Source organism: Trachypithecus francoisi, unplaced genomic scaffold, assembly GCF_009764315.1.
Source record: "Trachypithecus francoisi isolate TF-2019V2 unplaced genomic scaffold, Tfra_2.0 Lachesis_group21, whole genome shotgun sequence".
NCBI lineage: Eukaryota > Metazoa > Chordata > Mammalia > Primates > Cercopithecidae > Trachypithecus > Trachypithecus francoisi.
This window is the reverse complement of record NW_022681467.1, coordinates 23,625,348-23,695,638: the sequence shown is the minus strand read 5'-3', so window position 1 is coordinate 23,695,638 and position 70,291 is coordinate 23,625,348. Positions and strand designations below refer to the sequence as shown.

At 47.6% G+C, this 70,291-nt stretch overlaps 3 protein-coding genes across 10 annotated transcripts; 1 reads left to right on the top strand and 2 right to left on the bottom strand.

The window, feature by feature from the left end:
* Positions 1-13,902: 13,902 nt before the first annotated feature.
* UBOX5 (U-box domain containing 5) lies at positions 13,903-69,764 on the bottom strand. 7 transcript variants are annotated; one of them, XM_033185847.1, is made up of 6 exons: positions 69,627-69,738; positions 46,728-46,864; positions 30,282-30,376; positions 28,345-29,545; positions 19,782-19,943; positions 13,922-14,611 (listed from the first exon to the last, which is right to left on the bottom strand). In XM_033185847.1, exons 3-6 carry the CDS (start codon positions 30,333-30,335, stop codon positions 14,403-14,405), a joined length of 1,626 nt encoding a protein of 541 aa, XP_033041738.1. In that variant the 5' UTR covers positions 30,336-30,376; positions 46,728-46,864; positions 69,627-69,738; the 3' UTR covers positions 13,922-14,402. The 7 variants fall into 7 exon arrangements, with proteins under 7 accessions (XP_033041736.1, XP_033041741.1, XP_033041742.1 ...); XM_033185845.1 differs by lacking the exon at positions 46,728-46,864 and having other exon boundaries at positions 13,903-14,611; positions 69,627-69,763; XM_033185850.1 differs by lacking the exon at positions 46,728-46,864 and having other exon boundaries at positions 13,903-14,606; positions 69,627-69,763.
* Positions 23,815-24,373, top strand: LOC117068540 (small nuclear ribonucleoprotein G). Its single transcript, XM_033185853.1, has one exon. It carries the CDS (start codon positions 23,874-23,876, stop codon positions 24,102-24,104), a length of 231 nt encoding a protein of 76 aa, XP_033041744.1. The 5' UTR covers positions 23,815-23,873; the 3' UTR covers positions 24,105-24,373.
* FASTKD5 (FAST kinase domains 5) lies at positions 55,547-69,768 on the bottom strand. 2 transcript variants are annotated; one of them, XM_033185832.1, is made up of 2 exons: positions 69,627-69,768; positions 55,547-58,286 (listed from the first exon to the last, which is right to left on the bottom strand). In XM_033185832.1, the coding sequence occupies exon 2, from the start codon at positions 58,094-58,096 to the stop codon at positions 55,802-55,804; it is 2,295 nt and encodes a 764-aa protein (XP_033041723.1). In that variant the 5' UTR covers positions 58,097-58,286; positions 69,627-69,768; the 3' UTR covers positions 55,547-55,801. The 2 variants fall into 2 exon arrangements, with proteins under 2 accessions (XP_033041723.1, XP_033041724.1); XM_033185833.1 differs by lacking the exon at positions 69,627-69,768 and adding an exon at positions 58,919-58,965.
* Positions 69,769-70,291: the final 523 nt, after the last annotated feature.

The window sequence follows — 70,291 nt, the reverse complement described above, 5'->3', positions numbered from 1 at the left end:
GGGGGCCACGTGTGAGCCTCGCCCTAGGCAGCCAATTGAGGGTTCCACCTACGTCCAGAGAGATCGCACCTCACCTCTCCAACCTGGGGCGCGCGGGCCGGCGGAGGGTTTCTGGGGCGAGTGGGAAGGATAGGCCGCCGCGCAGAGAAGGCTTCCCCGGGGTGTACTCGTTGCTTGTGGACTGGGGACTGAAATTCCCCGGAAAAGGAGACGGGAAGGACATACCTGGCGGGATCAACAGTTTATGCAGGGATGTGAAAGAGAGAACCCAACTGTGTGTGTGCATGTGCGCGCTTGTGTGTGTGGTAAGGACGTCATACAGGACGCGCGGGCTATAAACATGCTAAACCACAGGCAATAAAAACACGGAGCGTGGGGCCGGGCGCGGTGGTTCACGCCTGTAATCCCAGCACTTTGGGAGGCCGAGGTGGGTGGATCACCTGAGCTCAGGAGTTCAGGACCAGCCTGGCCAACATGGTGAAACCTCCTCTCTACTAAAAATACAAAAATTAGCCGGCAGTGGTGGCGGGCGCCTGCAATCCCAGCTACTCGGGAGGCTGAGGCAGGAGAATCGCTTGAGCCGGGGAGGCGGTGGTTGCAGTGAGCCAAGTTTGCGCCACTGCACTCCAGCCTGGGCAACAAGAATGAAACTCCGTCTCGAGAAAAAAAAAAATCGAAGTGTGTGCCAGCACTGTTTTAAGCCTTTTACATTTATTTTCCTCCTTGAATCACATAAACCCTGTGAAGGAGGAAGTATTTTTATCTCTTTTTGCAGACAGGAACTGAGGGACAGAGAGGTTGAATAACTTGCCCAAGGACGCACAGGTAATAAACAGCAGATCTGGGATTCAAACTCAGGCTCCAGGGTCTGTGCCCTTCACCACGCTACTGCCTCAAAACCTTAGCAGAGCCAGGTGCTGGAATCCCAGCTACTCCCGAGGCTGAGGCAGGAGGATGCTTGAGCCCAGGAGGCAGAGGCTGCAGTGAGCCATGATCATGCTACTGCACTCCTGCCTGTGCTGTAGTGGGCTATGCCTAGCTGGCGTCCACACTAAGTTCAGCATCAGCATGGTGACCTCTCGGGTGCAAGGGGACCACCAGGTTGCCTAAGGAGGGGTGAACCCACTCAGATCGGAAATGGAGCAGGTGAAAACTCCTGTGCTAATCAGTAGTGGGATCCTGCCTGTGAATAACCACTGCACTCCAGGCTGGGTGACACATCCAGAACCCATCTTTGAAGAGGGAAAAAAAATGATTGGGCATGGGGGTGCATGCTTGTGGTCCCAACTACTCGCAAGGCAGAGGCAGGATGATCGCTTGAGCCCAGGAACCAGAAGCTGAAATGAGTTATGATCATGCCACTACACTTCAGCCTGGGTGACACAGTCAGACCCTGTCTTATAAAATAAAATAAAATAAAATAAAATAAAATATAAAATAAACAAAATAGCAGTGACTAAACCCCAAGGACCTTTGTAATTTGCTATGATTCAAGTTGGGAGGTGGGTGGTCCCAGGTCTGGCTGGAAGTTCAGGGATGGTATCTGGGGCTTCCTCACTCCTGTCTGGTACCCTCCACATGTCTGAGTGTCCTTCCTCGTGGCAAGGGGACAGCCACAAAATGGGTTCCTTCTTCTGAGCCTCTCTGTTCTTAGGGAGGAGAAACCTGCCCAGAGCCCCCACCCCTAAATCCCTCCAGGCAGGGCAAGCACCACCAGCCCGCTGCCTTCTTTGGGTTGGGCCAGCCAAGGCTCACCCCTAAGACTAGGTGTGCTCATAGGCCCCTGACAAAATGGGGTCCTGTTGGTGAGGAAGAGGAGGGACGGGACTGACTGCTGAGTCAGTCAGTGGGTATTTGTCCCCGGCCCCAGGCTGGAAAGCATTTGTAGACTTGTGCAGGTCACTTCACGTGTGAGGACCCTGTAGCACAGAGAGACCCCGTGGCCCAGGACCACATAGCTAAGCCAGGCAGAGCTACTAAGCAAGAAGCCTATTACCCCGGGTTCCCAAGCTCCCTGCCCCAGCCTGCTCCTGGCCTCCCAGCGCCTTGGCCTGCTTCACAAGCCTGGGCTCCGCCACAGGTTATCTTCAGAGCCATCCCATTCTGCCTCCCTCACTGACCATGCCAATTCCTGCTCAAAGCCTGTCCATGGCTTTCCACTGCCCTCTGGACAATGCCCAGACATGTCCAAGAGGCCTGCAGCTCTGGCCCTGCTAACTCTCACTTTTGTCTACACCCCCTGAGTGCCACACCATTGTCCTCAGCCCCCAAAGCTACGCCAATTCTAGGCAGTGCTGCCGGGTCTTCTCTGTTGGTACTTTTTATGTGACTTTTTTTTTTTCTTTTGAGACAGGGTCTCACTTTGTTGCCCAGACTGGAGTGCAGTGGTGCTATCTCAGCTCACGCAACCTCCACCTCCTGGGTTCAAGCAATTCTTCTGCTTCACCCTCCTGAATAACTGGGACTGCAAGCACGTGCCACTACTGCCCGGCTAATTTTTTTATTTTTAGTAGAGATGGGGTTTCACCATGTTGGCTAGGCTGGTCTTGAACTCCTGACCTCATATGATCCACCTGTCTCAGCCTCCCAAAGTTCTGGGATTACAGGCGTGAGCCACTGTGCCTGGTTCCTTTTATGTGATTTTTTAAAGAACCAACCTCTGGTTGTGTTGAATCTCTATAGGGTTTGTATCATTGATTTACACCTTTATTACATTTTATCTTCTTTCTTTTCTTTTTTTTTTTTATTTTTTAGTAGAGATGGCCATGTTCACCATGTTGGCCGGGCTGGTCTTGAACTCCTGACCTCAAGTGATCCACCCACCATGGCTCCTAAAGTGCTGGGATTACAGGCGTGTGTGTTTTTTAGAGACAGGGTCTTGCTCTGTTGCCCAGGCTGGAGTGCAGTGGTCCAATTATAGCTCACTGCAGCCTCAAACTCCTGGGTTCAACTGATCCTCTTGCCTCAGCCTCCCTAGTAGCTGGGACTATAGGTACCAACCATCACGACCAGCTAATTTTTATTTTTTATGTTTTTGTAGAGATGGGATCTTATTATGTTGCTCAGGCTAGTCTCGAATTCCTAGCCTCAAGGAATTATCTGGTGTTGGCCTCTCGAAGTGCTGGAATTACACGTGTAAGCCACCGTGCCCGGCAAATATTTTATTTTCTATTCAACCTGAGAGCTCCTTTTTTAACAAGGCAAATTTAATCTGTTAACATTGATGGTGGTTGCCCATGTACTTGGATTCATTTGCAAACATTTAGCTTCTGTTTTCTTTTTGTTATTGTTGAGACAGGGTCTAGCTCTGTCACTCAGGCTAGAGTGCAGTGGCGCGGTCATCAAACTATCCTCCTACCTCAGATTCCCAAGTAGCTGGGACTACAAGCCCAACCCACCCTGCCAGCTTGTTGTTGTTGTTGTTGTTATTATTATTATTATTATTATTACTATTATTGAGACGGACTTTTCTCTTGTTGCCCAGGCTGGAGTGTAATGGCACGATCTCGGCTCACCGCAACCTCTGCCTCCCGGGTTCAAACGATTCTCCTGCCTCAGCCTCCCGAGTAGCTAGGATTACAGGCATGCGCCACCATGCCTGGCTAATTTTGTATCTCTATATTGGTCAGACTGAATTTCTGATGTCAGGTGATCTACCCACCTCAGCCTCCCAAAGTGCTGGGATTACAGGCATGAGCCACCACACCTGGCCTATGCCAGCTACTTTTTTTTTTTGAGACAGAGTCTCGCTCTGTTGCCCAGGCTGGAGCACAGTGGCACAATCTCGGCTCACTGCAACCTCCACCTCCCAGGTTCAAGCAATTCTCCTGCCTCAGCCTCCCAAGTAGCTGGGACTACAGGCGCCCGCCACCACGCCTGCCTAATTTTTTGTATTTTTAGTAAAGACATGGTTTCACCATGTTAGCCAGGATGGTCTCGATCTCCTGACCTCGTGATCTGCCCGCCACAGCCTCCCAAAGTGCTGGGATTACAGGCATGAGCCACCGCGCCTGGCCCTGGCTAATTTTTGTAGTTTTAGTAGAGATGGGGTTTCTCCATATTGGCCAAGCTGGTCTCGAACTCCTGACCTTGTGATTTGCCCACCTCAGCTTCCCAAAGTGCATTAGCCACCGCCCCCGGTTACCAGCTAATTTTTTTGTTTGTTTTTTGAGACGGAGTCTCGCTCTGTCGCCCAGGCTGGAGTGCACTGGCACGATCTCGGCTCACTGCAAGCTCCGCCTCCCGGGTTCATGCCATTCTCCTGCCCCAGCCTCTTGAGTAGCTGGGACTACAGGCGCCCACCACCATGCCCAGCTAATTTTTTGAATTTTTAGTAGAAACGGGGTTTCATCATGTTAGCCAGGGTGGTCTCAATCTTCTGACGTCGCGATCTGCCCGCCTTGGCGTCCCAAAGTGCTGGGATTACAGGCGTGAACTACTGCACCCAGCCTGCCACCAGCTAATTTTTGAAAAAATTTTTTGTAGCGACACGGTCTCATATGTTGCCCAGGCTGGTCTCGAACTTCCGGTTTCATTGCTTCTGTTTTCCATTTACTATGACACCCTTTCACTTCTTTTTCCTTCTTTCTTGTCTTAAAATGGATTATTTTAAAATCTTATTTCTATTATTTCAGTAGTTTAAGCAATATTTAAGATTAATCCATATCTTTATTCTCCTCCAAACAAGCTGGGTTCCTTAGAATGTTTTAAAAAGGATTTCCTGCCCAGCGCGTTGGCTCACGCCTGTATTCCCAATACTTTGGGAGGCCGAGGCAGGTGCCTTCCTCCTGATCCCTCTGCTCAGATGCCTACTCCAGGGAGGGACTGGCTTTTTGGATTAGGTTGGATGATGCCCATCCTCAAGTGTCTGAATAAAGCTCCTTCAGAGTGAATGCAATGGAGAAAGGGTAGTGCCTTGAAAGGAACCCAGGATGACAGTAGGAAGGGAAATGAATGCCGTAAAGCTAAGCACCCCTCACCCCTACACATCCACTGAGATCTTTTCTTTTCTTTTAGACAGGGTCTCACTCTGTTGCCCAGGCTAGAGGGCAGTGGCACAAACACAGCTCACTGCAGCCTTCACCTCCTGGGCTCAAGCAATCCTCCCACCTCAGCCTCCTGAATAGCTGGGACTACAGACATGTGCCACCATGCCCAGCTAATTATGTTACCCATGCTGATCTTGAACTCCTGGGCTCAAACGATCCTCTCACTTTGGCCTCCCAAAGTGGGATTACAGTCATGAGCCACCACACCTGGCCCACTGAAATATCTTCTGATATCAGAACCTGAGTCTCATCTTTCCTGCCCCCACCCCTAACCTTAGCAAAACTAACCTCCTCCTCCTCCTCCTCCTCCTCTTCCTCCTCCTTCAGGTCAATGTGGAGCCCTAGACATGCTTTATTCACGTGTTTCCCTCTCTTTCTGTCCTATTAGAGAGTGGTCCTTTTGGTCACTATGTCCCTAGGACCCACCATGGACCCAACCCTGAGTCTTGGGTAAATGACCCGTCAAGTTGGTGTGTCCTCTGCCTGCCTGCCCGGGCCCAGTAGCAGGGAAGGGTACGAATTATCAGCACAGGGGCATTTGCAGTCCCTCTTGGCTAAGGAGGATCCTGGCTTTGCCTCCTGGTTTCTCCGTCCTTCCCCAGCCCTGTTGTAGCAATTATCTAGGATTTTGTGGTTGTTTCCGTTACTGTTGCTGTGTAACAAACCACTCAAAATGCAGTGGCATCAACCCACCGCCATTTTATTATGCTCACAGGTTCTGAAGGTCACAATGAACACCTTTTATCTGTTCCACAATGTCTGGGGCCTCCACAGGAAGGAAGGGAGGGCTACAAGCTGAAATCACCTGGGCCTTCTTCACTCACATGCCTGGGCACTTAGGCGGGAGTTGCCCGAAGGCTCAGCTCAGTTGGGGCGCTGTTGCCTGGACTGCCTGCTTTCCTGTGAGGTGGATTCAATCTTTTTTTTTTTTTTTTTTTTTGAGACAGGGTCTTGCTGGAGTGCAGTGGCGAGATCTCAGCTCACTGTAACCTCCGCCTCCTGGGTTCAAGCAATTCTCCTGCCTGGGTCTCCTGAGTAGCTGGGATTAGGCACCCACCACCTCACCCAGCTAATTTTTGTATTTTTAGTAGCCATGGGGTTTCACCATGTTGGACAGGCTGGTCTCGAACTCCTGACCTCAGGTGATCCACTTGTCTTGACCTCACAAAGTGTTGGGATTATAGGCATGAGCCACTGCGCCCAGCCTGGATTCACTCTTGAAGCCATTGAATGGCTGCTCGGGGCTTCGATGAAGAGTCAATCTCTAGAAAACAAGGGCAGATAGCCTCAGAAATCACAGAAGGTCAGTGTTGCCATGCTTTATAGGTTGAAGCAGCCACAAGCCTGTCTAAGGTCAGAGAAGGAACAGAGCCCACTTTTGGCTGGGAAAGTGGGCCAAATAATTGGCAGCCAATAATTTCAAATAATCACAGTGGTATGAAGCCAGGAGGAAAGAAGACTAAGCTTTGGAACAGATTTTTCCAAGGTGGAAAAATCCAAGGTTGAAGAGAAAGGTGCTAAAGATGCTGCAGGGAATCCGTGAGGGAGGCAGCTAAAAGCAGCCGTCTAAGCAGTACTGCCGAGTCACACCGCAGTGCCAACCACATTCTGGCCACAGAAGCGGTTTCCCTCTCAGACTTAGTTGCAGGGGCTCACAGCTTTGAGGGTGTTGTAGACCCACCTGGGCCACGCCCAAGCCTGCCCTGGGGTTTCTTCAGTAGAGGAAACATTTAGTGTTTAGACCACTTAGCATCATTTCCATCATCTCAGGACTAAAGGTCAATTCGCCGAGGCTGTCGCATGCATGCACGCGTGCCTGGTATTTCATTCCCCCTATTGCTCACACTCTGCTTTCCCCTCCTCAGTCCCAGGAGCCGGACCTCCCCAGCTTGATGTCATCTTTTGGGCGGGAGGGAGGAAGGCAGGTGAGAGGGGCTCTCTCTGGAGGCTCCTGGTTTCTGAGACAGGCTAATTACAGGCTTCCTAATTAATGAGCCATGGGGTTGCATTTCATCCGCTGAGTCAGAGCTGGTGTCTGGGCCCTGGGCCCAAGGGAAGGGCATCAAGCATCATGGGAGGGGGAGGCCAGCCTGTGCCTCTGTCTCCCCATGCTGATTCCCTGTCCCCTCCCTTTTCAAGCCCAGTTCTCTCCAGCAGTTTAGAGGACATTGTAGGCCTCTGCCCAGCTTTGCTCCCGACTCCCGCCTCTGCTTCCTGACCTCTTCCTGGGCCTGTTCCACTGTCTGCCCCTCACACCTTCCCACTCCGCCAGGACCACGCAGGCCTCCTTTGGTTACCAACTCTCACAAGGTTTCCCAACACCCGGTTTATTTTCTTTTTCAAATTGGATCTTCTTTGGCCACATGTATCCCACACTGGGGTCTCTGGAAAGAGGCAGCGCACCTCAACAGGATCCTAGTACCCAGTGCCCTGAGTCGCAGATAGGGCCATTCCTGAGCCCGTCTGTGCCTCCTCTCCCAGGAACTGCACACGACGAGTACTTTTCCATTCACATTTCAACCAGGAGATTCGTATATTTACATGTGACTAACTCTGCTGAGCCTTTATGGGGGGAGCATCTTTTATTTTTGTGCCTAGAGGTGTTATACTGAATTTCAAAGGCTGTGCTGGAGCCTGGTCATGAGGTTGTTATTCCATAATTAGACTCCATTGTGCCTCTGGTTCTGGACTGCACAGTGGATCTGGAACCAAGCGAAGACACTTCTGTAAGTTGTGTAGGCAATCAGAGGAGCGCCTTGTGGTCTGAGCCTCTGTTTCATCCTAACTCCAAGTGGGGATTAAATAAGATAATACACGGGCATTTAGTGCAATGCCTAGGACATTGTTTATTCAATATATAAAGTTTTATTAACACTTTTGAATGCAAAAGTTTTTAACATGCATGGATGGCCTCCAAGGTCTCCATAATCTCCTTGATAAAATCATGCATGTGTAAAGCACTTGCTTCTGGGCCCATAGGCTGGACACAGCTGGCGCCTCCACGGAGGGTGGCATGGCTCCTCAGCCCTGTAAAGATCAGTTCTGGGTGCCCAGCCTGCCTGCTGGTGGGGCTAGAATTCTTTTCATATTTTTCCAGGGGATCTTTGGACTAGAATCCTAGATGTAGGATGGCTGGGTAGAAGGGTACATGCATACGTGACTTGCCAAGATATTGCCACATTCCCCGCCAAAGACTGTATCCTTTGTATTTTCAGCAGTAGTATATGACAGCCCCCGTTAACCCAAAGTCTCACCTACAGATTGTGACCAGACATGGAGATTTTCGCCAATCTGCTAAGCAAGAAGTGGCATTTCTTTTTTTTTTTTTTTTTTGAGGCGGAGTCTCGCTCTGTCGCCCAGGCTGGAGTGCAGTGGCCGGATCTCAGCTCACTGCAAGCTCCGCCTCCCGGGTTCACGCCATTCTCCTGCCTCAGCCTCCCGAGTAGCTGGGACTACAGGCGCCCGCCACCGCGCCCGGCTAGTTTTTTGTATTTTTTAGTAGAGACGGGGTTTCACCGTGTTCGCCAGGATGGTCTCGATCTCCTGACCTCGTGATCCGCCCGTCTCGGCCTCCCACAGTGCTGGGATTACAGGCGTGAGCCACCGCGCCCGGCCGGGAAGTGGCATTTCATGGTCCTCTTTATTTCATCATATTATGAGTGAGGCTGGACATTGTTTACATGTTTAAAAGTCATTTGTATTTCTTTGTGAATCTGTTATTTTTAGAAGCTATATGTTATGGATATTAACCATTTAATATAGGTTGCAAATATATTTTCCCAGCTTGTAATTTTTATTTTTACTTGCTAATGAATTTTGCCATGTAAGAGGTTTCTGGTTTGTTTTGAGACAGGGTCTCCCTCTGTCGCACAGACTGGAGTGCAGTGGCATGATCTCGGTTCACTGCAACCTCTGCTTCCCAAGCTCAAGCGATTCTCCTGCCTTGGCCTCCTGAGTGGCTGGGACTACAGGCACGCACCACCATGCCCAGCTAATTTTTGTATTTTTTGTGGAGACAGGGTCTCCCTGTGTTGCCCAGGCTAGTCTCAAACTCCTAGGCTCAAGTGATCCTCCCTCCTTGGCCTCCCAAAGAGCTGGAAGTACAGGTGTGAGCCACTATGCACAGCGGATATTTTTTTTTAAGGCAGTCACATCCATCAGTCTTTTTCCTTACTGAATCTGAATTTGTTTGTTTGTTTGTTTTAGACAAGAGTTTTGCTCTGTCACCCAGGCTGGAGTACAGTGGTGCCATCTTGGCTCACTGCAACCTCTGCCTCCTGGGTTCAAGTGATTCTCCCACTTCAGCCTCCTGAGTAGCTGGGATTACAGGCACCCACCACCACGCCGGCTAATTTTTGTATTTTTAGTAGAGACGGGGTTTCATCATGTTGGCCAGGCTGGTCTCGAACTCCTGACCTCAGGTGATCCGCCTGCCTTGGCCACCCAAAGTGCTGGGATTACAGGCACAAGCCACCGCGCCCGGCCTACAAATGAGCTTTATAGAAGAGTGTCTAGCAACAAAGGCAAATGTCCATGAGATAGTGTTAGAAATAGCAGGCAACAGCCTCACACACTATATACCTATAAATATTTTTTTCTTTACAGAAAAGCATTGGAAGGGAAAACGTCAAGATGTTTGTGTGGTGGTCACTTGATAGCTGGGTTAAGGGTAGCATTATCCTATTATTGGTGAAAACCCTGATGGAATAAACTTGACCATTCCAAGTCTTCCTCCTATGTCCTCCCCTTAGTCCTGTGCCACGCTGGAGATCTTGTCACACCTCTTGGCACAGACAGAGCCATTTCAGGCACCTCTCTGCAAGGGAGGGCATGCATTACAGCCAGGTGGAGCTTTCACCCACCAGCTGTAATGCACGCCCTCCCTTGCAGAGAGGTGCCTGAAATGGGGTACATTTCAATGTACTGAAAACAGAAACTGTCTGATTTTGTACCCCATTGTTCTGTTCTCCTGCCCCCATGGAGGGGGGGCTTTCCTCCTCTCTCAGGTGACAGTTCATAAGAGGGAAGGGGAACAAGCTCTTATTCTGACCCAGCACTGTCCAGGAGAACTTTCGGTGATGGTGGAAATGGTCTATATCTGTGCTGTCCAATATAGGACCCACCTGTGCTGATCCTAACCCCCAAAACAGGATCCCAATCACCATAATCCTGAATGTTGAAATCCCAAAAGATCAAAATCCCTAAAGTCTGAAATCCTAAAAATCACAATCTCAAAAGTTCAAATGTAAGAAGACTTGATTATACCTAATTACAAATCTGTCATTTATGGTTTGGGATTCAATTAGACATCAGGGATTTTATACTTTAGGGATTTTGATCTTTAGGGATTTCAACATTCAGGGTTATGGCCTTTGGGACTGTGCCTTTTGGGATTATGGCTAAAACCCAGTAGCCACTAACCTCATGTGACTATCAAGCACTTTAAATGTGGGTGGTATGAGTAATGAACTGAGTTTAAAATTTCATTTACTTTTAATTGAATAGCCACTGTGGCTAGGGGCTACTCTAGTGGACAGTGCAGTTTTCACTAATTTCCAACCCAGCCACGCCGCTTCCAATTCAGAACTGGAAGGAAAGAGCCTGCACTGGCAAGCACGCTGAGCAGCCAGGTGAGGTGACAGCAGGCCTACCCCGGGGGGGCCAGCTCTGAAGCCAGGACCTGCTCAACAAAGGCCCACAGGAGCCCTGGGGGAGAAACCAGCCTGAAGAGGCTTCCCACCCCAGTGGCCATCACAATGGCAGCCAGCCCAGCCTCACAATGTCACAATACCACAGGCAGGAGGCCAGGCAGGCAAAGCGGTTTCCTCCAGGGCAGGACTCTTTGTCTGCAGACCTACTTACAGCAACCCAGCGTCAGAAGGCCCATCTCCTGGGGAATGGAAAAGTGCCCAGCCACTGGGAGGCCTCAAGCTGGAGAGCTAGTGGGTAAGCCGGGCAGGTGTGGAGCTGGGAAAAGCTACAAAGCCCCATGCCCCAGATGCTTCGGGGCCTCGCAGCCCAGCTGCAGGAAGATGGAACGTTGTGAGCAGCTGTTCTTCTTTCTGGCCATTTGGTTCATCTACTTCTTTTCTGACGCCAACCTCTCTTCCACCTACGCAGGGGCTGGAAGGGCAACTGGAGAGCCAGCCACTGCAAGTGAGGACAGAGAATGGCCACAGGCAGTCACAGGGTAGACCTTTGCACCTTGGGAGGAGATTTGGAGACTGGTGCTGCCTGGGCCCTTTTGGCCCCACCAAACCACAGGGGTACCATGGCCCTGACCTGCGTTCAGAGGGCCATCGAGTCAATGTCACAGGAAGGGGAAGAGACATGTGCCTGTGGACCCTGTGGTCATGGAGGGGGTGGAAGGTCTCTGGAGGGCAGCAGGGCCACAGCAAGGCTCTGGGATCCTGAGTCTTCTCCGTCCGTGGACCTAAACTCTGCATGTTTACAGCTGTTCTGTGCCTGGGTCCAGGCTCTAGTGAGAAATACACTGCCTACAGAGCCAGGTGACAGCAAAAGAAATTTTATTCCCATTTTCTAGGGGACAGAAACAGAGCCCAGTGGTGCTTGGTATGTTTCTGGCAAGGGTAGTGAAAAGACCACTTCTTTTTGGGGGAAGTCTTTCAAATAAGAAAAACGGGCCGGGCGCGGTGGCTCATGCCTGTAATCCCAGCACTTTGGGAGGCCGAGGCGGGTGAATCACAAGGTCAGGAGATCAAGACCACGGTGAAACCCCGTCTCTATTAAAAATACAAAAAACTAGCCGGGCGCGGTGGCGGGCGCCTGTAGTCCCAGCTACTCGGGAGGCTGAGGTAGGAGAATGGCGTGAACCCGGGAGGCGGAGCTTGCAGTGAGCCGAGATTGCGTCACTGCACTCCAGCCTGGGCGACACAGCCAGACTCCGCCTCAAAAAAAAAAAAAGAAAAACGAACGCAACTCCTGGGCATGGCTCCACCTGTACCTAGGACAGGGCCTGCCATTCCAGGGGCTCCCAGGCTGGGTTTTCTACCAGAGCAGTCTTGGGGGCAGGAGACTGTTAGAAATGCAGATCCCCAGGGCCCTGCCGGTGATCTGGGCAGTACCTCCAACACAGCTGTTTAAGGGGAGACAGCCCGGCCCTCATCTGGGAGCGCTGTGCTGATGCTGACTGCACGCTAGGGCTCTTGGGGTTGGGTGGACAGGATTTCTCCCAGAGAGATGGGTTCCCAGCAGCTAGAGTACACTGTGGGTGTCAAGATGCTGGTGGGAAGTAGGCTGTTCCCTGAGACCATGACAGGTAGAAGGTGGGAATCACCAGCCCCCACACTCACCAAGAAATGCTTTTGCTACATGCTGGGGCTTTTTTCTTTTTTTTGAGAGGGAGTCTCACTCTATCATCCAGGCTGGAGTGCAGTGGCACCATCTCAGCTCACTGCAACCTCTGCCTCCTGGGTTCAAGTGATTCTCGTGCCTCAGCCCCCCGAGCAGCTGGGATTACAGGCACACATCACCATGCCCAGCTAATTTTTGTATTTTGAGTAGAGATGGGGTTTTGCCATGTTGGCCAGGCTGGTCTCGAACTCCTGACCTCAAGTGATCCACCCACCTTGGCCTCCCAAAGTGCTGGGATTATAGGCATGAGCCACCGCGCCCAGCCATGCTGGGGCTTTTCTAAGAACACAAGCACACCAGAGGGTAAGGCAAGATTCTGGAGAGGCACAGACCCAGAAAGCCAGGGGCACACAGGAGCCTCGCCAGCCAGGGCAGCACAGGCCATTCATGCAGACCCTCAAATCTCATGTGAGGGCTGCATCAAGGCCAGTGCCAATGGGAAGCAGAGGGAAGGATGTGACTACCTCTCTTAAGCCATCTTTGTGGACAAGTGATGTAGGAATTCAAAAAAAAATGCAGGCTTGGCTAGGCGAAGTGGCTCATACCTGCAATCTCAGCACTTTGGGAGGATCGCTTGAGCCCACGAGTTTGAGACCAGTATGGACAACGTAGCAAGACCCTGTCTCTACAAAAAATAAGAAAATTAGCTAGGCATGGTGGTACATGCCTATAGTTCCTGCTACCTGGGAGGCTGAGGTGGGAGGATTCCTTAAGCCCAGGAGTTCAAGGCTGCAATGAGTTATGACTGCACCACTGCCCTCAAGCTTGGGCAACAGAGACTGAACCTATCTCAATTGAAAAAAAAAAAAAAAAAGGCAACCTAACCCCAAACCCAGATCTCTAAAGTCTTGGGTGTGGACTAGAGCCCCGGACAGCCTAAAGGAAAAGAATGCGCAGTGCAGCGACGGCCTGTTCACAGGACCTGCGGCTAAGCTCAAGGGTAAAATACAGCCTTACAAAGCATCCCTAGGCAGCTCCTTCCCAAACGTGCTTAGACGGGAACAGGGAAAGGTGGGTGTGTTTTCTCACTGAGGTTCTTCTAGTGGCTGGAATCTGATAAGAGTACCAAGTCGTAGGGATATGGATATATTTTCCCTTGGGGACTCCATAAAGTTAAATGTTGGGCTGAAAAAAGGATGCAGCCTATAAACAAGTATTTTTCCTGAAACCGGCCGCACACAGAAACGCTGCGCTCCCCCTCAGGGAGCAGTTTCAGGAGCCAGCTGAGCACGGCTGGCACCGGCCAGAGGGAGCCATTCACCCTCCCACCACGTATGCCCACCTGCAAACCTGGGTTCTGAGTCCCCACACAGGGGACAGATCTGAAAATTCCAGTTTGTGTCCGTTCAGGCCGTCGACAGGAATGACAGCCTGGCGGGCTGCAGTGACTGCACACAGCTACCCTGTGAGCTCCACTTGTGTGGGTGTAGGTGGGTGACAGGAGTGTGACGACACAGACAGGCAGTCCACCAGGAGGAAGCCCACAGCAGACGTCAACCATCGCTTTATTAAGGCTGCCAGTTGGGGGGCTGAGTCATGCGTTCCACAGACACCCCCACTGCCCCCAAGGTCCACTTTTGGATGACCCTGAAGGCAGAGACTCCTGAGATCTGGGCCACAATCTAGGGTGAGCCACCCACAGTGCCCTGCCGGATAGGGGGGTATGCGAACTGCATAGGGGGCCCTTAGCAGGCATCTTCCTGCCTAGGGTGGGGCTGGCTCCAGCAGGCCCTGGGCTCAGGCAGGGAGCATGGCGGGGAGGCAGGGACACCCCCCGCCCTCCGGCCTATGGCTTTGTTGCCCTATCGCCACCAGCGCAGAAGCAGTGTGCTAGACTGTGAGGTGATGAAGAAGAGCCCCGGGAGGGAGCAGGCAGCTCTGTGCCTGGGGCCTGGCCAGACCTCAGGGGTGCGGTGGCCCTGCTCCTGTTCCCCCTCAGCTCCTCCCAGCGATGGGTCTCCTCCAGTGGAGGCCAGTCACTCAGAAGTGGACCCGCAGCACGTCCTGGCTAGCAACCAGCCGCTGGCAGGCTGTGCACGTCATGGGCAGGGAGCGTTGCTTCTCACCCAGGCAGGGTCGGCACAGGAGGTGGCCACAGGGCAGCTGGTACACCGGCTCCTTTTTGAAGTAGGGAGAAAACACTCTTTTGCAGGAGGCACACTCGGGGCCTGGGATGCTCCCAGGCTGCTCTGGTAAATCAGGAAGGAAAACAGGCCAGGGTTAGGAAAGCTGCTCCGTGGTCCAGGCTGCTCTGAGAGGCAGAGCCTTCCCACCGTGCAGCTGCAGCATCTGGCTTCATCCCTCCCAAGCCCACCCCAGGCTGATCAGGGAGGGGAGTGGAAGCGGGCGAGGGAGCCCAGGAACCTGGGAGGCCTCTTCTCTACCATCTTTGACCAAATCTCAGTGCCTCTACGAATGCTTGAGAAGAGTTGGCTTCTGAGGGCAGCAGGCAGTACTGGGCCCTTTCTCCTGGTCTCCTAGCAAGGTATACTTTCCCCCGCAATAGGTGGCCAAGACTGGAGCAAGGCACAGCTCACTCTGACAAGATAAACTGCAAGAAAGGTGAGAGGCGACAAGAGAAGGAAAACGCAGGCCAGTGGGGTGGCTCACGCCTGTAATCCCAGCATTTTGGGAGGTTGAGGCAGGAGGATCACTTGAAGCCAGGAGTTCGAGACCAGCCTGGGCAATACAGTGAGATCCTATCTCTACAAAAAAGGAAAAAAAAAAAAAAAAAGGAAAAGCAGCACATAGTCCAGTGTACCAAGGTTGGGGACGTGTGAGAAGGGAGGTCAGCAGAGACAGGGCTGAGGCCTGCAGCACACCTGCCACTGGGACCTGGCTCCTGCTCCCTTCAGCCCTGCAGCCTGTTGCCCCCTCACTGCTACTGGCAGCCCTGCTCCTGACTCCTCAACCCCGCTCCTGTGCTGCTCTGGCCCTCTGGGAAGGCTCTCCCTCCTTCCGCAACTCCTGCAGGGCATCCCTGAATGAGGGTCACAGTGAGCAGCTCTGGCCATGCCCCACCAGGCTGCACCCATGGCTCCTCCTTCCCTCGTGGCCCCTCTGGAGAGTGACAGGGGATGGGCTTGCCTGTCCTCCTTGCGGTCCATGTCTCCATTCCTAGCCACTACTCTCTGGAGGACCCCAAAGGAATCTCAAACCAATTTGCTTCAGAAATGTTTCTTAAACCCCCTTCTCTCTGTCCATTTCATCACCATAATCCAGGCCGCTCAATGCATCTCTTCCTAACTTACTCACTCTGCTCCAGGCTTGTCCTCTCAATCTGTCCTGAAAGCTGCTTCCAGTGACCCACCTATGTAACTTGACCACCCCATGCCTCTGCTTTCTACCTCTTAGGGGCTCCCCATCTTTTGGGACAGTCAAGACTCCCTGCACGGCCCACCCAGCCTCCTCACCTCTCTTTACACCAGTCTCAACTTTTCGAGTCCAGCAGCTTCCAATCACTTCTCTGCACACTCTGCGCGGCTGGCACCCTCACTTGGTGCTTGCTGTTCTCTTTGCCTAGAATGTCCTTACCTGGAGACCTGGCTTAGACCACACCTATTCCAGGAAGCTACCCCAGACTGCCCCTTTCCTGTGCTTTCAGAGCCCACTAGCCCTTCTCAGCCTCCAAGGTAGGATGCCTGCTTCCTCCCCAGGCTTTGCAGGCCCTGAGGGTCAGGACTATGTCTATGTTTCTCATCTGGCCTCAGGACCTGGCACAGCACCTCACAGGGCAAGTGCTCCATCCACATGTGATGAATGGACCTGACATCTACACTCAGGCACCAGGCACCAAAGAAGGGAGGGCAGGGGTGCCCCACACGGGGGAGCAGGAACTGAAGTGTTCCTGCCTCCACATCCCTGAGAACTGTAGCCAGGAAAGAGTGGCCTGGCTGTGGGTGTTTTCTTTGGGCCAAACATTAAGCAACATAAAAGTACCGGGGGCCTCTCCTATGCACACAAGCCAAGAATTCCCCAGTGAGTGGAAAGTTGAACCTCTACAGGGAAAGGAAGGAGGGAGAGAGAAGGGAGGAATGAAGGTGGGGAGAGGGGAGAAAGAAGGGCGGGGAGGAAGCAGGAGGAAAGAGCTGACTGCTTTTCAGTGGTGCCCCTTTCATACAGGCTCTGCCAGAGGCTTCAGAGACCTGCCTGACCCACAGTGCATGATGAGAATTTATTTTCCATCAGAGTTTTAAAAACCACACCTGCCCCAACACCACAGAAGCATGCGAGGGCCCCAATTCCCCCCAGCACCAACCAGAAGTCCCATTAAAAGGTCTCAGAGGCCCAGAGCCCCAGGGGCAGTTTCAGTGACAGGAAAAAAAAAATCATCAATGAAAAGACAATTATTGTGCCCTGGGCAGACTGGAAACCCAAGTATATAACTGCAAACTGAGGTGATTAAGTGAGAGGATACAAAAGAGGCCTTGCTTTGAACAGGGTGGGCTAACATGGCCTCCTGTAGGAAGAGCTGTGAGAATAAAAAGGAGCCAGCCATGAAGAATGAAAGGAGAGCAAGCACAAAGAACAGACTATCTGTTAAAGAAAAAGACACAGCGGTCGGGCACGGTGGCTCGCGCCTGTAATCCCAGCATTTTGGGAGGCCGAGGCGGGTGGATCACCTGAGGTCAGGAGTTCGAGACCAGCCTGACCAACATGGTTAAACCCCGTCTCTACTAAAAATACAAAAATTAGCCAGGCGTGCTGGTGGGCGCCTGTAGTCCCAGCTACTTAGGAGGCTGAGACAGGAGAATTGCTTGAACTAGGGAGGAAGAGGTTGCAGTGAGCCGAGATCGTGCCACCGTACTCCAGCCTGGGCAACAGAGTAAGACTCTGTCAAAAAAAAAAAAAAAAGAAAAAAGAAAGAAAGAAAAAGAAGGAAGGAAAGGAAAGGAAAGGAAAGGAAAGGAAGGGGAGGGGAGGGGAAGGGAGGGGAGGGGAGGGGAGGGGAGGGGAGGGGAGGGGAGGGGAGGGGAGGGAAGGGAAGGGAAGGGAAGGGAAGGGAAGGAAAGGAAAGGAAAGGCAAGGCAAGACAAGACATAGTGAGGCTGGGTACGGCGGCTCATACCTGTAATCCCAGCACTTTGGGAAGCTGAGGTAAGTGGATCACCTGAGGTCAGGAGTTCGAGACCAGCCTGGCCAACATGGCAAAGCACTGTCTTTACTAAATATACCAAAAAAAAAAAAAAAAAAAAAAATTAGCTGGCTTGGTGGTATATGCCTATAATCCCAGCTACTAGTAGGGGCTGAGGCAGGAGGATTGCTTGAACCCAGGAGGTGGAGGTTGCAGTGAGCCGAGATTGCACCACTGTACTCTAGCCCGGGCAACAGAGTGAAACAGAGCAAGACTCTGTCTCAAAAAAAAAAAAAAAAAAGACACAGTGAGAGTGGGCTTCAGATAAGACTGCAGAAGAAGAGACATGCGGGCCCCACAGGCAGGGCCTCCGAAGGAGCAGGAGTTGAAGTTTTATCCTAAGTTCAGGCAATGCCATGGAAGGATTTGAAGGAGTGGAACACAGTGATGGGCTGACATGATAAAAAGATCCGACTGCTGTGAGGATGACAAGCCACAGTGAGGCAAGGATGGGGGGATACCAGCAGGAGCTACTGCAGGAGTCTAGGGGTGAGGCAGTGGGAGCTGCGGCCAGGGCAGGGGCCAAGGAAGGAGAGCAGGGGACTAACCTGAGGTCTACCCTGGGGGAGGATGGACAGGACCTGATAATGAACAGAATGTCAGGATGGGGACACTGAAGGAAATGGAGAATGACTTCTATGTTAGAAGCCTCATCACAAGACAGAAGATGCTGCCCTTACCCAGGTGGGATGAAGGGGACAGTGAGGGGGAAAAGCTCTGGAGGGCAGATGTGAGCAGTGTAGAGTCTGAATGTTTCCTTGAGAGAGGATGCTGTGGCCAGGCACCATGGCTCACGCCTGTATTCCCAGCACTTTGGGAGGCTGAGGCGAGTGGATCACCTGAGGTCAGGAGTTCGAAACCAGCCTGGCCAACATGGTGAAACCCCATCTCTACTAAAAATACAAAAATTAGCTAGGCGTGGTGGTGGGCCCCTGTAATTCCAGCTACTTGGGAGGCTGAGGCAGGACAATCACTCGAACCCAGGAGGCGGAAGCTGCAGTAAGCTGAAACTGCGCCATTGCACTCCAGCCTGGGCAACAGGAGCAAGACTCCATCTTAAAAAAAGAAAAAAGAGAGAGGATGCTGAGTGCTGTCAGGGTGGCAGGATTAGTTCCAAGGAGAGGCAGAAGCTACAGGGAAACATGGGCAGTCGCCAGAGATGTGGGTTCTCACTTGGGTAACAGAGAGTATTGAGATTAGAGAGTCCAGAGCCAGAGCTGGTAGAGAAGGCAATTGGCAATGGAAACTGAAGAGGGACCACCGAAGATAGGAGAAAAGAAGCAAAACGGCCTAAAAGCCAAGAGAGAAGGTGTTTCGCACAGCATGGGCTCCATCTCATAAAAAATGCCTCGCGCTGCAATCAGTTTCTCTTGCTTTGTATCCTAATAGATTCTGGCATACAGTGGGGGCCAAGGTTCATTTTAGGCAAAATTGGCCCATAAGCTGCCACTGCTCTTTCTAAGACACTGATGGAAGTGTTAATCTGAAGGGATGAGGACAACAAACCCAACCAAACCTCTCTTTACATTTACATAAAGTGCCCTGGATGTCATATGGAAGACAGACTAGATGAGAAAAAATAACAAAAAAGGCCAGGCGTGGTGGCTCACTCCTGTATCCCAGAGCTTTGTGAGGCTGAGGCGGGTGAATCACGAGGTCAGGAGCTCGAGACCAGCCTGGACAACATGGTGAAATCCCGTCTCTACTAAAAATACAAAAAATTAGCCAGGCGTGGTGGTGGGCGCCTGTAATCCCAGCTACTCAGGAGGCTGAGGCAGCAAAATAGCTTGAATTCCGGAGGCGGAGGTTGCAGTGAGCTGAGACTGTGCCACTCCATCCTGGGCAACAGAGCAAGACGCAGCCTCAATAAATAAATAAATAAATAACAACAACAAAAAAGAGAAACAAAATCCTCAGGAGAAAATAATTAACAGTAGATATCACAAGAAAACACAGCAGAGGCTGGCCAAGCCCTACATCCACAGAATTACTAAGGATTGACTAAAGAAAGCTTTTCTTGTGAGGAGTTTAAGTTCATAGGCAGCCCCTCAACTACCCCTGGAAAAGGCAAGAGAACAGGTTCTCTCCCAGGCTGGGTGTTGGAACTGAAAGGGGAGGCTGGCCAGGCAGGTCCACAGAGCCCCCAGGGACTTGGCCCAGCATCCAGAGACAGAAAACAGACCACCCATTCCAAGGCTCCAAGGACATGGAGGGGCCCATGTTACCCGAGCTGGTGCCAGGCCTCCAGGAAGTGCTGCTCCCTCTTGTGCCAAGGTGCTGGAGCTGTCCCCTGGTCAGCCGTGCCGTGAAGGAGGGCATGGAGCCAAGGGTGGATGCCAAGGCAATTTCCAAGCTTTGTGACAGCTTCTGCTCGTGGGACAGTGGACCTGTCGAGAGATGCGCACAGCACAACATCCAGAGACAGGCTCCGCAAAAGAGAACAGCCCCAAGTCCTTCGAAGGCTATAAAAACGGCACCTCTAATCTCACATATCAATGTAATGAAACTCCATTCTAATGTCTACTGGCAGACCATGACAGAACACCGGGAGGTAAAGCCCTAGGAACCCTGGCAGTTCCCGCCCATCCCACCCGCTTCAGGCTTTTCTTCTCCTGGAGAAACTGCTAGGCAGGCATGAGCCACCTTGTGGCTCAACTGCAGAACTGCACCCTCCTTTTTTTTTTTTTTTGAGACGGATTCTCGGTCTGTCGCCCAGGCTGAGGAGTACAGGGGTGCCATCTGAGCTCACTGCAACTTTCGCCTTCTGGGTTCAAGTGATTCCCCTGTCTCAGTCTCCCAAGTAGCTGGGACTACAGGCGTGCGCCACCATGCCTGGCTAATGTTTTGTATTTTAGTAGAGACGGCGTTTCACCATGTTGGCCAGATCTCCTGACCTCGTGATCTGCCTGCCTCGGCCTCCCAAAGTGCTGGGATTACAGGCGTGAGCCACAGTGCCCAGCCTCCTTTCTAAAGGCCTCCTTGCTGGCCAAGAAAATAACTGGGGCAAGCAAATGCCAACTTTGGATTCCTGCTCCCTGGCTCCCATTCTCTCCCCAGTGGCCTTAGTCTTCTATTTTCCTAACTCCACCCTTCTGGGGACCCCACCACCCCCCAAGGGGGTTCATCTGCATTTTCTAGCTGTTCATGTCCTCTCTTCCCTGTTAAGTAAAACAAAGCAGTTATTACCGAATAGAACTAAGACCCCACATTGACCATGCCACAATTTAGGGGACCTTCAGTGTAGGATCAACAGAAAGCCAAGCCATGGAATGAGGGTGAAGGCCAAAGGGATAGGGGGATAGCTGCCCAAGAAAAGCCCAGGGACCTGCCTGGCAGCAAAATTTGCAATGCAGTCCCAAAGAGGGGAATGGAACCTCCTGTCCACTGTTAGCAGGACACAGGACATCAGTTTAGGGCTTTGAAGGAGCCCTAGTCACTGTGGTCCTAAGTCACCAAGTCTGTCAAGGCCAACAGGACTGAGACCTCCACAAACTGACACTGATGTCTAAGGACATTTTTCCTTGTTCCACCCCACTGCACCTCAGATGCTTCCAGGAGTTTCTGAAGGTCATGTTAACTAGAATTTACTCTTAAAACCAAAGACACAGAAATAAACATTAAGCATGCTATTTGCATAGTCTTTTAGAAGAACATAGGAAACTAAAAGAATGATCAACTCTAAATAGAATAATTTCCATAAGGAAAAAGAAAAGGCTGCCAGGCCAGGCACAGTGGCTCACACCTGTAATCCCAGTACTTTGAGAGGCTGAGACAGGCAGATCGCCTGAGGTCAGGAATTCAAGACCAGCCTGGTCAACATGGCCAAATCCTGTCTCTACTGAAAATACAAAAATTAGCCAGGCGTAGTGGTGTGTGCCTGTAATCCCAGCTACTCAGGAAGCTGAGGCAGGAGAATCGCTTGAACTCAGGAGGCAGAGGTTGCAGTGAGGCAAGACCACACCACTGCATTCCAGCCTGGGTGACAGAGTGAGACTCCATCTCAAAAAAAAAAAAAAAAAAGGAAGGAAAGGAAAGGAAGAAAAGGAAGGAAAGGAAAGGAGAAGAGAGGAAAGGAAAGGAAGAAAAGAAAAGAAAGAAAGAAAGAAAGAGAGAAAAGGTGTCAAAGAGCTACCCTCCACAAGCACCAGGCACTGACAATCGCAGGGACTTCTACTAGACAGGCAGAGTGGGTACTCCAATACTATTCAATTGTTCCAGAGCACAGAAAAGAAAAAATTATAAATTCTTCCTATAGGACAAAAAAATAAATTGATAACACCTGACCAAAGATGGCACACACACACACACACACACACACAACTACAGTCCAACCTCACTAATGAATACAAAAATCCTAACACTAGCAAACAGAATCATTAAAAACTATTAACAAGGGCCAGGCACTGTAGCTCACGCCTGTAATCCCAGCATTTTGGGAGGCCAAGGCAGGTGGACTGCCTGAGCTCAGGAGTTCATGACCAGCCTGGGCAACATGGTGAAACACTGTCTCTAATAAAATACAAAAAAATTAGCCAGGCGTGGCAGCGTGTGCCTGTAGTCCCAGCTACTAGCGAGGCAGAGGCAGGAGAATTGCTAGAATCCAGGAGGCAGAGGTTGGAGTGAGCTGAGATTGCACAAAGGCACTCCAGCCTGGGTGACAGAGTGAGACTTCGTCGCTACCAAAACAAACAAACAAAAAAATTAACAAGGCTGGGCATGGTGGCTCACACCTGTGAGCCACCAGCACTTTGGGAGGCTGAGGCAGGCAGATCACCTGAGGTCAGGAGTTCGAGACCAGCCTGGCCAACATGGCAAAACCCCATCCCTACTAAAAAATACAAAAAAATTGGCCACGTTAGGGGGCTCACGCCTGTAATTCCAGCATTTTGGGAGGCCAAGGCGGGCGGATCACCTGAGGTCAGGAGTTCGAGACCAGCCTGGCCAACATGGTGAAACCCTATCTCTACTACAAATACAAATATTAGCCAGGTGTGGTGGCAAGCGCCTGTAATCCCAGCTACTCGGGAGGCTGGGGCAGGAGAATCACTTGAATCCGGTAGGCGGAGGTTGCAGTGAGCCGAGATTGTGACACTGCACTCCAGCCTGGGCAACAGAGCGAGACTCTATCTCAAAAAAAAAAAAACAAAAGCCGGCTATGGTACTATGCACCTGTAGTCTTAGCTACTCAGGAGGCTGAGGCAGGAGAATCACTTAAATCCCAGCAGCAGAGGTCACAGTGAGCAGAGATTGCATCACTACTGCACTCCAGCCTAGGCAACATAGAGACTGTCTCCAAAAAAAAACCAAACAAAACAAAAAAGAAACCATTAACACGCCGGGCACTATGGCTCATGCCTGTAATCCCAGCACTTTGGGAGGCTGAGGCAGACGGATCACTTGAGATCAGGAGTTCCATGGCCAACATGGTGAAACCCCGTCTCTACTAAAAATACAAGACACTAGCCGGGTGTGGTGACAGGCACCTGTAATCCCAGTTACTTGGGAGGGCCAGGCGGCAGAATCGCTTGAACCTGGGAGGCAGAGGTTGCAGTGAGCCGAGATCACACCACTGCACTCCAACCTGGGTGACAGAGCGAGACTGTGTCTCAAAACAAAAACAAAAACAAAACAAAAAAAACAACCATTAACATTAAAAGATTCATGACCAAATGGAGTTTACGAATGTAAGAATGGTGCAGTATCAGAAAACCTATTATGTATTTTACTACAGTAAAAGATCTGAGGGGCCAGGCGCGGGGCTCATGCCTGTAATCCCAGCACTTTGGGAGGCCGAGGTGGGCGGGTGTCCTGAGGTCAGGAGTTCGAGACCAGCCTGGCCAACATGGCAAACCCCCGTCTCTACTAAAAATACAAAAACCAATTAGCTGGGCATGGTGGCAGATGCCTGTAGTCCCAGCTACTTGGGAGGCTGAGGCAGAAGAATGGTGTGAACCTGGGAGGCGGAGCTTGCAGTGAGCTGAGATTGGGCCACTGCACTCCACCTGGGCAACAGATCAAGACTCTTGTCTCAAAAAAAAAAAAAAAAATACAAAAAACTAGCCAGGTGTAGTGACAGGCGCCTGTAATCCCAGCTACTTGGGAGACTCAGGTGGGAGGATACTTGGGAGACTGAGGTGGGAGGATAGCTTGAACCTAGGAGGCAGAGGTTGCAGTGAGGCGAGATCATACCACTGCACTCCAACCTGGGTGACAGAGCGAGACTCCGTCTCAAAAAAAAAAAAAACAGAAAACTATTAACATTAAAAGTTCATGACCATTCCGTTCCAAGGCGTCTGTGAGCCAGCGGAGTATACGCCATGAGCAAAGCTCACCCTCCCGAGTTGAAAAAATTTATGGACAAGAAGTTATCATTGAAATTAAATGGTGGCAGACATGTCCAAGGAATATTGCGGGGATTTGATCCCTTTATGAACCTTGTGATAGATGAATGTGTGGAGATGGCGACTAGTGGGCAACAGAACAATATTGGAATGGTGGTAATACGAGGAAATAGTATCATCATGTTAGAAGCCTTGGAACGAGTATAAATAATGGCTGTTCAGCAGAGAAACCCATGTCCTCTCTCCATAGGGCCTGTTTTACTATGACGTAAAAATTAGGTCATATACATTTTCATATTAGACTTTTTGTTAAATAAACTTTTGTAATAGTCAAAAATGCCTTCTCAAATGTTCTGAATATAGAATATTAGCTCTCATTCCAATTTTTTCTAACATGAATTTTCCTGGTTGACAATGATTTCAAAGGGTTTTATGCATTAAAGTGGAAGAATCTTATTAAATGTGAAACATGGCAAGGAAAAAAAAAAAAAGTTCATGACCAAATGGAGTTTACTCTACAAATGTAAGAATGGTGCACTATTAGGAAACCTATTAACATATTTTATTACATTAAAAGATCTGAGGGGCCAGGCGCAGTGGCTCAAGCCTGTAATCCCAGAACTTTGGAAGGCTGAGGTGGGTGCATCACCTGAGGTCAGGAGTTCGAGACTGGCCTGGCCAAAATAGTGAAACCCCATCTCTACTAAAAATACAAAATTAGCCGGTATGGTGACGCATGCCTGTTTATCCCAGCTACTCAGGAGGCTGAGGTGGGAGAATAGCCTGAACCCGAGAGGCAGAGGTTGCAGTGAGCTGAGATTGCGCCATTGTACTGCAGCCTAGGCGACAAGAGCGAAACTCTGTCTCAAAAAAAAAAAAAAAATAATAATAATAATAAAATTTCCACTGATACTGAAAAGCGTGAAACAAAGTTTGATTTCCCAATCCTGAATAAAAATACTCAATAAAATAGGAATCAGTGGTAGAAGAGGTTTTCCGAAATGTCTCCAGGTAAACCCTACCTCCTAATATTCACGTTCTTGGGTATCCTGTCCCCTTGAGTGGGCTGGACTTAGAGACTTGCTTCTAACAAACAGAACACAGTGATCCATTTCTCCACCAGGCAGGAAGGACACTGGTGTTGAGGCTGACATACCTATCAAGGACAACCACTACCATGGCTTCTGGTGCTTTGACGAAACCTCAGATGAGCGGCCCTCTGGCCAGGTGTCTGAGGTTTCATATTGTTGGAGCATTCGTTGTGTTCCTGGGGGTTGCAGCTAAGTTTGCTGCAGCTGAAAGAAGAAAGAAGGCACACGCAGATCTCTTTTTTCTTTTTTTTTTTTGAGATGGAGTCTCGCTCTGTCACCCAGGCTGGAGTACAGTGGTACAATCTCAGCTCACTGCAACCTCCACCTCCCGGGTTCAAGTGATTCTCCTGCCTCAGCCTCCTGAGTAGCTGGGACTACAGGCATGCACCACCAAACCCAGCTAATTTTTTAATTTTTAGTAGAGAAGGGGTTTTACCATGTTGGCCAGGATGGTCTCGATCTCTTGACCTCATGATCCGCCTGCCTCGGCCTCCCAAAGTGTTGGGATTACAGGAGTGAGGGATTACCCGGCTCACACACAGATTTCTACAGAAATGATGATTCCATGAAGGATTATGAGGAGATGAGGAAGGCTGGTATCTTTCAGAGTGCAAAGTAATTTTGGAATATAAAGAATTTCTTGGCCGGGTAACACAGTAAGACTCTGTCTTAAAAATACAAAAATCAGCCAGGTGTGGTGGTACGCACCTGTAGTCCTAGCTATTCCAGAGGCTGAGGCATGAGAATTGCTTGAACCCGGGAGGCAGAGATTGAAGTGAGCTGAGATCACACCACTGCACTCTACCCTGAGTGACACAGTGAGACTTCATCTCGAAGGAAGGAAGGAAGGAAGGAAGGAAGGAAGGAAGGAGGGAGGGAGGGAGGGAGGGAGGGAGGGAGGGAGGGAGGGAGGGAAGGAAGGAAAGAAGGAATTCTTTGGGTTGAATTACACAGAAGTTTGTCACTGATCTGTGTTCTCGAAGTAAGAAATATGAAGATGGAGGGCAAGAAATCATTTCTCTTGATATTATAAATAAGCAATTAACAAATACCTTGGGAAAAATAAGAATACAATAGAAGTGAGGAGTGCGACTTTCAATATTACATTCTAAAAGATGGATTTCCCTCATCTGTGCACTCTCTCTGGAATGCACAGCTGCCACACAGTGCACTGCCCTATGGAGAGGCCCATGTGGCAAAGAACTGAAGGCAGCCTTTGGCCAACAACCAACCAGCAAGTGAGGCCTCAGTCCAACAATGCATCAATGAGCTGAATCTTGCAACAATCATGCGGGTGAGACTAGAAGTAAATGCTTCCCCAGTTGATCCTTGAGATGACCACAGCCTCGGTCACCAGTTTGATGGCAGCCATGGGAGACCCTGAAGCAGAGAATTCAGCCAAGTTATGCTAGGATTTGTGACTCACAGAAGTTATGAGACAATGAATGTTTGTTGCTGTAAGCCAGTAAGTTTTGGGGTAATTTATTACCTAGCAATAGATAACCAATACTTCTTTAATATGATAAAAACATCTATCTCAGGCCAGGCGCGGTGGCTCATGTCTGTAATCCCAGCACTTTGGGAGGCCAAGGTGGGTGAATCACCTGAGGTCGAGTTCGAGACCAACCTGGTGAAACCCTGTCTCTACTAAATATACAAAAAATTAGCCAGTGTGGTGGTACATGCCTGTAATCCCAGCTACTCGGGAGGCTGAGGCAGGAGAATTGCTTGAAGCTGGGAGGCAGAGGTTGCAGTGAGCTGAGATCACACCATTGCACTCCAGCCTGGGTAACAGAGTGAGACTCCATCTCAACAACAACAAAAAAACATCTATCTCAGCCTAAGATCCAACATCTGGCTTATGCTGAGGCATTCACACTGAACACGTTCAGCTGCAGAGGTCACCCAGTGAACCAGGGCTACTCACCTCAGGTGACAGCAGCATCACTGGCCCCAGAAATCACTGGCAACACCCCAGGGAAGAGGCAGGAAGCCAGGATCCTTAAATCTCATACTCAAGAATGTTGCAGGCTGGGCGCAGTGACTCACAGAACCCAGCACTTTAGGAGGCCGAGGCAGGCAGATCACGAGGTTAACAGATCGAGACCATCCTGGGCACCATGGTGAAACCCTTCTCTACTAAAAATATGAAAATTAGCTGGGCCTGGTGGCACGTGCCTGTAATCCCAGCTACTCCAGAGGCTGAGGCAGGAGAATCTCTTGAACCTGGGAGGTGGAGGTTGCAGTGAGCTGACATCATGCTACTGCACTCCAGTCTGGTGACGAGACTCCATCTCAAAAAAAAAAAAAAAAAAAAAAATAGAAGCCGGGCGCAGTGGCTCATGCCTGTAATCCCAGCACTTTGGGAGGCCAAGGCAGGTGGATCACGAGGTCAGGAGATCAAGACCATCCTGGCTAACATGGTGAAACCCCGTCTCTACTAAAAATACAAAAAATTAGCCGGGCATGGTGGCGGGCACCTGTAGTCCCAGCTTCTCGGGAGTCTGAGGCAGGAGAATGGCATGAACCCAGAAGGTGGAGTTTGTTTGCAGTGAGCCGAGATCACACCACTGCACTCCAGCCTGGGCAACAGAGCCAGACTCCATCTCAAAAAAAAAAGAATGTTGCAATTTTACCTGGTGGATCCTGCCAAATGCAATAAAGAAGAAAAACAGAAAAAACAACAGAAAAGAAATACAAAGAAAATGTTGCAATTTGTCCACACATTTACTGAGTACACCTTCTTCAGTGTGGCTTTTCTCTTCAGTAACCCTGTCCTGAAAGGAAGGCCCACAAACCTAGTCCTTTTTCCTTTTCTGTGTCCTCATGCCACATGGTGGCAGGGGTGGAGGGGGCACAGAGAACCTCCATGCAACGTATCCTTGTACCTCTGTGACAGAAACAACACCAAGAGGAGCCCACTGATGCATGAGTAACACAAAGAAGGCACCAGAAGACATACTCTGCTTTGAGCGACTGGCATCTCTCCTCCCAGCAGCTCTGACTAGAGGCTTCAAACCCAGGAAAAACTGTTGACCAGGCCAGGGCACATAAAGGGACCCCAAGGAAGGCAATAGTGCCCATGGGACCATCACCAGCAGAGGAGCGAAACATGCAGACTGAAGCTTCGGAACAGACGAGAATAGATGAGAACACATGGAACCCCTCCAAGGCTCCAGGTTGTCCCTAATCTGAAGACAAAGCTGAGGGGCCCCAGGATGGGAAACGGGAAGGAGGCAGCACAGGCACAGCCTTGGGAATGTAAACTGGCCAAGCACAAAGCAAAGGGCAGCAGAGCGAGAGCTCTTGGGAAGGAGATGGATGAGCCTGGCCGCAGACACAGGATGTTGAATTACCTGTCGAACAGTCCATGTGTGTCAGGCTGGGTTCATTGGTGGCTTTCATTTTCTTAGCAGTGTGCTCTGAGGTAGTGGGTAAGACCAAAGGGCTTGTGGCAGAAAAACCAGAAGCATTTATACCAAGGTTACTGTCTGGGACATGTTCAGCCTGCTCTATCTTCCTTTTCTGAGAGGGCAGAACAATGGAAGAAGGGATCACTGCCAATGCCGTCTGTGCTCTCCCAAGCAGGTGGCAGCCAGGGATGGAGTGCTGGAGCAGGAAATGGTCAATCCGGGCCTTGAGGGAGGGGTGAGGCAGGGGCTGAGAGTGTGGAGTAAAAGCTACCCCCGTGAAAGGGTCACTGGGCACTCGGCCCCATGTGGCTTCACTGCGGTTACATTTCTCCAGCGTGCTCTGGTCAATGACCTTGCCTGAGGGCAGCAGCATGGGACAAGGCATGATCTCCAGGGTGATGGGATCCAGGAACTCCTCAGGCACATCCTGAATGATCTCGGCCAGCTTCTGCAGGCTGGAGGGGGCCTGCTGGCTCTCAGACTCGTCCCCGGGGTCACAGTCACTTTCCATGGGCAAGGTTGGAGCCTGCAGAGCCACATCCTGAGGCAGGTTCTCTGAGGCGACCAACAGGATGCTGTCTATCACCTCCTGGGAGCAGGTCTTGGCCGGCTGACCCCACACTTCTAACCGCTTGATACAAGGGATACCGCCGCCTGTCACATGGGTGATACAGATCCTTAGGTGGGCCACATGGCTAAGGGAAAGAGCCCCTTTATTCCAGAGCTCCTGGGCCACAACAGCAGGGGAGGGGAGTGTGGCTTCCATCGGGCCAAAAGGGGGCCTGGCCTTGAAGCCCCTGTGGCTAAACACCACTTGGCTCTGGTTTTTCAGTAAGACTTTGCCTACCAAGGTGAACGCCTCCTTGTCTGGGACAGATGGCTCAGCTGGGCCCAGGGTCCGGCACTGGGGAGTATTCCAAGACACTCTGCTAGATGAGGCAGATGTATACATTTCCAGGCCAGTGACGTTCTGACCTCCCCCAGCTGTGAGGTCTATGTTGATCCTACAGATTTCCACATTAAAGGGAAATGAAACTGTCACATAGACTGGTGGCTTAATGAAATACTCTGTCCTGAAACCATGACTTCTCTTTGTGAGATCTTCAGAGATGAGATTTTCTACTTCATAACCATCAGCTGATATCTAGATTTAATAAAAAAAGCAAGATACAATGATCCAAATGAAGACAATTTGTCGCTTGTAAGAAAACGCTTAAGCCTGAGGTTCCTCGTTTTAAAATTTCCTCTATTAAACTGAATTGTCCCAGATTTTTCTGCAGGCACCCAAGATCAGATCAAAGGCCAAGGGCAACCATGTCCCCAAGTGTTGCCCAACCTTAAAAATACGAGCAACTTAGCTGGGTATGTTGGCACACACCTATAGTTCCAGCTACTTGGGAGGCTGAGACAGGAGGATCCCATTAGCCCAGGAGTTAGATAGGCCTGGGCAACATGGTAAGACCCCATATCCCTCACCTCCTTGCCCTCCCCCCCCGCCCAAAAAAAAGCAAGCAACAAAATCCTGCCCAATCCAACCAAAACTGCCTTCAAAACAGTATCTGGGGAGAGAACTGCGGGGGAGAGAAAGTATTTCTACCTTTGCTATGACTTTGACAAGACTTGAGATTGATCATCAAAGAACAAAGAGCACAGTGAAGAGGACCCTGCACAAAATGAGTCACAGCTCACCTCATCATGGCGCTGTGTGATTCCAGAGGTGAGCCTGCCCCATGCTTACCTAAATACCATCTGATGGAATCTAAAGTAACAAGGGCAAAAGTGCAGTAAGCCTGAATCAAATCCACACACATAAGGCAGGAAATGATGAAACACATGACAAAGATAGCATATATTTATGTATATATATTTGTTTTGTTTACCTTGTTGCAGTGAATTCTTGGTCTGAACTGTGGGAGGCAAAGATTTATTACCATCTTTGTGGCTGAGAGGATAGCTTCCAAGCATCAGAAGCAGCCTTAAATAAGAAATAAAACTAAGTATTAGAAAATGTAAAATTCAATTCTAAATTTTCAGAAGTTGATTCTTAAGAGAATCAAACAGGATAGCAACAAAAACTTGAACACACACGCTCTCAACAGTCTATACTCACTTTCCTTATATCCTATACATGATGTTGGGGAAAAATCAGTCATTGAAAAATTATAGAGAAGACTTCTATGGCAGGCTCAACAGGTTAGCAAAGACTGCCAGTTCTCTGGCCAACAGCTGTTCCAAAGATCCAATGGAGGCAAAGCCCATCAGCTGTGCTGGGGGTGGCCACAGGAAGGGAATGGCAAAAGTAGCTGAGCTCAGAGAAAGGACAGAGTGTTCAGAATGGAAAGGGTCACAAAAAATAATTGTAGTGGTGGTAAGCATCCTTGTCATTTAATACTTGTCAATGCAATTATGTTTTCTTATTAAAATGAAAACAATGAGTCAAAAACATCATTAAGAAATAGAAAATGTAGGCCGGGCGTGGTGGCTCAAGCCTGTAATCCCAGCACTTTGGGAGGCCGAGATGGGCGGATCACGAGGTCAGGAGATCGAGACCATCCTGGCTAACACGGTGAAACCCCGTCTCTACTAAAAATACAAAAACTAGCCGGGCGAGGTGGCGGGCGCCTGTAGTCCCACTACTCGGGAGGCTGAGGCAGGAGAATGGCGGAACCCGGAGGCGGAGCTTGCAGTGAGCTGAGATCCGGCCACTGCACTCCAGTCCGGGCGACCGAGTGAGACTCCGCCTCAAAAAAAAAAAAAAAGAAATAGAAAATTTATTAGAGGCTGGGTGTGGTGGCTCATGCCTGTAATCCCAACATTTGGAGGCTGAGGTGGTAGACTGCTTGAGCCCAGAAGTTCAACACCAGCCTGGGAAACATAGCTGGTCTTGTTGTAGAGGCCCATCTCTAAAACAAAAAGTTGTAAGGGTCTTGCTATGTCTGATATGCACCTGTAGTCACAACTATTTGGGAGGCTGAGGTGGGAGGATCACTTGAGCTCAGGAGTTCAAAGCTGCAATGAGCTATGATCACACCACTGCATTCCAGCCTGGGTGACAGAGTGAGGCCCTGTCTCAAAGGAAAAAAGAAAAGAAGAGGCCGGGCGTGGTGGCTCACACCTGTAATCCCAGCACTTTGGGAGGCTGAGGCGGGCGGATCACGAGGTCAGGAGATCGAGACCATCCTGGCTAACACAGTGAAACCCTGTCTTTACTAAAAATGCAAAAAATTAGCCAGGCGTGGCAGCGGGCACCTGTAGTCCCAGCTACTTGGGAGGCTGAGGCAGGAGAATGGCATGAACTCAGGAGGTGGAGCTTGCAGTGAGCCAAGATCGCGCCACTGCACTCCAGCCTGGGCAACTGAGCGAGGCTCCGTCTCAAAAAAAAAAAAAAAAGGAAAGAAAAGAAAAGAAGAAAAAAAGAAGAACAGAAGGAGGAAGGAAGTTGGAGGGACAGAAAGAAAGAAAAGAGAAGAGGGAGGAGGGAGGGAGGAAGTTAGGGAGGGAGGGAGGGAAGAGAGAGAAGGAAGGTTGAGAGAGGGAGGAAAGAGAGAGAGGGAGAAAGAGGGAGGGAAGAGAGAGAGGGAGGGAAAAGAGAGGAGGGAAGAGAGGGAGAAGAGAGAGAGGGAGAGAGAGAGAGGAGAGAAGAGAGAGAGGAGGGAAGAGAGAGAGGGAGGGAGAGAGAGAGGGAGGGAAGAGAGAGGGGAAGGAGGGAAGAGAGAGAGGGAGGGAAGAGAGGGAGAGAGAGAGAGAGAGGGGGAGAAGAGAGAGGAGAGAAGAGAGGGAGGGAAGAGAGGGAGGGAAGAGAGGCAAGAGAGAGGGAGGGAAGAGAGAGAGGGAGGGAGGGAAGAAAGGAAGGAAAAAAAGACAGAAATTATTAGGGTTGAAAAGCACCTTAAAAGGACATCTAGGCCGGACGTGGTGGCTCATACCTGTAATCTCAGCACTTTGGGAGACCGAGGCAGGCAGATCACCTGAAGTCAGGAGTTCAAAAGCAGCCTGGCCAACATGGGGAAACTCCATCTCTACTAAAAATACAAAAAGCAGCTGGGTACGGTGGCGGGCACCTGTAATCCCAGCTATTTGGGAGGCTGAGGCAGGAGAATCACTTGAACTGGGAGGTGGAGGTTGTAGTGAGCCAAGATTGTGCTACTGTACTCCAGCCTGGGCAACAAGAGCAAAAGTCCGCCTCAAAAAAAAAAAAAAAAAAAGGACAACTAACGATCCAATTCAAGCAGTCATTTTAATGGTCACTCCGTAGAGAAGCAGGGAAGCCACTGAAAACACCCCTCCCAGTGGCAGACCTCTCCAGTGGAACTCAAGTCCTTGGTGAGGCCAGCGAGCCATTTATGCTTTTCTCCCTGACAGTCATGGCCATGAAAAATTCTGTTAGCCCGACAGGGACAGGGTCACCCTCTGGGCCCCTTTTGTTGTCATCATCAGTAGGAGCCACTTGCGGGAGCCAGGCATACTGAGCGTCCTGCAACATTTGAGTGGACAGTTGCTGCACAGTGAAGATCTGTCATGGGCCTTGTAAATGTATATTATCTCAGCTTAGCCCCTAACTCAGTTTTACATATAAACACAAAGTATTGTTAAACATGGTTTTCATATATGCTAAATTTCCTAGGATGGGAACTTCCATGTAAGCCAAAGGAAGATCATACTTGGTTTTGTTCAGACCTTTACCAAGAGATGCCCACCATTTCTGAAAATCACATCACCGAGAGCAAAGCTCTCCACCTCAGTCAGTCTGCATTTGTAGCAGTCTGCATTCCACATGCTCCTGCATGATAGTAGAAGCTTCCGAATATTTCTTTATGCCTTCTAATATGGTCACACCCAAACATTTATACATGAGAATAAATTTTATTATCATACCTAAAACTTTTTCCTTTATAGTAATGTTAGGGCATTCTGTGTGTGGTGGGGGAAGGGTGTGTATGTGTGTGTGGACCTACACACATTAGCGTGTGTACATAAGTAGGTTATACTATTTGGCTTTAAGTTCATCGTGATAGAAGTAACATGAATCTCATGGGGTAGAAAGCCCCTGGCCTAAAGTCTCCTGTTCTTTGTGAGCCTGTGTTGAAAGTCCTAGTGCTTCCCACTTTGAGGCACACACACCTTTGCTTTGCCAGAGAATTTTAGAATCTGGCCTGGAATCCACATGGACTAAAGTTTCTACAATTCCTTTTCTGAAAGATTATATTAACAATGCCTCCAGGCTTCTGATACCTTTCGTGTTCTCCACAATAAGTAAAAATGAATGACGTATCTGATGCATTGTGTCTGCAAATATCCTCAGAACTCCTACAGTTATTTCTTTTAAGGCAGGACACCAGAACTCATGTACAGCAGCATTTTCCCCAGCTTCCCTGCCCAACTAGCACAGTAGCTTCCTGTCAGTTTGTTTTAAAAGTAAAATTAAGCCATTCACTTTAATTGAATATAGAACCATTAAAATAAATATACAGCCAAGCCAATGAAATAAAACATTCCTCCTGGGAAAAGCAAGCCTAGGATGCCAAAGGAAAGCAGACAATACACTACTGACACAGATGATGACACTAGAGACAGGCAAATGCAGAACGGCGCTGGCCGCCAGCAGATGGCTGAGGTTAGGGGGCTCTAGGACTTGAGAGGGTTTTCTTTTCACTGTCCCAGGCAGTTTCCTCTTCCCCTCTTGGCCCTGACAGACAGTCAAGAAAAAACAAAGCCAGGCAGAGTGGCTCACACCTATAAACCGAACACTTTGGGAGGTTAAGGTGAGAGGATCACGTGAGCCCAGGAGTTTGAGATCAGCTCGGGCAACACAGCAAGACCCCGTCTCTACAAAAAAATAAAGATTAGTTAGGTGTGGTGGTGCACACTTCTAGTACTAGCTACTTGGGAGGCGGAGGCAAGAGGATCACTTGAGGCCAGGAGTGCAAGGTTACACTGAGCTATGACTGTGCTACTACTGTACTCCAGCCTGAGTGACAGTGAGACCCTGTTTCAAAAAATAAAATAAAGTAAAAGAAAATAAGAGTTCTTCTAGACTAAAATGTGGCTATTATGCTCTATGACATAGAGATGTGGAAACCTTGACTGCCCTTTCCAACATGTGTTAGATCAGACCCGAAGTTAAGGAAAATCTTGGTATGCCCTTAGCTACTTCTTCCCACCTCTGTGTGGAAGTGAGTCAGCCTTCTGTTCAAGCATCTCAGCTCATGAGGCTTCTCCACCTGCCTCAGGGACTGTCAACTACCCCAGTCAACTACAAAAGCATATGGACCTAACCCTGACCAAACACAGACTACCTGCTCTCCACAGCACTCATCAACATGTAAGTTGAGGGAACATTTACAGAACAGAGTTCATTCCAGCCCCCGTTACACACTCCTTGGTGCTGGTCTAAGTGGCTTTTCTTGCCTCTTGCTTGGCACTCCTCGTGGCTGCTGCAGATCTTATCCCACACACCACTATCTGACAGATTTCTTAGCAGTTTTGATCCTCACCAGTTGCAAAAATAAATGTAACACATTGATAAAAATTCAGTGGCCAACTTGTGAAGATTCATAGAACACCAGGGTAGCAGAACATATCAGGTGAGAACCATAATCTCTAAAATATACCACTCCATTGAGCTGACCCTCAGACCAGTGCACCAGCCTATCCTCATGTTCATCCCAGCCACAACCATCACCAACCTCACCACCCCCTGCAAATACTCTTCACAAAGCTGCTCACTGGCACTGTGTGACAAGGAACTTCAACAAGAAACAGCTCTATAAAGTCAGTTACTGTTTTGTTTAGTGGACCAAATGATCATTGTCTGTTCTATATGGTATCTTCTCTCGGAGACCCATAAGAAAATTTTCTCTTTGGTCTTAGTACTAGAAGAGATGTTTATTGCAAGCAATTCAATATTTTATGGTATGAAGATGGATCACATTCCTTCTTGACTCTGGCGGCTAGAAAGCTCCGAATAAAATCTGTGGCCCATCCCTCACATTCCTCCCTACCTGAATTATTTATTTTTATGTAATAGAGTATAATATGAAAGGTAGCTTAAAATAATTTTGGAACAATGTGGGGTATAAATAGGCTGGGCACAGGGGCTCACACCTGTGATCCAAGTACTTTGGGAGACCAAGGCAGGAGGATTGCTTAAGGCCAGAAATTTGAGACCAGCCCGGGCAACAAAGTGAGATGCCACCTCTACAAAAAAAAAAAAATTTTTTTTTTTGAGACGGAATCTTGCACGTCGCCCAGGCTGGAGTGCAGTAGCGAGATCTCGGCTCACTGCAAGCTCCACCTCCCGGGTTCATGCCATTCTCCTGCCTCAGCCCCCTGAATAGCTGGGACTACAGGCACCCGCCACCACGCCCGGCTAATTTTTTGTATTTTTAGTAGAGACAGGGTTTCACCACATTAGCCAGGATGGTCTTGATCTCTTGACCTCGTGATCCACCTGTCTTGGCCTCCCAAAGTGCTGGGATTACAGGCGTGAGTCACCGTGCCCAGCCTACAAAAAATTTTTAAAATATTAGCTGGGCATGGTGGCATGTGTCCATAGTCCCAGTTACTCAGGAGTATGGCTTGACCCCAGGAGTTTAAGGCTACAGTGAGCTATGATCATACCACTGTACTCCAGCCTGGGTGACAGAGTGAGATCCTGTCTCCAAAAAAAAAAAAAAAAAGAGGGTGGAGCAGAGGGCATAAATAATTCTCCTTTTGGGAGACATTTAGGTTGTTTACACTTTTTTTTAGATGGAGTCTTGCTGGAGTGCGGTGGCTACTCACAGGCGCCATCACAGTGCACCACAGTCTCAAATTCCTGAGCTCAAGCAATCCTCCTGCTTGAGTGCCCCAAGTACCTGGAACTACAGGTATGGGTCACCAAACCCAACTTGTTTGCAACTTTTTACTACTACATTAAGATAAAAATCTTAAGTAGATTTTTGTCATTTTTTTTCCTTTGGTCTTAGTACAATTTTGACTTTTTTACTTAAGGGGTCCCACATATTTCTAGTTAAGGTTGCTATTTATGAAAGGTTCTTCCTAACCCATTAATTTTTCTAACTGGTCATTGCTATATAGGAAAGCTTTTCACTTTGGTATCTTTATTATATGTTCAGCTGTCTTATTGAACTCTTACTGATTTTAACACATTTTCAGTTTGTTTTCTTGTTTTTTTCTTTTTTTTCAATCCTATTATCTTGATAATAATGAGAATTCCTTTCACAAAATTGTAACTCTTATTTCTGTCTCTCATCTTACTGCATTAGCTAGAACTTCCGGAATTACACAAAACAGTAAGACAGCTGCCATCCTCGTTTGTGCCCATTAGAAAATGCCTCTTTGGGCTAGGTGTGGTGGCTTACACCTGTAATCCCAGCACTTTGGGAGGCCGAGGCGGGCAGATCACAAGGTCAGGAGTTCAAGACCAGCCTGGCCAATATGATAAACTCTGTCTCTATGAAAAATACAAAAATTATCCGGGCATGGTGGTGCAAGCCTGTAGCCCCAGTTACTCTGGAGGCTGAGGCAGAAGAATCGCTCAAACCCAGGAAACAGAGGTTGCAGTGAGCCGAGATCATGCCACTGCATTCCAACCTGTGCAACACAGTAAGATTCCGTCCCAAAAAAAAAACAAAAAGAAAAGGAAAATGTCTCTTTGAACATAATGTTGATTGGGTTTTTTTTTTGTTTGTTTTTTGTTTTTGAGACAGAGTCTCGCTCTGTCGCCCAGGCTGGAGTGCAGTGGCCGGATCTCAGCTCACTGCAAGCTCCGCCTCCTGGGTTTACGCCATTCTCCTGCCTCAGCCTCCCGAGTAGCTGGGACTACAGGCGCCCGCCACCTCGCCCGGCTAGTTTTTCTTCGTATTTTTAGTAGAGACGGGGTTTCACCGCGTTAGCCAGGATGGTCTCGATCTCCTGACCTCATGAGCCGCCCGTCTCGGCCTCTCAAAGTGCTGGGATTACAGGCTTGAGCCACAGCGCCCGGCCAGTTTTTTTTTTTTTTGAGACGGAGTTTTGCTCTGTCGCCCAGGCTGGAGTGCAGTGGCCGGATCTCAGCTCACTGCAAGCTCTGCCTCCCGGGTTTACGCCATTCTCCTGCCTCAGCCTCCCGAGTAGCTGGGACTACAGGTGCCCGCCACCACGCCCGGCTAGATTTTTTGTATTTTTTTTAGTAGAGACGGGGTTTCATCATGTTAGCCACAATGGTCTCGATCTCCTGACCTCATGATCCAACCGTCTCAGCCTCCCAAAATGCTGGGATTACAGGCGTGAGCCACCGTGCCTGGCTAAATGTTAGTTGCTTTTGTTTTTTTTTGAGACGGAGTCTCGCTCTGTCGCCCAGGCTGGAGTGCAGTGGTGACCTCAGCTCACTGCAAGCTCCGCCTCCCGGGTTTACGCCATTCTCCTGCCTCAGCTTCCCAAGTAGCTGGGACTACAGGCGCCCGCCATCTCGCCTGGCTAGTTTTTTGTATTTTTTAGTAGAAACGGGATTTCACCATGTTAACCAGGATGGTCTCGACCTTCTGACCTCGTGATCCGCCCGTCTCGGCCTCCCAAAGTGCTGGGATTACAGGCTTGAGCCACCGTGCCCTGCCAATGTTGATTGTTAATTGAAATATCATCTTGGCCGGGCGCGGTGGCTCAAGCCTGTAATCCCAGCACTTTGGGAGGCCGAGACGGGCGGATCACGAGGTCAGGAGATCGAGACCACCCTGGCTAATACGGTGAAACCCCGTCTCTACTAAAAAATACAAAAAACTAGCCGGGCGACGAGGCGGGCGCCTGTAGTCCCAGCTACTCGGGAGGCTGAGACAGGAGAATGGCGTGAACCCGGGAGGCGGAGCTTGCAGTGAGCTGAGAGCCGGCCACTGCACTCCAGCCTGGGCGGCAGAGCAAGACTCCGTCTCAAAAAAAAAAAAGAAATATCATCTTTATGTTAATAAAGCATTCTAATTTTCATATTTTTTGAAAGGAGTATGCTCTGAATTCTGATTTTTCTCTATATATTGTCTTTTATTATTTATCTTATCTGACATACTAATGGGATACATTAACACATTTTTCTAATTTTAAACCATCCTTTTTATTCCCAGGAGAGATTCTATTTGGTTGTGGCAAATTATTCTTTAAATGTACTGTACTATTGAATTTATTTTGCTCATATTTAATTTTAGATGGGATATTATTACACATTCATGGAACATTTGCAAGCCCTGTACTAGGCACTGGAGTATAGAGATAAAAATGAAGTGGCAGTGAAACTATTCTGTATTACACTGTAATGGTAGATACATGACATCATACATTTCAAAACCTATATATTCAAAACTTATCATTCAAAACCTATAGAATTATACAACACAGGCTGGGCATAGTGGCTCAAACCTATAATCCCAGCACTTTGGGAGGCAAAGGTGGGCAAAGCACTTGAGGTCAGGAGTTCGAGATCAGCCTGTCAACATGATGAAACCCCATCTCTACTAAAGATACAAAATTAGCCGGGCGAGGTGGTGGGTGGCTGTAATCCCAGCTGCTGGGGAGGCTGAGGCAGAAGAATCGCTTGAACATGGGAGGCAGAGGTTGACTGAGCCAAGATCGAGCCACTACACTCCAGCCTGGGCAATATAGTGAGACACTGTCTCAAAAAAAAAAAAAAAAAAAAAGGTTGGGCGTGGTGGCTCACATCTTTGTGATCCCAGCACTTTGGGAGGCCAAGGCATGAGGATCACATGAGGCCAGGAGTTCGAGACCAGTCTTGCCAACATGGCGAAACCCCGATGCTACTAAAAATACAAAAATTAATCCGGCATGGTTGCACATGCCTGTAATCCCAGCTACTCTGAAGGCTGAGGCAGGAGAATCACTTGAGCCCAGGAGGCAGAAGCTGCAGTGAGCCAAGATCATGCCACTGCACTCCAGCCTAGGCGGCAGAGCGAGACCCTGTGTCAAAACAAAATAAAAACAAAAACAAAAACAAAAATAAAACACAAAGAATTATACAGCACAAAGAATGAAACTTAAAGTATAAACTTAGTAATAATTTATCAATATTGGCTCATTAATTATAAGAAATGCACCACACTAAGATGTTAATAGCATTAATAACGCTCAATTTTTATGTAAGTCTAAATTGCTCTAAATTATAAGGTGTATTAATAATAATAATAACAAAGAAATGGCTGGGTGAAGCCAGGCGTGACTGCTCATGCCTGTAATTCCAGCATTTTGGGTGGCTGAGGTGGGCAGATCACTTGAGGTCAGGAGTTCCAGACCAGCCTGGCTCACGTGGTGAAACCCCATCTCTAATAAAAATACAAAAAATTATCCGGGTGTGGTGGCAGGTGCCTGTAATTCCAGCTACTTGGGACACTGAGGCAGGAGAACTGCTGGAACCCTAGAGGTGGAGGTTGCAGTGAGCCAAGATGGCGCCACTGCACTCCAGCCTGGGTGACAGAGTGGGACTGTCGCAAAAAAAAAAGAAAGAAATGGCTGGGTGGGGTGGTGTACACCTATAAATTCCCAGCACTTTGGGAGGTCAAGGCAGGAGGATTGCTTGAGGTCAGAAGTTCAAGGCCAGCCTGGGCAACATAGTGAGACCTGGTCTGTACAAAAAAAAAAAAATTAATAAATAAATTAAAAGAATTAATAATAATAAAGAATGATTGGGGGAGAAGTCATAGAAAACAACTCAGGACTGGAGATCAAATTGAAATATGCAAATTGAAACAAATGAGTGTGTTGTCACAGGAGAATGGCAGATTTAAAAAAAAAAAATCTTACAAATGATATCTGTTTCTGTGGGAAATAGTGATGTCCAAACAGTAGGATTCCATAAGACCCTGGTTGCTATCAAAGTCTTTAACAGGTATAATCTTATCATCTGTCTTGTTCTAATACCCTGAACTTTTAAGGTTAGATGCCTCCTGCCTTAACACTTAATCCAGAAAAAAAATAGTGGCTCAACACATGAAAATGCAAACAGCTTAGCCCAGAAAGACTGCCTCCCCTGTCCTGCTGAGGAAATGGCCATGTAACTTGAACTCACTGCAAACACTGTCTAGTAAATACTTACAAAGCATAGCCAGATGTGGCATCTAAGTACAAGAAAGACAAGGCTTGAGTATAACTTAATCTAAAACCTCAGATCATGGCTAATGTGCTCTGCTTTCAGAGAAGTAGCTTGGAGACAGGTAATAATGGCATTCTAAGATGGCAATACAGGTTTATAAGAAAAAAAAAGAATATAAGGTAGTAGACACTCTTGTACCTACTACCTAGATTTAGCAAATGTTAACATTTTGCTATGTTTGCTTCTGATTTCAGTGTTAAAAGCAACATTTGAAAGATAAAAACAAAACCCAGCACCTATCCTATTTCCTCTCCCTTTTTGCCAAGGGGTAAGCTCTTTTATTTTTCCTTTCTTCTTCTTCTTCTTTTTTTTTTGGTGGGGGAAGCAGGCTGTCACGCCCATGCCCAGGCTGCAGTGCAGTGGTGCAATCTCGGCTCACCGCAACCTCGACTTCCAGGGCTCCAGTGATGGGTATCCTCCTACCTCTGCCTCCTGAGTATCTGCGACTACAGGCATGCACCACCATATCCGGCTAATTTTCGGCTTTTTTTTTTTGGTAGAGATGGGGTTTCGCCATGTTGCCCAGGCTGTTCTCCAACTCCCGGGCTCAGGCAATCCACCCACCTTGACCTCCCAAAGTGTTGGGATTACAGATGTGAACTACTGTGCCTGGCTGAGGTAAGCTTTATCTAATGTTGTCTGTCATTCAAATCGGTATAGGTATGCATATATATATAAACAACATATAGTAGTTATATATTTTAATATACTTTTTTTTTTTTTTTTTGAGACGGAGTCTCGCTCTGTCGCCCAGGCTGGAGTGCAGTGGAGCGATCTCGGCTCACTGCAAGCTCCGCCTCCCGGGTTCACGCCATTCTCCCGCCTCAGCTTCGGAGTAGCTGGGACTACAGGCGCCCGCCACCATGCCCGGCTAGTTTTTTGTATTTTTAGTAGAGACGGGGTTTCACCATGTTAGCCAGGATGGTCTTGATCTCCTGACCTCGTGATCCACCCGCCTCGGCCTCCCAAAGTGCTGGGATTACAGGCTTGAGCCACCGCGCCTGGCCTTAATATACCTTAACGATAATATGTGTATCATCTTGTAACCTGCTTTTCCATTATGCATCATATTAAGGTTTTCCATACTGAAATGTTTGTATCTGGTGTATTCATTTTAATTTCCTCATATTTAATTGTACAACTAAAACAGTTTCTCCATTGCCCTATTACTTATATTGTTTAAAATTTTTTTACTATGAAAAAAATGCTGCAATAAACATTCTCTACAAATCTTCTTGTGGGAACAAAAAGAAATGAAATGAACGGTCTTCTCTGTGAGTCTTGAAACAATAAAGACTTCTTTCTAACAGTGATTTTATAAGAGAACATATTCTTGAACCCAGGAGGTGGAGGTTGCAGTGAGCTAAGGTCCCAACATCGCACTCCAGCCTGGGTAACAGAGCGAGATCCTGTCTCAAAAAAAAAAAAGAAGCCAGGTGTGGTGGCTCATGCCTGTAATTCCAGCACTCTGGGAGGCCAGGCAGGCGGATCACCTGAGGTCAAGAGTTCAAGACCAGCCTGGCTAATATGGTGAAATCCCATCTCTACTAAAAATACAAAAATTAGTCAGGTGTGGTGGCGGGTGCCTGTAATCTCAGCTCCTTGGGAGGCTGAGGCAGGAGAATCACTTGAACCCAGAAGGTGGAGGTTGCACTTGGCCGACACTGTGCCACTGCACTCCAGCCTGGGCAACACGAGCGAAACACCGTCTCAAAAAAAAGAAAAGAAAAAAAAATATATATATATATACACACACACACACACACACACACACGTAATACAATATAAAGGTAACAGAGCTTTCTGCAGATGACAGAGTGAGGAAAGATGACCTAGATCAATGTTTTCCAATCTGTGGTTTTTGGAATCAAGTAATGGGTTAAAGAAAAGAAATAATTAGAAAAGAATACAAAATATGAAGGCGCAAATAGTATGGATATGTCATGAAATTGTTTCAGTCAGTTTTGCACAAATATATTTAATGAATGCATGTATTTCATCTAATAGAAAATGTATTTCTTATTGTGACTTCATAAAAAGAAAATTTTTTTAAACATTGGTCAAAAGTTTTGGCCAAAAACATTGGTCAACTCAGGGGAGAATTCACAGGAGTAACATGTGAACTTAGGATGACTAGGACACATGCCTGATCTCATGGACAACTCTGAAGAGCGACAGACACTCCATACTAATGCTACCACAGACTGTAGACTACAGGAGCCAAGAGGTGAGAATATGAACAAAAGGGAAGGAGACCTGGGGAAAGGGATCAGTGTCAAGGCACAGAGAAGGGAAGCGTGAGGCTGGTTCAAGAAATGCTGAACATGTCACTTAGCTATAGAGGTGGAGTGGGAGCCAGCGATGGGAAGGCAAATGGAGCTAGATGAGGAAGGCCCTGAATGTCATGCTAAAAAGTTTAGACTACTTCACTTAGCGGGCTGAGGTAGTGTTTCTCCAAATTGCAGGTTGAGAATTAAGAACTTAAAAATTACTGAGCCATAACTAGTATTTTTAAAAATTAAGTAGAATAGAAAATATCATCATGTACCACATATAAGGGTGAGCACTGTTTTGTGAAAGTTTTGTTTCAGTTACATATATATGTAAACACACAAACACACGCATTTATTCATTTGGGGTTTTGAAGTAAAAGTTATTTCTTACTAAAGGTTGTAGTTTAAAAAAAAAAAGTTTGAAAGCTACTGGTCAGAAGTAAGTCATCGAGCCGGGCGCAGTGGCTCACGCCTGTAATCCCAGCACTTTGGGAGGCCGAGGCGGGCGGATCACGAGGTCAGGAGATCGAGACCACCCTGGCTAACATGGTGAAACCCCGTCTCTACTAAAAATACAAAAAATTAGCCAGGCGTGGTGGCGGGCGCCTGTAGTCCCAGCTACTCCGGAGGCTGAGGCAGGAGAATGGCGTGAACCCAGGAGGCGGAGCTTGCAGTGAGCCCAGATAGCGCCACTGCACTCCAGCCTGGGCTACAGAGCGAAACTCCGTCCCCCACGCAAAAAAAAAAGAAGTAAGTCATCGAAGGCTAATAATCAGAGAGAGAAATGACACTAATGAAAAGTCTGCTATTAACCTCCTAGATGACAACAGCAATTCTGAACCACTTAAAGGCAATTCACCCTTTAAGAGGTTTCCCTTTTCTCTGGCTGATGTGTTCCCCACTGCCTTTTCTATACTACATGAGGGCTCCTTGCAAACAGCTTCCTGAAGACATCAAAGATGAGTACCAACGTACTAACCACTTAGGAATAAACTGGTAATCTCAGTTTTTCCTTTGGCATTTTCTTCATTTAGTTTTTCTCTTTTTATTCTTTTCTTTTCTTTCTTTTTGAGGGGGGGCATTCTTTGAAAGGAGGAAAATGAACTATGTATAATGCATTACTGAGCATCTCACAAGGATTTCAAAGTTACTTTCTACGAAATTGTTTATTTATTTATTTTATTTTTTTTGAGACAGAGTCTCTCTCTGTCACCCAGGCTGGAGTGCAGTGGCACAATCTCAGCTCAATGAAACCTCCGCCTCCCAGGTTCAAGCAATTCTCCCAGCTCAGCCTCCCAAGTAGCTGGGATTACAGGCATGCGACATCACACTCAGCTAAATTTTTGCATTTTTAGTAGAGACAGGATTTCCCCACGTTGGCCAGGGTGGTCTCGAACTCCTGACCTCAAGTGATCCACCAGTCTCGGGGCTCCCAAAGGGCTGGGATTACAGGCGTGAGCCGCAGTGCCCGGCCTTCTTCTTCTTCTTCTTCTTATTATTATTATTTGAGACGGAGTCTCGCTCTGTCACCCAGGCTGGAGTGCAGCGGTGTGATCCTGGCTCACTGCAAGCTCTGCCTGCCGGGTTTACGCCATTCTCCTGCCTCAACCTCCTGAGTAGTTGGGACTACAGGCGCCCGCCACCACGCCCGGTTAATTTTTTGTATTTTTTTTTGTAGAGATGGGGTTTCACCGTGTTAGCCAGGATGGTCTCGATCTCCTGACCTTGTGATCTGCCCGCCTTGGACTCCCAAAGCGCTGGGATTACAGGCTTGAGCCACCGCGCCCAGCCCCTATTTTTATTTTTTGAGACAGTGTCTCATTCTGATGCCCAGGCTTGAGTGCGGTGGGGCGATCTTGGCTCACTGCAGCCTTCACCTCCCAAGTTCAAGCAATTTTTGTGCCTCAGTCTCCCAAGTAGGTAGGGCTACAGGTGTGAGCCACTATGCCTGGCTAATTTTTGCATTTTCAGTAGAAACAGGGTTTCACCATGTTAGCCAGGATGGTCTCGAACTTCTGACCTCAAATGATCCACCTGCCTCAGCCTCCCAAAGTGCTGGGATTACAGACGTGAGCCACCACACCCAACCGTAAATTGTTTATTTTTAAAAGATCTAATTAAACTTTTAAAGATAATTGCAGACTCGTGTAGTTCTTAAGAAACAATACAGAGCGATCCCACATACCCTTTCATACCCTTTACTCAGTTTCCCCCAACAGTAACATCTTTTTTTATTTTGAGACGGAGTTTCGCTCTTGCTGCCCAGGCTGGAGTGCAGTGGCATGATCTCGGCTCACTGCAACCTCCGCCTCCTGGGTTCAAGTGATTCTCCTGTCTCAGTCTCCTGAGTAGCTGAGATTACAGGTGCCCGCTACCACGCCCAGCTATTTTTTGTATTTTTAGTAGACACGGGGTTTCAACATGTTAGCCAGGCTGGTCTTGAACTCCTGACCTCAGGTGATCCACCCACCTCAGCCTCCCAAAGTGTTGGGATTAAAGGCATGAGCCACCGTGCCTGGCTGTAACATCTTGCATAGCTATACTAGAACTTCATAACCAGCCTGATACTGATAATGATCCACTGATTTTCAGATTTCACCAGGTCTGCATGCGTTCATTTGTGTGTGCCTAATTAGTTCAATGCAATTTTACTCTATGTGCAAAGTTGGGGAATCACAACAATAGTTGATATAGAACACTTTTATCACAAGAATTTCATGTTATCCTTTAAAAAGTCTTTTATCTTGGCCAGGCACGGTGGCTCACACCTGTAATCCCGGCACTTTGGGAGGCTGAGGCTGGCGGATCACGAGGTCAGGAGATCGAGACCATCCTGGCGAATACGGTGAAACCCTGTCTCTACTAAAAATACAAAAAAATTAGCTGGGCATGGTGGCGGGCGCCTGTAGTCCCAGCTTCTAGGGAGGCTGAGGCAGGAGTATGGCATGAACTCGGGAGGCGGCGGAGCTTGCAGTGAGCCGAGATCGCGCCACTGCACTCCAGCCTGGGCGACAGAGCGAGACTCCGTCTCAAAAAAAAATAATAATAATAAATAAAATAAAATAAAAAGTCTTTTATCTTATAAATCCAAATACTCTACTTCCACAGAAATCTTGAAATTTTTCACCCAGATCTAAGCCTTCACTGAAGACTCCAGTAAAGCTCACTGCCCACATTGTAAGAAACAAACTTGAGTGACACGTTTAGTTTTGACATTCATGTCACTTAAATGATAAATATATGCAGGAAAATGCAAAAGCATATATAGGCTAGGCGTGGTGGCTCACGCCTATAATCCCAGCACTTTGGGAGGTCAAAGCGGGCAGATCACTTGAGGTCAAGAGTTTGAGACAAGCCTGGCCAAAATGGTGAAACACTGTTGCAACTAAAAATACAAAAATTAGCCAGCGGTGGTGGTGCACACCTGTAGTCCCAGCTACTGAGGAGGCTGAGGTGAGAGAACGGCTTGAACCTGGGAGGCAGAGGTTGCAGTGAGCCAGGATCACACCACTGTACTCCATCCAGCCTGGGTGACAAAGGGAGACTCTGTCTCAAAAAAAAAAAAAAAGTATTATGAAAGTATTATGATCAAACATTTGTTTAAAATCTACATCTAGGAATACGTATACATAAATAGTTGGAGAGGTAATGGGGGGCATGCAGAAATTTAAATATCCGACGTACCAGGCTGGTGGGATACGTTGTTCTTTTTTTCCTTTTATGTATTGAAAGTTGATGTATGCCTGAGGTCTCAGGATGACAGCAGAGAAGACTGAGATTTATGTTCAGATTATGTTTTTGCAGCTGCCAGTACTAGGGTTCAGAAACGGAAGTGTAAGGGAAGGGTCAAGAAGGGATCCAGGAGTTGAGTGGCCAACTGTCTTGGTATACCCACAGCTAAGGAGTTTTCCAGAACATGGTACCTTTGGTGCTAAATCCAGGAAAGTCCTGGGCAAACTTGGAAGAGTTGGTTGCCCTGTCTGGAAGGTGGTTGTCTGTGCTTCCTTGGAGCTTGAAGCAACCAAACATACCTTTTGTTTTTGCTGTTGAGGTTCAGAACCTGGTGGTAGGGAAGTGAGGAAGGATAATTTAGAAGAGAATAAGGTGACCATGACACTTTCTGAACACCTCAGCATCCAGCTTCCTTCAGCCTACAAAGTTACCTCAGCGGCGTTATACAATCTGACTTTGAGTCTCACAGAGATGTAATGAAAAGTAATCCTGGCAGACACACATATTTTAAAGACTAGGCTCAGACAGGTTACAGAGGGAAAAAAAGAAGAAGAAAAGATTACCTGTCAAGTAAGAGAAAAGTATTTCACCTCAAAGAGTGGTGGAAAACCAATGCACTGAGCCATTTCGTAAATTGGGCACTTCAGCTTTTAAAGAAGTGCAATACCTCTTATAATTTCTAAATTGAGTTACCTGTCCATCCATGAAAAAAGTTTGACTCATGTGCCTTTTTCTTAGAACTGGTTAAAATGAAAGACAGTTGTCCCAGTCCATCCCAGTTACCCACCAGTGAGAGGTGTGCAAAAAGACCAGAACACAGGTGAGAGCCCCAAAGAAGCCTGCAGTTTTATACCACATGGAGCCAAGTCACCCTCTAAGGGCTTAACATGTGCAAGGCACTGTGCTAGGCACAAGTAGACACAGTTTTTACTCTTTGTTTATTTTTAATTTTTATTTATTTATTTATTTTTGAGACAAGAGTTTCACTCTTGTTGCCCAGGCTGGAGTGCAATGGTGCGATCTCGGCTCACTGCAACCTCCGCCTCCTGAGTTCAAGCAATTCTCCTGCCTCAGCCTCCTGAGTAGCTGGGATTACAGACACCCACCACCATACCTGACTAATTTTTTTGTATTTTTAGTAGAGATGAGGTTTCACCATGTTTGCCAGGCTGGTCTTAAACTTCTGACCTCAGGTGATTCACCCACCTTGGCCTCCCAAAGTGCTAGGATTACAGGCGTGAGCCACCATGCCCAACCTATTTTTAGTTTTTGAGATGGAGTCTTACTGTGTCACCCAGGCTGGAGAACAACCACACGATCTTGGCTCACTGCAACCTCCGCCTCCTGGGTTCAAGCGATTCTCCTGCCTCAGTCTCCTGAATAGCCAGGATTACAGGCATGCACCACCATGCCCAGCTATTTTTTTAATTTCTAGTAGAGATGGGGTTTCACCATGTTGGCCAGGCTGGTCTCAAACTCCTGAACTTGTGATCTGCCCACCTCAGCCTCCCAAAGTGCTGAGCCACCACACTCGGCCTCAGTTTTTACTTTTTTTTTTTTCTTTGAGAGTCTCACTCTGTCACCCAGGCTGGAGTGCAATGGTGCAATCTCAGCTCACTGCAACCTCCGCCTCCAGGGCTCAAGCAATTCTCCTGTCTCCGCCTCCTGAGTAGCTGGGATTATGGGCACACACCACTATGCCCAGCTGATTTTTGTATTTTCAGTAGAGATGGGATTTCACCATGTTGGCTAGGCTGGTCTCGAACTGCTGACCTCAGGTGATCCGCCCGCCTTGGCCTCTCAAAGTGCTGGGACTACAGGAGTGAGTCACTGTACCCGGCCCAGTTTTTACTTTTAAGAAATGTATAGGCTCAAAACGAGGAACAGATAAGCAAGCAGTCTTTCCCCTAAGAGACTCAGTCTCAAAACAAGATCTACAAAGGTTTTTGTAACATTTACTCAGCACCTTAACAACAGCGTCAGCAAAATTCTATGGGAACCCAGGTGAGGTGGCCAGTCTCTCCAACATACAACCTGACCCTAATCCTTTCCCTCTCCTCCATGGCCCACTCCATCTGCTCTTGCTTCTCTCCTGAATTTTCAACTTATCTCTAACTACTGAAACCTATCTTCAACATGTAAACACATTTAAGTCTCTTCTGCCAATTCACCCAACAAGAAACCATGCTGGTTTAATGCTACCTTTCTTAGGGTTACCAGATTTTTTTTTTCAACTTTTATTTTAGATTCAGGAGACACATGTGCAGGTTTGTTACCTGGGTATACTGCATGATGCTTGAGGTTTGGGGTACAAATAATCATGTCACCCAGGTACTGAGCATAGTACTGTTTGTTTTTCTGCTGCCCTTGCTGCCCCCTCTCCCCTCCCCGTCTCCCCTCTACTTTTTTAGGGTTGTCAGTTTTTTTTTTTTGTTTTTTTTTTTAAGACCAAGTCTCGCTCTGTTGCCCAGGCTTGAGTGCAGTGGCACAATTTCAGCTCACTGCAACCTCTGCCTCCCGGGTTCAAGTGATTCTCCTGCCTCAGCCTCCTGAGTAGCTGGGATTACAGGCACGTGCCGTCATGCTTGGCTAATTTTTGTATTTTTAGTAGAGACGGGGTTTCAACATGTTGGACAGGCTAGTCTTGAACTCCTGACCTCAGGTGATCTGCCCGCCTCAGCCTCCCAATGTGCTGGGATTATAGACGTAAGCCACCACACCCGGCCAGTTGCCAGATTTAACAAATAAAAATAAAGAATGTTCACTTCATCCAAAAGGTGGTGTGTGCTGAAAAAATTTTTTAAATAAAGAGTATTTGCTGCATATTATATTTATTGAACACTCAGCAAACTAGGAATAAAAAATAACTTCCTCACCAGGTGTGGTGGCTCACACCTGTAATCCCAACATTTTGGCAGGCCGAGGTGGGTGGATCACCTGAGATCAGGAGTTTCTGATACCAGCCTGACCAACATGGAGAAACCCCGTCTCTACTAAAAATACAAAATTAGCCATAGGTGGCACATGCCTGTAATCCTAGCTACTTGGGAGGTTGAGGCAGGAGAATCGCTTGAACCTGGGAGGCGGAGGTTGTGGTGAGCCGAGATTACGCCATTGCACTCCAGCCTGGGCAACAAGAGCGAAACTCCATCTCAAAAAAATAAATAAATAAAAATAAAAAATAACTTCCTCAACATTAAAAGATTTATAAAAAACCCATAGTTAACATCATACTCAGCCGGGAGTTGTAGCTCATGCCTGTAATCCCAACACTTTGAGAGACTGAAGCAGTAGTATTGCTTGAGCCCAAGAGTTCAAGACCAGCCTTGGCAACACAGAAAGACTCCGCTCTACAAAATGTAAAAAATTAGCTAGATGTGGTAGTGTGCCCACAGGTGGTTCCAGCTACTTGAAAGGCTGAGGCAGGAGGATCACTTGAGCCTGGGCAACAGAGTGAGACCCTTTTTCTTTTCTTTTCTTTTTTTGCCTCAGCTACTTGGAAGGCTTAGGCAAAAGGATCACCTGAGTCCAGGAAGTCGAGGCTGTGGTGAGCCATGATAGTGCCACTGCACTCTCAGTATGGGCAACAGAGTGAGACAGTCTTAAAAAGAAAAAAAGAGGAAAAAAAAAGACGTCAGGATTGGTGGCTTACACCTATAATCCCAGCACTCGGGGAGGCTGAGGTGGGCAGATCACTTGAGGCCAGGAATTCAAGACCAGCCTGGCCAACATGGTGAAACTCCATCTCTACTAAAAATTCCAAAAAAAATGGCCGGGCATGGTGGCTTATGCCTGTAATCCCAGCACTTTGGGACTCCAAGGTGGGCAGATCACCTGAGGTCAGCAGTTCGAGACCAGCCTGACCAACTTGGTGAAACACTGTCTCTACTAAAAATACAAAAAAAAAATTACCTGGGCCTAGTGGTGGGTGCCTATAATCCTAGCTACTACGAAGGCTAAGGCAGGAGAATCTCTTGAATTTGAGAGGTGGAGGTTGCAGTGAGCTGAGAGTGTGCCACTACACTCCAGCCTGGGTGACAGAGTAAGACTCTGTCTCAAAAAAAAAAAAAAAGATGCCAGGCATGGTGGCGCACTCCTGTAATCCCAGCTACTTGGGTGGCTGAGGCATCAGAATTGCCTGTACCCTGGTGGCAGAAGCTGCAGTGAGCAGAGATCACGTTACTGCATTCCAGCCTGGGCAACAGGGAGAAACTCTGTCTCAAAAAAAAAAAAAGAAAAAAGAAAGAAAGAAAAGCGTATGTATATACCCAATGGTGGGTGAAAGACTGGAAACATTCCCCTAAAATCCAGAACAAGACAAAGATGCCTACTTTCATTGTTTGTATTCAACATCTTATTAGAAGTTCCAACCAGAGCAATAAAGCAAGAAAAAAGAAAAAAAGGAATCCAAAATGTAAAAGAAGATATAAAACTGTATTCACAGATGAAACAAGCCTATACAGGAAATTCTGAAGAATTCACACAACAACAAAAAAATTATTAGGGCTAACAAATGATATTAAGCACAATAGCAGGTTAAATCATCTGTCTTTTTTTTTTTTTTTTTTTTTGAGACACAGTCTCTGGCTCTGTCACCCAGGCTAGAGTTCAGTGGCATGATCTCAACTCAATGCAACTTCTGCCTCCTGGGCTCAAGTGATTCTCATGCTTCAGTCTACTGAGTTGCTAAGGGGTGTGCCACCACGTCCAGCTAATTTTTGTATTTTTAGTAGAGACAGGTTTAACCATGTTGGCCAGGCTGGTCTCAAACTCCTGGCCTCAAGTGGTCTGCCCGCCTCAGCCTTCCAGAGTGCTGGGACTACAGGCGTGAGCCACCACGCCTGGTGCATCATCTGTATTTCTAAACACTCACAATTAACAATTCATAAAAGAAGTTTTAAAAACAATTGCATCTACAATAGCACAAAAAAGAATAAAATAATTAGGAATAAATTTAACATCCGGGTACAGTGGTTCACACCTGTAATCCCAGCACTTTGGGAGGCCGAGGTGCGTGGATCACGAGGTCAGGAGTTCAAGACCAGCCTGGCCAAGATGATGAAACCCTGCCTCTATTAAAAATACAAAAAATTAGCTGGGCATGGTGGCGGGGGCCTGTAATCCCAGCTATTCAGGAGGCTAGGCAGAGAACTGCCTGAACCCAGGAGGCGGAGCTTGCAGTGAGTTGAGATTGTGCTACTGCACTCCAGCCTGGGTGACAGAGCAAGACTCCGTCTCAAAACAACAACAACAAAGAAAAATTACCCGGTTATGATGCCGTGCACCTGTAGTAGTACCAGCTACTTGGGAGGCTGAGGCTGGAGGATTGCTTGAGCCCAGGATTTGAGGCTGCAGTGAGCTACGATCACATCATTGCACTCCAGCCTGGTTGCTGGAGCAAGATCCTATATCAAACAAAACAAAACAAAACAAAAAACTAAGAAAATGTAAGATTTATACACTGAAAACTATAAAACATTCCTGAAAGAATTAAAAATCTAAATAAATTAAAAGATATACCATGATTATGGATTAGAAGGCTTAATATTGTTAAGATGGCAACATTCCCCAAAGCAAACTAGAGATTCAGTACTATCCCTATCAAAAGCCCGATGGCTTTTCTTGCAGAAATGGGCAAACTGATCCTAAAATTCCTATGGAAGTGCAAGGACCATGAGTAGCTAAAACAATATTGAAAAATAACCAAGTTGGAGGACTCATACCTCCCAATTGTGTGGAATTGGCATAAGAATAGATGAATAGAATAGAAATAAAAATCCATAAATAACCCCCCACATGTACGGTCAATTGATTTGACACAGATGCCAAAACCCTTCAACGGGGAAAGAATATTCTCTTCAACAAATGATACTGGGACAACTAGATATCCACATGCAAAAAAGAATGAAGTTGGACTGTTCCCTCAGGCTACATATAAAAATTAACTCAATATGGATCAAAGACCTAAATACAAAGAGCTCAAACTATCAGAAAAGACATAGGGGTAAATCTCCCTGACCTTGGATTTGGCGATGGTTTCTTAAATATGATACCAAAAGCACAAGCAACAAAAGAAAAAATAATAAATTGGGCTTCAACAGAATTAAAAACAGAAAGTGAACACAACTCACAGAATGGGAGAAACTATTTGCAAATCACATATATTGTATCTGTGACCTATATTATGTTTCTTATATATACACAATCTCCTTAAGTTTGTGCTCTAACACAACCAAACCTGAATCCCACTGGACTTTCTAATATAACAAGTAGCGTGTTTCCTTCTCATCTGAGCTAACTGCCATGAAAACCATTCTGCCTAGGCGTCAGACTTGGGAACCACTGGCCCAACAGGTGCTTATGTAATTCTATTCTTGGCCGGGCGCGGTGGCTCAAGCCTGTAATCCCAGCACTTTGGGAGGCCGAGACGGGTGGATCGCGAGGTCAGGAGATCGAGACCATCCTGGCTAACACGGCGAAACCCCGTCTCTACTAAAAAATACAAAAAACTAGCCGGGCGAGTTGGCGGGCGCCTGTAGTCCCAGCTACTCGGGAGGCTGAGGCAGGAGAATGGCGTAAACCCGGGAGGCGGAGCTTGCAGTGAGCTAAGATCCGGCCACTGCACTCCAGCCTGGGCGACTGCGAGACTCCGTCTCAAAAAAAAAAAAAAAGAAAACCATTCTGCCTAGGCGTCAGACTTGGGAACCACTGGCCCAACAGGTGCTTATGTAATTCTATTCTTCTAGGTCCAGTTTTAAGAAGAAAAATATGAGGAGGGTAGGGGGAATTTATGCAAGACAAGTAGAAATGTGGAAGAGGGGCCGGGCGCGGTGGCTCATGCCTGTAATCCCAGCACTTTGGGAGGCCAAGACGGGCAGATCACGAGGTCAGGAGATGGAGACCATTCTGGCTAACATGGTGAAACCCCGTCTCTACTAAAAATACAAAAAAATTAGCTGGGCGAGGTGGCGGGTGCCTGTAGTCCCAGCTACTCGGGAGGCTGAGGCAAGAGAATGGCGTGAACCCGGGAGGCGGAGCTTGCAGTGAGCCGAGATCGCGCCACCGCACTCCAGCCTGGGCGTCTGAGCAAGACTCCGTCTCAAAAAAAAAAAAAAATGTGGAAGAGGGAGCCAGGAAAAAATTTTGAGTTCACTAATTCTGAAATGGCTCTTTAAAGCAAAAAGAATCAGCAACTAAGGACAATCAATCACATCTAAACAAGAATAAGAATTTTAATTTTAGAGCATGTGAAAAGACGTACTGGAGGAAAAATCCGGAAATGTAAGTGAAGCTATGAGAGCTTTTTTGTTTTTGACAGGGTCTCACTCTGTCAGCCAGGTGGGAGTGCAGTGGCACAATCACGGCTCACTGCAGTCTCGACCTCCTAAGCTACGGTGATTCTCCCACCTCAGCCTCCCAGGTAGCTGGGACTACAGGTGTACATCACCATGCCTGGCTACTTTTATGTATTTTTAGTAGAGATGGGGTTTTGCCATGGTGCTGGTCTGGAACTCCTGGGTTCAAGAGATCAGCCTGCCTCAGCCACCCAAAGTGCTGGGACTACAGACCTGAGTCACCACACTTGCCCCCCACCACCTTTTTTTTTTTGAGTTAGGGTCTTGCTCTGTCCTGCAGGCTGAAGGTCAGTGGTGCCATCTCAGCTCACTGCAGCCACAACCTCCCAGGCTCAAGAGATCCTCCCACCCCAGCCTCGTGAGTAGCTTAAGGACTGCGGAAGCACACCACCACGCCTGGCTAACTTGGTATATTTTTTGCAGAGGCAAGGTCTCACTATATTGGCCAGGCTGGTCTCAAAGTCCTGGACTCAAGCAATCTTCCCACCTTGGCCTCCCAAAGTGCTGAGATAACAGGCGTGAGCCACCACGTCCAGCATGAGATTCTTTTTTTTTTTTGAGACGGAGTCTCGCTCTGTCGCCCAGGCTGGAGTGCAGTGGCCGGATCTCAGCTCACTGCAAGCTCCGCCTCCCGGGTTTATGCCATTCTCCTGCCTCAGCTTCCCGAGTAGCTGGGACTACAGGCGCCTGCCACCTCGCCCGGCTAGTTTTTTTTTGTTTGTATTTTTTAGTAGAGACGGGGTTTCACCATGTTAGCCAGGATGGTCTCGATCTCCTGACCTCGTGATCCGCCCGTCTCAGCCTCCCAAAGTGCTGGGATTACAGGCTTGAGCCACCGCGCCCGGCCGAGATTCTTATTTTAAAACAAGGTACAGGCCAGCGGTGGCAGCTCATGCTTGTAATCCCAACACTTTGGGAGGCAGAGGCGGGTGGATCACCTGAGGTCAGGAGTGTGAGACCAGCCTGGACAACATGGTGAAATCTCAAGTAAAAATGCAAAAATTAGGTGGGCGTGGTGGTAGGCGCCTGTAACCCCAGCTACTCAGGTGGCTGAGGCAGGAGAACTGCCTGAACCTGGGAGGTGGAGCTTGCAGTGAGCCAAGATGGCGCCATTGCTCTCCAACCTGGGCAACAGAGGGAGACTCCATCTCAAAAAATAAAATAATAATAATAATAAGACCGGATGTGGTGACTCACACCTGTAATTCCAGCACTTTGGGAGGCCAAGGCAGGCGGATCACCTGAGCTCAGGAGTTGGAGACCAGCCTGGCCAACCTGGAGAAAACCCGTTTCTACTAAAAATACAAAAATCATCCAGGAGTGGTGGTACATGCCTGTAGTCTCAGCTACTCATGAGGCTGAGGCAGGAGAATTGCTTGAACCCAGGAGGCAGAGATTACACCACTTGCAGTGAGCTGAGATTACACCACTGCATTCCAGCCTGGGCAACAGAGCAAGACTCCATCTCAAAAAACAAACAAAAAAAAACTGGCTTAAAAAGAAAAACAATAAAAATATCTGTGAGTGGGTGGGGGGGGTCTCCAAAAAAGAATAAAATTTTTAAAAATTGGCTTTACACAATGTCTGACTATACTTTTATTCTAAAAACTCTGTGACATAAGGCTGGTAAACAGAAAGAAAAATCCAACAAGGACTTACTTGACCATAGGACATATTAAGATGTTTATTATTTACTAAGAGTAACGTATACATTTGCAGCAATTTGTACAATCCAACTACATTACAATTCACAGTAACATACACTAGCTCTAATCTGCCTTGGACACAACTAAGTCTCCTCAATAGACTATTTTATTGCCAAACTTACATTCTGGCTTTTATAATCATTTTGCAACACCTGGTACAGTAGACACCTACAGCTTTGTCATAGAAATGCCCCTAAATGCCCTTCAGAGAGCAGAGGTGAATACTTTCTCATGAAGAAATGCCAACTTTTCTAAGCGAGTTCGTTTCAGTAGTGGGAACCATTCCCAGTAGGATAACTCTACCACACGGTAGCCAACCCGAGCCAGCTGCCGCCTCTTCATATTGTGCAGTCCAAGGAGATCCCTGGAGCCATAGCAATACTGGTTCCTGTTTGTGAACTGAATAGCCAGCTTCATTCCTGGGGTCTGCATGCAGGCTGAGGGGCACAGGCCAGCCATCTCCATGGCCCCTGATTTATCTGCTACATTGTAAAGGGAGCCCCCCAAAGGTACAGCTGCCTTATTCTCTAACTCCATGGGCTGCTGCCCAGGCTCTGACTCAGTTTTGCCCTGGAAATGTCCTCTTGCTTTCCCTTTTAGTAACTGATTCATCAAATCATCTGTAAGGTTGACTCCCACATGCTTAAGCCTTAATGTGGCTGCATTTTCAGCTGGTGTGGCTTCTCTATTAAATGGTAATGGCTTCAGGTTAACATCAAGCTGGACCTCTAAGTCAGAAGATCGGGTATGAGGCAAAATCATATGGTGCTTGACATACTGGGGCCCCCCCAACATGGTCTCAAGTAAAAGGAGAGTTTCTAAGAATTCAGGCTTTGATTTCATATCCTTCTCTGCTAAATTCCACAGCAATTCAGACCCCTCTTGCTGAAGGTGAGTACTAAGACGATTGCCTCTGTAATCTGGACACTCAATGCCAACTGTACCATCGAGGGTATACAGTTCCTTAATGAGGTCAAACTTAGTTCTCTCCTGAGCTAACCTGACAAACCCTGGACTGAGAGCAAAATCAATTAACTCTACTGGAAAGTACTCTGAAAATGCCAGGCCCAGCAGGCAGGTGGGCAGGTGTTCTGGGTACTGGTTGAATTCAGGCATCTTTCTGTGAATCTCATTTATCAGGCTGGAATAAAATTCTTCTGCATTGGGTGGCTTATAATTCAGAGTTCCAAATGACCACAGAATCTTGGCAACATCTTTACTTCGACAGTGTGCCACTCTAGGAGGCAAAGACGCAGCCACTGCATTCATTACTCCTTCATCCAGGAAGCGTAAGGCCGAGTAGTAAAGAGTCAGGTGCATGACACCTTGAACTCCCAGCGAAGGAATTCGCTGAGGAGCAATCTCTCCAAGCTGCTTCATGAAATTGATGTGATCCACGTGAGTGAAACGGAACATTTTAACAATATTCACTAAGGCGTGACTACTCAGATGCTGCATGTTAGCACAAGCCAAGTCTCCAATTTTCCGCATGACAAATTCAGAGAGACTAGTACTTGATTTAAAGAACCCCAAACAGATGGTACCAACCTCCTCTAAATTGATCACATCTATATATTTAAGGATCAATGATTCCAATTTTTGCATTAGGTCCTGGGATACCTGACGATTTTCACCTATAACATAAATTAAGTGAACTAGCTGAGACAAGGATAGATCTTTCCAGTGCAAATTAAGATAACTAGAAAAAATGTTTAAAAACCGAGGTACTCTGCGGCCTAAGTACCTCCAGAGATCAGCCACCAAAAGGAGCTGATCCATACTCATCTCCCATACTTGATGGCAACATTTGGTCTCATACACATCTAGCATTGAATGGGAGTGAGGGATTCCTAAAATGACAAAAGCTTTCAAAACATTGATCAGATCTTGGGTATCAAAGAGCTGTATCTTCTTCACACTCAGCTGGCAGAGCAGAGCAAAGCTGGTACTGCGCAGCAAGACAGGATGCTGCTCTGCAGGCAAAGAGCTCAGCTTACACAAATAATCAACAATGACTTGAGCCTGGAGTTTATTCTGATAAACTGTGACTTTGTGCAAAATTAGTTCACTTTCTGAAACAGACAGGAGCTGAGAAGTCTCGGATGCGTTATAGCTGTGAACACGGTATTCTGGTCTTAGCTGTAGGAAAACTCGGATGTTTGCAAAGGAATCAAAAACTTCTACATCCTCTTCATCAACTCCTGTGGCCCTGGGTGAGCCCAGCTGCAATGTGCTGGCCTTGGAGGAAGAAGTCTTGCTGAATTCCAAACCTGGGCGGGCACTGCTGGTTGTGAGGTTCCTCCGAGAAGAGAAGCTGCTACAAATGTTCTTAACTTTTTTGGCAGAATGGCAGAGGCTAATGTGTTCTGGAGGGTCCTGTCCCCCACGCTGTGTGCTGCTCATATTCCAGTATGACACACTTCGGGCTGCACCACAGGCAGAAGGACTGCAAAATGCTCGGTATCTTAAAAGTTTTAACGACTTGAGAGTAGCTGCCATTCTGGTGTCAGTATTGATCTTTTTGGCAGTCAGAATATAGTCCTCACAGGTTTGACCAGGCAATTTCTTGTTTATATGGTGCTTGATTAGAGCTGGACAGGGAGGTGTTCCACAAAAACTGCCTGGAAATCTTCCGCATATCACAAGAGCCAGGGATCACAAATGACTGGGTCAGAATTGGTGCCAGATACTGAAAAAAGGGTAGATGAAGAATGAGTGGCTTCTACCTATAAAAGCATCCAAATTTACACATTACAAAAAACAGGTTGAAACTACACTACTGTCCACTCAAGGAAATTCAATGCCAGTAAATGCCCAAACCACAAGACAGCATATATCAAGGATAAATTGTGTGCTCTGTGTAAAGGCCTAGGAAAACCCCCAACCCAGGGTACCCCTGGGCAGTTCCTGGACTGCTGTTCACCAGACTTCCTTCACTGTACAAGGCAAGCAGTAACAGCTAAAGAAGAGACGGTGCTCTGCTAACATTTGACAGGAAGAAGGAAGGCAGATTTCTAGAAAGAAGGCTGGGAACAAAAGTGAGCAACTCATTCCATCTCTTTGATATCAAGACATACAGGTCCTACCTGAAGAATGTTTATAAAAACTGCTATGCTAACAGCACTAAGTAAAAAGTGGGATCTGGTATAAGAGATAATTGGTTGGCCGGGTGTGGTGGCTCATGCCTGTAATGCCAGCAAGTTGGGAGGCCAAGGCAGGCAGATCACTTGAGGTCAGGAGTTCAAGACCAGCCTGGCCAACAAGGTGAAATCCCATCTCTACTAAAGATACAAAAAATTACCCAGGTGTGGTGGCACACACCTGTAATCCCAGTTACTCAGGAGGCTGAGGCAGGACACTTGAACCCAGGAGGCAGAGGTTGCGTTCAGCCAAGACCGTGCCACTGTACTTCAGCCTAGGTGAAAAAGTGAGACTCCATCTCAAAAAAAAAAAAAGATTTAATTAGTTATACCCACGATAGTCCTCCCTGTTCTTATAGTGCAAAACTGTTAATTCCAAAATTCTGTCATTCTAATGCTGTTCTTGTACTTTTTAGAAGATGCCTACTCTCCTCTCCAGGAAGCTTATAACAGAATTTGAGTCACTATTACATAGTTACAGAGTAACTCTGTTATTAGTAAGTATACTAAAAAACTCACTCATTTTGGAGGAAGAAAGCAGAAGGTTGAGAGTCTGCTCACTGTCACTTCATGGGTGGGAAGCAAAGAGTACCCCAAAGCTGGGCTCAAGATTCAGGGAACACCAACTGACACAACTGTCCCACTGACATCTTCTGGAGGAGGCAGCTTAGCAATGCTTCCAGTGAGTCTTTATTCTGCCTGTGAGTAGTATAATGCCCATTTTTCTCCCATGCTCCCATGGCAGAAACCATGCGAGACTATGAAACTGATTCTGCTGTGCTCTCGCTTTCCTTAAAGTTTCTTTTTCTTTTTTTTTTTTGTTGAGACGGAGTCTCGCTCTGCCGCCCAGGCTGGAGTGCAGTGGCTGGATCTCAGCTCACTGCAAGCTCCGCCTCCCGGGTTTTACGCCGTTCTCCTGCCTCAGCCTCCCAAGAAGCTGGGACTACAGGCGCCCGCCACCTCACCCGGCTAGTTTTTTGTATTTTTTTAGTAGAGACGGGGTTTCACTGTGTTAGCCAGTATGGTCTCGATCTCCTGACTTCGTGATCCGCCCGTCTCAGCCTCCCAAAGTGCTGGGATTACAGGCTTGAGCACTTACTCTTTTTCTTTCCACTTAAATGCCAAAGCCTGACAAGCAAGACCCAAGGAGACCTGAGTTGTCAACTGATGTACCAGACAGAGCTGTTGCTGCAGAAAACTCCATAAAAGTTCCAAGGGTGCCAGAATGATTTTCTGAAATGCCTGCCCAACTCTGCTGTCAGCTACTTTCTTCCAGAGCCCACAGCACATCATCATTTGGTTCATCATCAAAGAACAGCAGGGCAGGCCAGTGGCTGTTCCAGTAGCCCAGCTACACAGGTTTCTCTGGATGGCAGGAACATATGTATGAATTTCTGTGTGAATCACAGTAGAATTCTCTCACACTAAATTTTTATACACTTGGTTCTTTACTGTGGCTTGTGGACCATTCTTTTTTTCTTTTTTGAGACAATCTCACTCTGTCACCCAGGTTGGAGTATAGTGGCATAACTGCAGCTTTGACCTCCCAGACTTAAGCAATCCTCCCACTTCAGCCTCAGCCTCCTGAGTAGCAAAAACTACAGGTGCACACCACCAAACCCAGTTTGTGTGTGTGTGTGTGTGTGTGTGTGTGTGTATGTGTGTGGAGATGGAGTCTCACAATATTGCCAAGGCTGGTTTCAAACTCCTGGGCTCAAGTGATCCTCCTACCTTGGCCTCCTGAAGTGCTAGCATTACAGGCGTCAGCCACCATGCCTGACCACCTGTGGACCATTCTGCCCACCAAATTTCAATGTATGGTTCAGATCAAGGGTCAGAAGACTATGTCCTGAGAACCAAATCTAGCTCTTCACATGCTTTTGTAAACAAAGTTTTTTCAGAATATAGCTAGGCCATTCATTATACATTGTCTATGTCTGCTTTCCTGCTACAAGAGCAGAACTGTGTAACTGTGGCAGATTGTGTGGTCTGCAAATCATATTTAGTGTCTGGTCCATTACATAAAAAGTTTGCTGATCTCTACTATACACTACTATTTCTATAAATGCAGATGGCCAGCTTTTAAAAAATTAGAAAAACTTGGCCACGCCTATAATCCCAACACTTTGGGAAGCTGAGGCAGAAGGACTGCTTGAGGCCAGTAGTTTGAGACCAGCCTGAACAACACAGCAAGCCTGTCTACAAAAAAAAAAAAAATAATAAATAAATAAATGTAATTAAAAGTAGCAAAAATACAGAAAAATAGTACTAAAATAATGTTGCTCTTTAATATTTAGATGATAATTGAAGATTATAGTCCTCAAAATCTCAAAATAGTAATTAGGAAACTCAATTAATACTACAGCACAGGAAAGGCAGGAACGAAAGAGACAGCAGGACAGTCAGGCATGGTGGCTCATGTCTGTAATTCCAGCACTTTGAGAGGCCAAGGCAGGCAGATCACTTGAGGTCAGGAGTTCGAGACCAGCTTGGCCATCATGGTGAAACCCCATCTCTACTACAAATACAAAAATTAGCCAGGTAAGGTGGCGCGAGCGTGTAATCCCAGCCACTCAGGGGGCTGGGGCACAAGGGTCGCTTGAACTCAGGAAGTGGAGGTTGCAGTGAGCCAAAACGGTGCCACTGCACTCCAGCCTGGGTGACAGAGATTCTGTCTCAAAAAAACAAAGAACCAAAAAGACAGAGAAAGCAGGTAACAGAGCTCTCCAGTTGACAGAACAGGGCTTTTAAGAAGACCTACTTTTGGCTGGGCACGGTGGCTCACATCTGTAATCCCAGCACTTTGGGAGGCCGAGGCGGGTGGATCTACAAGGTCAGGCATTCAAGACCAGCCAGGCCAACATAGTGAAATCCTGTCTCTATTAAAAATACAAAAAACTAGCCGGGCGTGGTGGCGGGCGCCTGCAATTGCAGCTAGGGCGCCTGCAATCCCCGCTACTTGGGAGGCTGAGGCGGGAGAATCACTTGAACCTGGGAGGCAGAGGTTGCAGTGAGCCGAGACTGCACCATTGCACCGCAGCCCGGGCGATAGTGCAAGACTCCATCTCAAAAAAAAGAAGACCTACTTTCAAATTTGTAATTTAATTTAATCCACCACAATGTGAAACTAAAGCCATACACTGTTCAAATCTGTAGTCTTCATCTCATTTTAGGAAGTAGATCCTGGCCAGGCACGATGGCTCACGCCTATAATCCCAGCACTTTGGGAGGCCAAGGTGGGCGGACCACTTGAGGACAGGAGTTCGAGACCAGCCTAGCCAATATGGCGAAACCCCATCTCTACTAAAAATACAAAAATTAGCTGGGCATGGTAGTGCGCCTGTAATCCCAGCTACTTGAGAGGCTGAGGCAGGAGAATCACTTGAATCCGGGAGGCCGAGGTTGCAGTGAGCTGAGATCACACCACTGCATTGCAGCCTGGGTGAAAGAGAGAGATTGTCTTAAAAAAAAAAAAAAAGGAAGTAGATCCTAAAAAAATAGCTTTAAAGGCCCCATTTAAAAAAAATAGCTGTGCTATAGTAAAGCAAAAAACAGAAAATGTCTGTCTAGGAGGCTGGTTTACAAGATAAATGTGTGGCAGACATCAACACATGAAAATGTACACACTAATATTCAGTGGAACAAACAGCACATAAACAAGAATTAACAAATATCTCTACAAATGATGTTAATTTAAAAACATTAAATAATTAAAATTTCTTCAATTAATTCTATCTGAGTACTTAATGAAATTACTATACGTGGTCTGGAAATAAAAGAACCATCTCCTAGAACATCAATGTTTGGTGCAGCTCCAGTGTTTTGAATTCATATGACTCTTTTAATCCCCATATTATTGATGAGAAAGAGACCACAAGATTAAGAAACCTGCCAAAAGTTATACAGCCAAGGGATTGAGTGAAGCCTAATATTAAAGACTGTCTGACTCCCAAGCCCACATTATTGGTGGACTAGAGACACAAGAATGAGTGTCAGGAAACACAGGTTCGGGGGGCAGTATGGGGTGGGATGGCTGAACAATCAATGGTCTTCTAGGATTTCCAGGTGCCAGGGAGCTGGAGGGTTAGAACTAGGTAAGCCTGAAAGTCCCTTCCACCTCTAACAGTCTAGGATTCTACCACTATGGTTTATACTACAGGTTGAGTATCCCTTGTCCAAAATGCTCGAGACCAGAAGTGTTTCAGATTTTAAATATTTTCAGTTTTTGGACTATGTGCTTTTTTTTTTTTTTTGAGACGGAGTCTTGCTCTGCCACCCAGGCTGGAGTGCAGTGGCCGGATCTCAGCTCACTGCAAGCTCCGCCTCCCGGGTTTACGCCATTCTCCTGCCTCAGCCTCCCGAGTAGCTGGGACTACAGGCGCCCGCCTCGTCGCCCGGCTAGTTTTTTGTATTTTTAAGTAGAGACAGGGTTTCACCGTATTAGCCAGGATGGTCTCGATCTCCTGACCTCGTGATCCGCCCGTCTCGGCCTCCCAAAGTGCTGGGATTACAGGCTTGAGCCACCGCGCCCGGCCGGACTATGTGCTTTATACTTATCAGTGAGCATTCCAAATTCAAAAATCCAAAATCCGAAAAAGTCCAATGATTTTTTTTTTGAGTATCATGTTGGTGCTCAGAAAGTTTCAGATTTTGGAGCATTTTGGATTTTGGAGTTTCAGGTTTGGAATGCTCAACCTGTACTTTAAAAAAGAACAAAGAGAAGACCTCAAAGGCTGAAATCTACATGAAGGAAAGAGTTTGCGGGATGCTCCAGGATCAAAGTAAAGAGAGCTACCACAATTGAAGACCTGAAAGTCGGCAGTAGAGATATGGGATCCAGAAACTAGGGTTCAATACAGAGAAGCAACGGGAAACCCCAGGAAACAGGTGAAGGAAGATCCCAGGACAAGAGCTGTGAACAGACATAAAGAGCAACCAGCTCATGCTGGATGACACAGACAGTATCCAGGAGAGGAGAATTATATTTCTACCGGATCATCTGGGCACGAACAAGAGATAAGGAGACAAAAAGCCATGCTAATAAAAACAGTAACAAAAATTATTAATGCCAGGGAAGACAAAAAAGTTATACAAGATAGAATATGTTACCACAGGCAGGATGCAACAGCCCATTCCTGTAATCATAGTACTCTGGGAGGCCAAAGTGAGAAGATCACTTGAGGCCAGGAGTTTGAGATCAGCCTAGGCAATGTAGTGAGACCCCCACCTCTACAAAATATTTAGAAATTAGCCAAGCCTGGTGGCACACACCTGTGGTCCTAGCTACTCAGGCGGTAGAAATGGGAAAATCGCTTGAGCCCAAAAAGTAAAGGCTGCAGTGAGCTGTGATCCTGCTATGGCAGGGTGACACAGAGAGACCCTGTCTCAAAAAATAAATAAATAAATAAAAAGAATAAAGAAAATATTAGTATATCATACTCCCTATTCAGTTGAGAATAATACTAACATAGTTTTATTAACATAAATCTTGATATTAGCCTAACCAAAAATTATGAGCAAACTGTACTGGGAGGATAAAGTGAGAAGAGGAGGAGTAGGGGGAGGTTGATGATACAAGAGACCTAGAGCCTCAAAGTCCATAATAAAAAAGTACAATCGGCCAGGTGTGGTGGCTCACAACTGTAATCCCAATATTTTGGAAGGCTGAGGCAGGAGGATCACTTGAGGCCAGGAGCTTGAAACCAGCCTGGGGAACACAGTAAGACCCTGTCTCTATGAAAAGTAAAGAAAACAGTCAGGCATAGCGGGATGCACCTGAAGTCCCAGCTACTCAAGAGGCTGAGGTTGGAGGACAGCTTGAGCCCAGGAATTCAAGGTTGCAGTGAACTATGATCATGCCACTGCACTCCAGCCTGGGCAACACAGCAAGACTCTGCCTCCAAAAAAAAAAAAAAAGAAGAAAGAAAGAAATCAAGAAATAGCAACACAAATGTGTTACTTAGAAATACAGTGGTGGCCGGCTGGGCGTGGTCGCTCACGCCTGTAATCCCAGCACTTTGGGAGGCTGAGGTGGGCAGATCACGAGGTCAGGAGTTCGAGACCAGCCTGACCAACATGGTAAAACCCTGTCTCGACTAAAAATACAAAAATTAGCCAGAAGTGCTGGCACACACCTGTAATCCCAGCTACTCGGGAGGCTGAGGCAGGAGAATCGCTTGAACCTGGGAGGCAGAGGTTGCAGTGAACCGAGGTGGTGCCACTGTACTCCAGACCGGGCGACAGAGCAAAACACTGTCTCAAAAAGAAAAAAAAAAGAAAAAGAAAAAAGAAATAGATTAATGGCCAGGAGCAGTGGATCACACCTGTAATCCCAGCACTTTGGGTAGCTGAGGTGGGCGGACTGCTTGAGTCCAGGAGTTCTAGACTAGCCTGGGCAACATGGTGAAACCCTGTCTCTACTAAAAATACAAAAATTAGGCTGGGCACAGCGGCTCAAGTCTGTAATCCCAGCAGTTTGGAAGGCTGAGGCAGGAGGATCACTTGAGGTCAAGAGTTCGAGACCAGCCTGTCCAACATGACGAAACCCCATCTCTACTAAAAATACAAAATATTAGCCAGGTGTGGTGGCAGGCACCTGTAATCCCAACTACTCAGAAGGCTGAGGCAGGGAAATCACTTGAACCTGTGAGGCAGAGGTTGTGGTGAGCCAAGGTCACACCACTGCACTCCAGTCTGGGCAACAGAGCGAGACTCCATCTCATAAAAAAAGTGTGGGGGGAGAAAACTATTATTTAGTGCTACAAGCTCTATTGAACTATTTGACTGTTTAAACCATGTACATGTACAATTTTGACAAAAATTAAATTTACAAAATGCAGGTATTATCAAGATATTATGGTATTGTTCAAGATAATGAATGGAGAAAGTAACTTAATGGATAAGGAAAATATTGAAAAGTTATTTTTAGTGCAAGCACTTTCTACTATCTAAGAACTTCTTTAAAGATGTTCAATAACAGAAATGATAACAAAATAAGGAATCTTAGAGGCATGAAGGGCCAACCTGCAAATGGTAAACAGTGGCTACTTATTCTTTTCACCATGCAACATTTACAGCAACTCTATAGAAACCATATCTATATATACAGGTCTGAAATAGAGCCGCTTCAGAAGTTGGCCTTGAGTACTATCCAGAAGGAAAGAAAAACAAGGAAGATACGGAAGCAGCAGAGAAGAATAGTAGGGAGAAAAGACACTGCAAAGAAGAAGCAGTCAGGATGACCAGATAGGGAAAACATACCTGAAAAGATTAGTTCCTCCTTACTCAAGGATTCTCTGAAAATTCATAAGAAAGCTAGAAAGGGAACACTATGATATGCTCGGTCAATTAACTCCTGACTTTTTTTTTTTTTTTTTTTTTGAGATAGAGTCTTGCTCTGTTGCCCAGGCTGGAGTGCAGTGGCGTGATCTCAGCTCACTGCAACCTCTGTCTCCCAGGTTAAGTAATTCTCCTGCCTCAGCCTCCCAAGTAGCTGAGACTATAGGCTCATGCCAACATGCCTGGCTAATTTTTTGTGTGTGTATTTTTTGGTAGAGACAGCGTTTTGCCATGTTGGCCAGGCTGGTCTCGAACTCCTGGCCTCAAGTGATCTGCCTGCCTCGGCATCCCAAAGTACTGAGAGTACAGGCAGAAGTCACCACGCCCGGCCTGACTCTTTCAATAAAGGTCAAAGATACCTGATATGATTTCACAAAACTCCTTTCCTAGTTTAAGTGCCCCAAGTATACCTTTCTCCCCTTTAGGGGACCTAACAAAACAGAGTAGAGCCTCAGAGACCCCTGGACCCTGTCAGTTCCAAAAGGCAATGCCCAAACCTCACTGAATGATGTGATTTCACAAGACTGAGGAATCTTACCTTTCTCCCTTCCACATACAGGTCTGAGCAAGGCCGAATAGCTTCATTTTAAACTAGAGTCTAGAAGTTAGAGGACGGGGACCAGGCAGAGGAAGGAATCCTGTTAACTGCAGACTGAGTATATGACACCTTAAACACATACAATTTACCAGTCACCAGATCTGATCCCTCAATTCTAACACTTTTCCTTTCTATGTTCCAATAAAATTGTCACAAATAAATGAACACTCCAACCCCATTCTTGTCTCAGCAAATAATTTGTTGAGCAACCTTGAGAATTAAAAAGGCAAAAAAACTGGCTAAGCAGGTGGCTCATGACCATAATCCCAGCACTTTGGGAGGCCGAGGCAGGCAGATCACATGAGGCCAGGAGTTCAAGACCAGTCTGGGCAACATGGCGAGACCCTGTCTCTACCAAAAAAAAAAAAAAAAAAGGCAAAGAACCCGAACTTTCTCTAGGTGCTGAGGGTCTCCTGCTGAGAATCTCCAAAACTTCAAAGCCCCTAGTGAGGGCTTAGAGACTGGCAATAAGGCCCTTAGCTGTTAATGTAGATGTTAACTGGACTGGACTCTTCTGTGTTTCTGTTTCCACACAGCAGCAGGACTTCTGAGAGAGTAGTCTACCAGTACTGTGAAGGTGAGGCACTAGTGCAAAGGTGTTTAGGTCAAGTTCAGTGTCACTCGCAGGTCCAAACCAAACTAAAATTATTTAGTCTAGCAATCCATCCCTTCCTCTTTGTTCTAGACTCCATGCTGATAGGAGAAAAAACAGCACATCGCAATCATTTGTGAAACTTTTCCAGCCACACAGCCCTCCCCCTTCTCTTCTAAGACTCTGCTATTCCTCTATCAGAATGGCAAGAAGCATGTGGGTAGATATAGTATGACTAAGCCCTATAGATGATTCTGTTAGAGCTACTGCTTTTAAAGGGTTTCATAAAACCCTGTCTTTAGAAAACCTCTCCACATAACAACAGGGAGTAGGCACTCATGTCCTCTCAGCCCATCTAAATGGGACTTCTAGAGGAATTACAAAATCCAGGCAGGTAAAGAGAAGTAGCTGCATGAACACAGTCATCATAAGAGAAAATTCCCAAATAAGTGGCCCAAGTACAGCTCAATAAACACTTGGTTTTATCTGCTTTTACAATTTGCAAGGCTGTATAGTACAGTATTTCAGAAGGAGTTTCAGAATTCTTTTGTTTTTTCAGATAGGGTCTCACTCTGTTGTTCAGTCTGGAGGGCAGTGGTGCAATCTCGGCTCACTGCATCCTCAACCACCGCCCCCCACCCCTCACCCACCCACCCCGCCAGGCGAGGATCGCTCAAGGATCTCAAGCGATCCTCTTATCTCAGCCTCCTAAGTAGCTTGGACTACAAGTGCGCCACCTCGCCTGGCTACATTTTCGTTTTTTGTTTTTGTGTGTTTTTTTTTTCTTCTTCCTGTAGAGACAGGTTTTCCCTATGTTGCCCCCAGGTTGGTCTCGAACTCCTGGGCTCAAGTAATCCTTCCACTTCGGCCTCCCAAAGTGCTGGGATTACAGGCATGAGCCACTGCACCTGACCTTAGAATTGTTTTACATCGAAGTTGACTTATTCACATGATGAGCGACAAGGCCTTATTAGGGACTAAAAAAATAAACCAATGGATGGGGAAGAAAATCATACTAATAAACATTAGACCTGCATAACTGCCAAAGGCCTCACTTTTTAAGTTACGTTATGCAGCACGGAATCTTCAGATTTTATTTATTTATTTATTTATTTGAGACGGAGTCTCGCTCTGTCGCCCGGAGTGCAGTGGCGCCATCTCGGCTCACTACACGCTCTGCCTCCCGGGTTCACGCCATTCTCCTGCCTCAGCCTCCCGAGTAGCTGGGACTACAGGCGCCCGCCACCACGCCCAGCTAATTTTTTTGTATTTTTAGTAGAGACGAGGTTTCACCGTATTAGCCAGGATGGTCTCGATCTCCTGACCTCATGATCTGCCTGCCTCGGCCTCCCAAAGTGCTGGGATTACAGGCATGAGCCACCTCGCCAGGCCCAGATTTTATTTTAGTCTACCAGGTAGTAGCAAATTATCCGAGGACTTGCCCAAGACCATTCAGGTCAGTGAGCTGCAGAATCTAGTTCTGGAAAGGCGGCCATTCTTACTATTCACAGTGTAGAAAACGTGAAGTCAGATTCCAGCAGCAACAAACGACTGGAGCACAAAACGTCAGCCACAGTTGGTGCCAACGCAGCTGGCTATCAGCTCCACGGGATGAAGCACTGTCCAAGGGTCTGATCAGTGAAGCATCACCCGAGACTGATGAACACAGCTGATATGAAGGGACCCAAAGTTCCCTGAGCCAAGACAGAAGAGCTGTGACACGGTTTGCACAGAAAGAGAAAGAGCAACTATTCTTACCCATGGAAAGAAAAAGGGAGAAGGCCATCAATACTACCCTTAGGATTCTGCAACCAAAAACTGCTAAAAATGGGGCGAAAGTATACATTCTATCATACTGATGTTTACTGAAGACTCCGCATTACAAATGCTAAGCAACATACTGTAGGGCCTTGCTACTCAGTGTGTGGTCTGCGCCCCAGAGACTTCAGCCTCGTCCGGAAGCTAGTTAGGAACACAGTATCTCAGGCCCCACCCCAGACCCCTACAGAATCAGAATCTCTAAGCGATTCGCATGCACATCAAAGTGTGATGAGAGGCGCGGCATAATATCTAACTACATTCTCATAACAGCACAGTGAGGCAAATACTGTTACGATCTCCATTTCACAGAGGAAAAAAAACAAGGGTCAGATAAGCCCCTTGCCAAAGATTACAAACTCAGGAGCGGCGAGAGTCACTGAAGTTCTCACCACAGTCAGGCCTGCGAGAGGCAATCCCAACCCCAGCCAAGAGCTGAATAAGGCCTCGGTGCGTGTCAGCCTTGGGCCGGCCAGGAGGACAGGAGGCACAGGCCAAGACCCAGGACGGTCGTGAACGCGGGAAGCGGCCGCCGCCACTCACCTGATCCTCCTGAAGGTGGGCGCCGCAACACCAAACCGGGGACGCAGCGTGCGGTGGCAGCGGCGGCGACAGCGGCGGCGACACAGACACTCTCTCCTCTAGTGACTCCGGGCCTCACAGCCCCACTTCCGGCCAACTGCCCGCTACTTCCGCCTGCTGCGCGAGTAACGGATGCGGCCGAGGCTCAAAAGACTCTGTCAGCGTTTCCCAAGGACATTTTCCACTGGAGGACGTTGTTGAGGAGACAGGGGGAGTGGCTCACGCCTGTAATCCCAATACTTTGGAAGGCCAAGGCGGGTGGATCACCTGAGGTCAGGAGTTCGAGACCAGCGTGGCCAAGGTGGTGAAACTCAGTCTCTATTAAAAATACAGGCCAGGCGGCCGGGCGCGGTGGCTCAAGCCTGTAATCCCAGCACTTTGGGAGGCCGAGACGGGCAGATCGAGACCATCCTGGCTAACACAGTGAAACCCCGTCTCTACTAAAAATACAAAAAAAAAAACTAGCCGGGCGAGGTGGCGGTCGCCTGTAGTCCCAGCTACTCCGGAGGCTGAGGCAGGAGAATGGCGTAAACCCAGGAGGCGGAGCTTGCAGTGGGCTGAGATCCTGCCAATGCACTCCAGCCTGGGCGACAGAGCGAGACTCCGTCTCAAAAAATAAAAAATAA

Excerpts from the sequence above, each read along its gene's own strand:
- LOC117068540 (XM_033185853.1), top strand. The coding sequence starts at position 23,874 with ATGAGCAAAGCTCACCCTCCCGAGTTGAAAAAATTTATGGACAAGAAG.
- FASTKD5 (XM_033185832.1), bottom strand. The coding sequence starts at position 58,096 with ATGGCAGCTACTCTCAAGTCGTTAAAACTTTTAAGATACCGAGCATTT.
- UBOX5 (XM_033185845.1), bottom strand. The coding sequence starts at position 30,335 with ATGGTAATAAATCTTTGCCTCCCACAGTTCAGACCAAGAATTCACTGC. Across the intron at positions 19,944-28,344 it reads ACACATGGACTGTTCGACAG|GTCCACTGTCCCACGAGCAG; the intron begins GTAATTCAACAT and ends ATCTCTCGACAG. Across the intron at positions 14,612-19,781 it reads GAGGCCTGGCACCAGCTCGG|AGCAGCCTGGGAGCATCCCA; the intron begins GTAACATGGGCC and ends CTGATTTACCAG.